The following is a 66717-nucleotide window of genomic DNA, read 5'->3' on the forward strand; positions in this document are numbered from 1 at the left end:
AAAAAAAAAACCCTCTGCACTATTCCTGGTGAGCAGCTTGGCAGACTGCCCTGTGAGATACTCCCTAATCCTCATAATTGAGCTTTATACTCTAATTCATGGGCTATGAAGTCTACTCATCTGTTGAGTGTAGCTTTGAACTGGGAAACATGGAACTGTGTTTTCATGAACCAAAGGATCTAACCTTTTCCATTTTCACCAGAGCAACTGTAATTTCCTGGCTATTGTTCTGTCTACGGTGGCCTCCTGATCACTAAAACTTCGTTGAGGCACAAACATAGTATTCACCTTTATGAACTCGATGTGCCCCGCACTTGAGTTATCAGAGGGCAAAGTGTAGCTAAATGGAGCTTTGCTGAAGGAGAAACGCCGGTAGCTGTCGAAGATAAACTCCCCTAGATATTCTTCAAGGTAGGTCACGAGCACCCGCCTGTCGTATTCATCCGTCACGCGGCCCCCATATACTATCTCTCCAATCAAAAACCGAAGAGTTTTCCATGGAATATCTGCTGGAAGGTGTGACAGCGTTGCGCTTTGAGTATCCTCTGAATGCTCTCCAGACGTGTGGCAGATACTTGCTGATGTGCCCACAGTCTTGCCCAAATACATTTTGACAAGGCTGAGAGAAATGGATAAATCTGACTCATTAAAATCGTATGGAACGTTCCACCCTATCTTTCCGTACTTGCGACGCTCCTGAAATGCAAGACAGCCAATGTTTTCTTTCGCATAATCCCTGAGTCTTTGAGCATTTTGGAGTGTACTAGAGATTGGTCGGAGAAACACAATAGTGCCGACTCTCTGTCTACTAAAGCCGCACGCATTACGGGGCCAGCGCTCGTTTCACGATTCCTTGCTTGTGGATTTCACCTGCACGACCGCGTGGAGAAAGCTGAGTGCGTAGACAAGCGTTGGGTAGGAGGGATGTTGGCACTGTTCAATCTTGTCATCTCGAAGCAGAGCATACGAGCCCTGCATGTTGGCTCGTATTCCTTCTGGTGGCTCCGTTACAACTTTTAGAGAATCCTGTAGTGATAGCAAGGAGCCATAGCGTGACTAGCGGGTCCGAACAGCACGCGCGTACTAGGGAAAAGGCCTTATGGAACGAATGGCGAAGTTGAACACGTGTGCAGTTAGGGAAAGGCACCTGTAAGATGCTGAGGGGGAAAGCATTTGTCGGCTGCGTTGTTAGCCATAGTCTGAACCTTGGGTGGGGTTTTTTCATCTCTGAGTAGCACAATATGTTAGGGGGAAAGACGTTCCTTAGTTACAGCTCATTTCCTCAGGTGTTGTCGAATAACATTGTGGGTGCTCCGGTCGGTATCCTGACCTTTTAGACTCAGTTGCTTTAGTAAGGCCGCATTACGAAGGCGCCAACTGAACAATCTACGTTTAATTGCAACAGGCGTATAAAAGCAGACATTTTCCACTGTATGATCTGCTTCTGTGTTCCCACCTTGTAGCAACTTGGCGAGCGTCGCAAGCCACGCCGGGAGTAAATGACAGTTTTGAAGCATAATCCAGAGTCCGCGCTGGTACCCTGTTTCCACTAACTGCTTTGCCTGTTCTCCCATGCCCTGACCAATGGACAGGGATCGGAACTTGTTCCCTGCGGAGGCCAACACAGTCAGCGTATTCATGCTTTGCACCATGTTGTTCAAAAGTACTAGCAGATCAGCATAAAACTGTACGCCCGTTCCTCTCTGTATAATGCGCAGCAACTAATGTAATTTGTAAGCGTTGGTACCTTCCAGCCGGATGTCACAGTGTCAAGCATCCCCTAATCACCAACCAACGGAGTGTGTGCAGTTGTGTTCACGAAGCCGACTTGCCAGCAAGGCCACAAGAGTCCGCCAGAGCACATATAGCGGTGTGAGGGTTTGCCCCCGGTGAAAGAATAAGCAGGATCGGCGCATTTTCCGACGATTGGGCGTAGATCTTCGAGTATCTGCAGAGGTGCCCAGTACTTTGGAGTACAGGAAGTAGAATATGGTGTATATGGACACTCCAAATAACAAAGTGCGTACAGGTGGAAGACCCTATATGTTGGCTCTGGTGAGTTGATTGCTCACTGGAATGTAGGCGACTGAACGTAATGGTCATTCAACTTCCATTGGATGAACTGCTTGATTGCACTATGGACACGATCGACTCGGAAAATACGGACAACTATCAACTTTTGAAAGGGCGACAACACGCGATTCCAGTGTCCAGGCAATTCCATTTTCTCCGCGAAATCATCTTGCGCCCATTGCCTCCATGCCTGAAAAGCTCAGTGTAGTATGCAGTAGTAAGTGGTTTCTCTTGCGAACGGTAGAGGAGGGAGTATTAGGTAACAGTTCACCGAAATCCCTCGTGGCATCATCATATTTTTCAAATCTACAAGAGTAGACCAGCTCGTACAGCTTGGCAAACTGAGGACCGCATTTGTGAGGCAATCTTTGAGATTATCGTTAAGGCTACATCCAACCCTAACCGTTTTAACGGACTTCCACAGGGGAGGGCAAGGTATACCTGGCTTTCCGATAAGACATGTCCTAGCAGACCCCTAAAATTGCTGCTGAGCTTGTCTATCTTCTGCAAGTCGTTCCAGCCACTGTCGGGTACCCAGATGAGTTCTTCTGGCTTCGAAGAATCTTCGGATATAGTGTTGCTGCCCTTCAAAAAAAAATCGAGCTCTTCTTCAGACAACTTACCGTCATACCGCATAATCATGACTGCCAGATGAAATGAAAAAATGAGACGCTGGCTTTCGACAAGGCCTGGTCGAACAGAGGTACAAAATGTGCTACGTACATTGTGAAATGCAGCGCAGTGAGGCTACTGTTCGTACAACAAAGTCCTTATCGCAGCTTGATAATCCCAAGCAACAGAAACCCTCCCGATATATACATAGTGCCGAAGTGTTACATCATGTAACATGCGTCTGCTGCACATAAGACCTTTCGTGAATAAGTTATTCTTGCAGTATATTATTCGATTCGACAATTGTGCTCCCACTGGTCATGAGCGAAAGAAGTTCTGGTCATGCAAGGTTTCAACACGCTTCATATATTGACACAGCAAAAATTCTGAAATCAGTGCAACTCAGTGATTAGTAACAGCTTTTACGTGTTAAAATGGAAGCAATAGTTGACGATGAGCAATTGAGAACTTGATCCATAATGGCTACTCAAGATTGGAAGACCTCGTGACTGCCAGTACGGATTGTCGAGAGCGTACACAAAGCCGTTATCCTCCAACTCACCCAGGCTGATGTAGTCGTAGGATAGCTGAGTAACCTTGTCAGAGAGGCTTTTGAGGCGATTTTCGAGTATTCTATCTTGACGCGCTTCCCTCAGGGCAACCCTAAACGTGTGCAGGAAAGCATCTAGAGAGTACTCAAGCATCGGGGATACATTTTTCATGCCGTCCATACTAAAATACACAACACTTCCACGCTTGGCCACGCAGTAAAATTCCTGGCGTTTCTGCAGAAAACGTTGACAGAGCTGTTGACACCGTGTAATATCTGCAATCTGCTGCACGGTGCTTTTCATCCGCACTGGATGTGGGGATCCTCTTTGCCCACAACAGCTTTAATTGAAATATGTTTAAGGACCAAGCCACAACTTGGAAGCCAGACCTCCTCTATTTTGGCAGCAGTCGACTTTGCCTCTTCGAGAAAATTCTCGATTTCGAGTGCCTTGGTCTTCGTGCTTTGAAGCGTGTCGATCAAGTCTTCGTTGTCGAGTGGATTTCCCTTTGAGTGGGCAAGTTCGTGTAACAACGTGTTCTCAAGTTGCTGCGAGGATACGTCCACATTTGTTCTCACTTGAAATGTGGCACAAACTCGGGGAAACAGTGAAGAAGGCACCACATCTACCGGCATCATTTGTGTACCTTTAGCATCAGCCGGCTCTCGCTCATGCGGCGTATAAGGTCTTGTCTTTGATGCTCTAAGTCAGGCACTTCGTTCCCCACAACAATTGCCAGCATTTGGTCAGCCAGGCCAGTAATTGTTACCTGATATGCCAGAGCGCAACTATGGTGCCCTTGCTGGAATTCGACTTGAGAGAAAACAGTTAGCTACAGAGAGCATGAAATTGATGAGCAGTGTTTTTAGTATATTTAACTGAACCTGGTAGTTGATAACGTTGGCTTTGTTCATTATCTCTGGGCTGAACTTGGGATTCGAGAGCTTGGTGGTCAGATACAAGCAGAAGCCGTCATTCCAATCAACTTGCTTTCCCACTGAGAATCGGGCATAGAACATTCCGAATGCAGGGGCAAATAATCTTGCCGAGTACCTTCATCGTATGAGCCAAAAGTCAAGCAATGATGCCATTTATTAAGACATGAGCCCGAAAACGGTGCTTACGCAGCGTGACAACCTTTTGGCCGTTTTGGATCACTAGGCTTCGCTCCAAAACAGGATCTATTGAAGGGTCGATGTCAGTCTCAATGGACTCGAAGAGAAAGGGTTTGCCATATTGAATTGCGAGCTCAAGGTATTTCATGTAATCATCTGTAAAAGCCTTTGCAACTAGGCCACGATCCTCCTCGCGTTGCTTTATCCATTTTACCGCCTGACCGCAGTTTTCATTAAGTTTATTTGCACCAACCGACGGTGCAATGTATTATGCTTATTATGCCCTGGGCATGAGAGCCACTGTATTGGCTAGCGCCCCTTAGCAATGTATTATAGGCAATAGATACTAGGGGTACTTGGCAGAGTGTAATTGCTTTGTAGTCCGTCATGATGAAAGCATCCCCAAAGCCTGGCGTCACTCTACCTGTAATTGAGGATCGATGCAGAGAGGCCACCGAGAAGACATGGTCGTGAGAATGCCATTCTGAATTGACATTTCATTGGCGGGTAGCCCCTCGCTATTCCACTGGACAATATCGGCCTCAGTCGTCAGCAAGCATTCGATCTTGAACGGATTGCGTACAGGAATACCAGACTGTACAACTCGGCTACACCATTCCTCATAGATCTGAGCAGCTCGGATGCGTAGCGCAGACCCGTATCAAGGTTCATAGAGCAATGCCTTCTGCAGCTTAAAACCCCCTTCGTCGCACTATTGGATAGGCGGTAGAAAGCGGATTGCATTTCAACCACCAAAATGTGTGGATTACCAACTGACCATTCGATTCCTAAACTCCAGTGTATAGGGTCCAGCATATGAAAGAAAGGCTGCCCCTATTAAGCAGTCGCCAACCAATTTATTGCGTGTATCACTACAGGCTTCGTGTTCTTCTGTCCAGCGGCGTCGTTCGGAATCAAGCCCATCTATCAGTGTGCAAGCGGCTGCTAGTCTGCGTTCCATGACTCGTGCTTCAGCCTCCACCTCTCGCAAAATATTCGTTTGCTGCGCTTGCTCATTCATCAAACTGCTAAGTTGATCCTCCAGGTGATGAAGCTCTTCCTATGTAAGAAATAAGAATATACAAATGACGTTAATGCCATTCACCACTACCAGACTCCATGCAACCAAAATAAGCATTTTGTTGTCTGGCAAGAAAAAGAAAATCAAGGACCGGCTGATCGAGCAAAGAAACTTGAGCTCACTCGGATTCTTGCCAGGTTAACTCCTGCCTCGTCTTGCTTTTGTTGTAATTCTGCAACAAGCCGACGTTTTGGCTCCACTCCTTTTGCAACTTCGTGGTACTCTACCATTGCTTTGACCCATGTAAGCAGCCCATTTCCAGCCTTTGACACCTTTGCCATTTTCTCGCTCGAGAATGAATCAGGGTCTTTGCTGAAATACTCTGCCAGCTTTCGCACTTGTCGTTCTGAAAATAAGATGTTTACGCGAAAAAACTCCAAGTTGGAAAACAACATAACTCACGTGGCACATGTGCTCACGTGTGAATCACGGGAGTAGGTATCTTGAATGCAGGCCCCAGGACTAACCTGTAATATTATCTTTCGGATACTCCACGAGGCTTTTGAGAAAGTTGACGTCGTTCAGCATTGATTTCGCTCCGTTCCACCCGTCGGCTTCGTTTTCCCTCCCAAGCGGGCGCAAGATGACAACGCACATGCAAACATTCATAACTGGCTTCGGTGGACTCGTAAACGCCTTGATTTCCGTGATATCCTTTTTATCAATGTTTTCGAGTGCTCGTGCTGCTGCCTCTAGAGCTGGTATTGCTGCAGCAAGCGCGTCGTCGGCACTGGCTTTTTCTTGATTTATGGTAATCTGGTCCTGAGGCCACTCCCATTGGTAGTATTACCCACATTTTGAGCATATTCATCAAGATCGCTTGTAAGCAGCGTGTATCTTAAGTAAACAATCGGCCACCTATTGCCCTTCACTTAAATACTAGTTGTTTAAAATCACCTGGGATATTTGCATCTCTGTAGCGCGAGCCTCTTCTCGCCTCTGGGTGGCTTTTATACTCTTCTCATTTATACTGCGAATCAACTCTTCTATACTTCGCTTTTTCTCATCCACGACAGCCTTCTTGGCCTCGACTTGAGCATTCATGATCTTAACTGATTCAGCAGCCTGATATTGTGTCAAATCAAGTGATAATCTGAGACATACGTGAGTTATTGCTCTTGGGGTGCACACATCTCTGGCGGTGTGGGGTTTAAGGCTGGAAAAAACTGACGCAAAACGTACAGTATTCATTTTCTGCAGCCCTCCTTCAAGCCTAGTGCTAAGCTGATGAATACTGTAGCGCTTTGCCTGCAGCATGCCTTTGTACGTTTTGAGGAAGTCAAGGTAGTTCTTTGGAGTGGAAAAAGCTGTGCGGCCACACTTTCTCTCGAAGTCCGGTGCGTACACTGTGGTAACACTGGCGTGAACACCAACAATGTGCTCTTCGATTGCCGAGCAATGTTTTTGTGGTAAATCTTCGTGCTGTAGAAGTGCTCTAGCGACTGCGCTAAGTGCATTTAATGGCCATGGCTGAAACCAGTCCACACTTGTGCAGGATATCAGGCCAGGGAAACTGCGGCAACGGTTCCGCAATGTGTCGCCAGAGGGCGAGATGGCAAGAATAATATGTAGATTATCTCGAGCTCTGTTCATTGCGTAGCTCCACAGTGAGTCTTCTCTGGTCTCATCTACCCGTGCAGATCCCTTAATAATGCCGATGAGGTCATCTTTCTGGTCCTCGGAAAAAAGGGCTGGGATAACACCAACATTTAAAAGGTTGTTAATGTATTCAAGGAAGCACTCGTGCTTGATGTCGGCGTCCGAAAACAACAAGCACTGCCTCTTAGTAACCGCCAACGTTATAAGCTTGCGGAGATCTTCCTTCAAATCCGGCTCTCCGTAGTTTCTCATCGGAGTAAGTGAGAAATGGTTATATCTGTGGTGAGATAATGCCACAACTAGGCAACAATGAGTTTCTACAGGTTCCCGGCTTCCCCTATATTTCTTCTATTTTAGAGGGGGAACAAAGGACTCGCGAAAAGGTATAAGGAAGGTAGTTCTTACCCAGCAATAAAGATTGCCAGGGTTGCTACACTGCGTTTACCAGATCCTCCCATTCCGACAAGTAATGCATGTCCTCTGTCCATTCGGATTATTCTGTGAACGCGGGTGAGATGAGCTATCACATCCTCGAACATGACTAAACTCATGGGCTTCCGATCAAAATTGTGCATCTCCAAGAGGCGCTCGAGTAGCGGACGGATTTCTTCAAAGGATGCATGGTCGTCATACGCTCTATTCTGAGACATTCGTCGGTGCATTCAATTCAGTACAAACTTGCTATTCTTAGTAATAATGCATTTATATTCTCGGTATTTTCGTCAAGACTGGCTACCACATATATCCTAAGCCAAGGCTAATCGGTACCAGGTTGCCCCTACTGAAGAATCAGCCTTCTCTTCGGCCTCCAAAAGCGATAGAGCGCTTCGGAACTCCGACCAAACAATGGGATTCCTCAGCGCAAAATCCGAAAATTGTGGAAAGGTTTCCTGGACAATATTTTTCATGCATGTATGCTCTAGATACATCTTTTCCGCTTCGTCAATTAGCTTGTCTTCAAATACCCTCAGGCTTTCATGTCTGTACCCAATTCACAGCGGAGCCAGGTGCAGCTACAATCTGTCATCCATACCAATCTGCTTCTCCTTGTGATTCAGAATTATACAGAACCCTTCCTCATCTCGACTGCCCTTACTCCGTACTTTCATGCGGTAAAGTCATCGGCTGAACAGTTCTCTTCCTTACCTCCACAAGCGCACAATTGCCTTTCCGTCTGCTGACGTAGGCAGTGTCGCGTGCCATATGCCCTGGTATATGCGGCAGAGGTCTCGCAAGTTGAAAATGTAGTGAAACTTTTTTGGCGTGCGGGTCATTTTTTTGACCACAGTCTCGTAGAGACTCAAAGTAGCCTCGGGTAACTTTTTGAGAATCGCCTGCACAGCTCCAGCGCCAAAGCACCTCTGTCATGGCATAAAGGCGCGGGAGGACACTTTTCTTGAAACCGAGAGGATGTTCGAAATGCACACGGGGTACTTTGCTTCACAAGGGCTCTGTGCAGAAAACTTGCCTGTAGTGATTGGGGCTCATTGCAAAACTTTTCATCGAGGATTGCAGAAAGTATGCGTTTAACTGACTTCTTCGATGGCAAATTGATATTGAAGCAAAAAAATCGCGATACAGCCCTTGGGTCGATTGGATTACCGCCATTGCCAGGGGGATTCATGGCCCCGAGAAAGTGAACGTCTTTCAGAATTATACGTTCAAGGCATTTGCCTCGTTCGTACAAGAACATTCTCTCCATCATAAACTTCATCAAGGCTATAGGTTGCTGTGTTCCATAAGTATCTACCTACGAAAATAAATGTGGGAAAGCTACCCAAAAGACGCAACACTGGCTACTGCACGAAGCCAGCCGCATTATACGCTTGAGGCTGCAAGTAGACTGAAGAGAATGCAACGAATGTAATGCTGGTGCCGCACAACTCTTGCAGAACGTACAAGCCTGAAAATATCTGCAGCTACTCAGCTAAAGCTCTTTGACGGGCGGCGGTGTCCATACATACAGTATCCGCAGACTTAGTCGTCATTGCTTACCAAGGGCATATTGAGGTCATCCAGAAATACTTTGAGCACTTTGCCCGAAGGAGGCCCATAAATACGCCCTACACGCTTGTCTATGTGATCTTCAATGGCCTTCTGGAGATCAAGAGACGTAGTCCTGCTGCTGAAGTTCATTTGCAGCTGCATAAACTCATCACTATGGAGGTGACTGAGCCAGCTTTTTGTCATCATCGACTTCGCAGTTCCTGAGGGTGTTGAATACATCTGACACTGCAGTTCTTTGTCTAATTGGCGTAGCAAAGTCCTGTGAAGCTTGTTGTGTAGTGCCTTTGGCTGCAGCCTGAGACCTACAAGACTATGAAAAACCACTCAACTTTGAAAACAGCACTGAGATGGCAGGTCCACACAATATTGAAGGTATTCATACACTGCAACTAACCTGATTCGCCTATGAAGAGGGTGGGTAGCGCCTTTGAAGCAAAGCCTTGAAGAAGCCAAATAGCACGAACGGTGTCCATTGTTGGCACGAAAATGCTTGCAAATGAAGCTCCCGGCTTTGGAGAATAATTCGGAATCTGTAAGCAGCGGGAAACAGTGCACTGTAAGCTGCTAAGGCTAGCACTGTAATTAGTACACGCGTCGCAGGCCATTTTTGGAGGGCAGAATGTGAGGAGATCAATGGTAAATGACTGCAAAGTAGCTGCTTAAAAGCTGACTTGATTTTCCCATGAAAGCCACGAGTTTGTCTCGAAGTCGTAGAAACTGTCGAAGAAGCTTTGATTTAAGGTTGCCTTCCCCGACAACGTTCGAAGTAGCTTGTCGAAGCGGCCTTGCTCTTCTCCTATGAGGGTTGCTCCCAATGACCAGACTAAAGAAAAGAGGAACGCGTTTTCTAGCTTTTCTGGACGTAGTTTTGCATATTCCGCCTCTGAGACCATCAGGTCCATTACTTTGCACAGTTGTGCGACCTGATTGTTGCACACTATATTCAAAGATGCTAACATCACTCCTTCAACCAAAGATGCTACGGTACTTTAGGAGCTCTGCTAGCTCCTTTCGAGTTCTGAGCTCGATTTTGTGGCTCAACCAATCTACCTTGCTAGGAGGCTATCATACCATGCTGATGTCCGTTCGAGCTATGCACTTCACTGGCAGAGGCGCTTCATCCTCCCTTCCTGTATCCTGCATTAGGAAAGCAAGAGTTGGTGGGACATACTTGTCCCACAAATAGTCCAGCGATTCAAGCATTGCTGCGCTTGGCTTGCTCCTAGCCCAAGCGTCGTAGTAAGGTCCACTGCCGAGGTCTCTTTGGTCCACGTATACCATTCCACAACGCGAGACGGTTGCTGGAGAAGCGTATTGCAGGTCTGAAACCTGAAGAAATGTATTAATCAGGTATGCGTATGACACATGCCAGCAGAGAAAATAAAATACCGAGGTGTGATGCATCAAGCACGCAAAACAAGGCTTTGAATCTGACCTCAAAAAGAAGAGCACAATGCTTTTCTAAGCGGATGCGCTCCCCGTTTGGCAACGTAAGAAGTCTGTTGTCATCCATAACAGAATTCATGCTTTCTACCCAAACGGCGTCCACGTCGCCGTCAAACAATATAATTCGTTTCTCTTTTCGCTTAGGCGGTAAAGGCTGATTGGCATCCCGAAAAATCTTCGAGAACAGTCCGTCGGTCCAGTCTCGTGACACTGGGTCTACGGAAAGCATACAACAAGAATCGAAATGCTAGAGATATGGGGAACAGTTAAACTGAATTTGGCAGGAGCGTAGTTGACAATAACGCGCACAAGGTAAAGCCGGTTACCAGTATGTCTACGTATTACTCGTACCTTGATAAAGTGCGCCTGTAAGCAAGACTAATCTAATACTAGTAGTAAAGAGCAAACCAGCTGCCCCACAACTTGCATGACCTGCTTAATTGTTTTTATTTATTCGATGGTGATTTGGTTTACCTTGCATGTACCTCGACTCTAGCAAGAAAGCTAAAAATGGATGAAACCAAGGTACAGCTTTTTGAAGCCTCTCTTATTTAGTTCTCATCTTGCTGCGTTTTACAGTAGCACACTGTACTTTGCAGCCTACCTAAAACGCCATATAACTCGTCTACTCCTTGAGCTTTGGGGTTGATCGGAAAGACTCTGACGGGCTCGTCAAATGCCTCCTTGTGGGCGGCTGCGAGGACTTCGATAATAACAGTCTTTCCCCCACCCGTCGTTCCAACAACCATTGTTGCATGTCTGGATTCCATTGTCGCATGCAGCTGCATGATCTTATCAACTTGGTTCTCGAGTACCGCCTTTGATCGTGGCTTTAGGCACTTTCTCTCAAGCTCCTGTCCGGGAAATAGCCAAGAGTAAGCACCTACAGAGTGATTTCAAAACCTTCAAACTAGCTAGAGGAAGTGAAGAGTTAAGGTGTAGGCCACATCCGCTACAAAACGCATCGTTCGGCAATGCCGTAGATCTCGTGTTCACTGCGTGGGGCCTCCACAATGCCCAAGCGGTTCCTCTCACTGACCTACCTGTAGAATGGCTGCGTGAAAGCCTTCTTGAGTAATGCTTTCGCATGGGACATTAGGAAATAGATCACCCAAAAGGCCCATAAACAGTGAAACATCCGGTTTTACAAGTTTTGGGATGTTCATATCGCGGAGGGCCCGTATGAGTAGCAGATCATCTGGTGATTCTGGCGCCATGCGCTTCATAGATCCAGCAGTTACCAATACAGCCTTCAACGCTCTCAGTTGGAAGTCATAGAAGTGCTGCAAACTCATTATTCGAACAAGCATTACCATGCGGACTTCTCTGGGTCTGTGAAGAACGAGCAAAGCCACTCTGAGCAACACAGTGCTATATCTCACCTGCTTGGACAACTGTGCTCGAGCCAGCTCATACAGAACGGTCATCTTTTTTGCGAATATCCGTGCCTCTTGGAAGCCCTCTGACATGAGCATGATCTCGCAGATCATTGCCATATCCGGCACTGTCATTGTTGCAGGGCGAAATAGAGCCTTCAGGTTGTCGGGTAGTTCTGACCTGAGCATGCCATTCAGTATCAATTATTAGTTAGAGTCCCTGGCGGCTTCGCGTGCAAAAGCATCAGATCTTTGCGTTAAAGTCATGAAGCTGTAGCAGCCAGGTCAAAGCGTACCGTCCAGCGTATCCAGGATTCATTGTGACGAAAATTCCCACTGTCGGTACAAACGTTAAGCTTTTACCCAGCAATTCTACAGATCCCTTCCCATTCTGCATGCTGGTTTGTATAGCTTTGATTTGGGCTGAAACCACTGACAATACCTCTGGATTGATACGATTAAACTCATCAAAGCATCCCCAAAATCCTAAGTTGCAGCAGAACAAGCAAGAACACAAACCAGTACTGGCAGAATGCAAATGTACAATAGGTCTTTTAAACAAATGTTTTCTTGAAAAATGTCATATCTAAAGCCATCATTCAGGTGCTCACCCGTTTGCACAAGCCCTGAGAATATCGTTCCCATTGCCTGGTAATCCAAGCCATCCCCACAATTCTGTATAACACAACGGTTTGCCAAGGATTTTGCCAAGTCCTTCACTGTCTCTGTTTTCCCTGTCCCAGCTGGCCCAGCTGGCGCACCTCCCAAACAAAATGTGAGTGCTGTTGTGAGTGTCATAATACATCTGTCCGTCAGAGGCGTTATTACCAAATGGCCGTTGAGACCCTGGTATTCATATCCATATCTGAATAGCACATCGCAAACTGAGCGGCTGATGGCAGCACATAATTGGCGTCGAGCAGGAACCAGTATAGGTGGGAAATTAGGGAGCCAAACTCGCGTCTTATTACCTACCGAAACTTCCCCGTGCACTGTCGTATTTCAATATCGTCTGCTTCCATATCCCAGTAAAACCTTAGCTGGCTTTCCCATTCAAAACTGTTTGCGCTAAAGACGCTTTTTTCGACGAAATGTTCTATGAGATCCCTTGCGTGCACGTCCAGGATAATCAGGGTATTCACTTTCTTCCTGTCCCTGTATTCTAGCGGCTTGCGTACGACCTCGATCAAAGCGGAAACCTACGGAAAAAATTCAAAACCAAGGAATAATGGAATGAGACAAGTCGCTTGAACGTGATGGAAGTTTGCATAATTTTGAAGAGAGCATGCTCTGACTAGGGATGGTAACCCATAGAAGATCGTCATCTTATGATTAAAGCACAGCTTTTGGCCTCTTAATTGACAAAGGCTTAACTAAGGACGGCATGATATTCAAAGAGTTCTAGCTTTTACCGTACACAGGAACCCATTACCTGCTGGCGCTGAATTGCTGCCTCATGTCGGAGTGCATTTTTGTCACCCTGATCTAGACGCTGAAAAGCATCTTCAACCCTCCAGGTCCACCAGATGCGCGACCCCACACATGCCACCATTCCAAGCTGTTCGGTAACCCATCGAACCCTGAGAAGACGCACAGCTTTTAGACCTTTGCCTGAAGCACGAAAGGGAAACCATAAGGCCGGCTGTAGGTAAAGAGCAAGGTGCTGTGGTTTAGCGACTCACCTAGGCTTGCAGCCATACATGTATATGCCCTCTTTTGCAATTCTATGAAGCGATTGTTTCATAGCGTTGTCCACTGTTGCCATCCATTCCTCAGCTGGGCCTTCAGGCATTAAGGCCTCGATAAAACGATAGTTTTCACCTTCTTCGGATTCCATTCCTGAAACCTGAAATGCATTGACTAAAGGCATGCCTCATCTGCGCAGCAGCAAGGAGCAATGGGATGTTACGGTGCACATTGACAATGTCCTGCTCGTGCTTTCCCATGAGTCACCTGTCCTGAAGCATTAATCTGGAGCTCTTTGCAATTGTCAAAAAGCTTCAGCATCAAGGGTTGCACTGATTCATAGCCGCTGGATCCAAGCACTGATAGTAGCTCATCATCTGAAATAAAGTAAAACCTGCGAATCGTACGTTTTACGCAGTTGGGCATGATGGCCTTGTACACTGACCGTTAATACTTGGAATGATTGGGGACCCTACAAATAAAATTTACCTTGGGTACAGGATCCTTTTTGCATCTAGGTAATCAGATAAAGACCGCTGGCAGCCATCGAGTTCTTCCGTCAGGCTATTCATTTCCAAAAGTCGCTTCTCGACACAAAATGCGGAGAGGACGTTCGGATTTTCGTTTGTCTGTTTCATTATGGAAAGAAAGCAGCGGTTTATAGCGTCAAATCTTTTGGCTTCTTTAGGCAGTTGTAACCGAATATCAATGGATGTAGTAAAAATCCCATCAAGGTACATCCATTTCCTTTGCACCTGTCAACGAGAACACCAGCTGGACACGGCTATCAGACCTCTTCAAGGCAATATTCGTATGGTTTTAGCCTGAGTCTTAGTACATTGTAACCGCAGAAACAATACCTAAGCCCTGCATGTCACCTTAGTGTTGAACATTCAGTTTACCAATTGTATTACCTGAAGCCATGAATCAAGCACTTCGCGAATGATATTAAGGGACTTCTCCCACTTGCGAATCTTTTCTATCACACCAGAAGCAAATCGAGAGCTCAACATGGATTGAAGCTGCAACAGGCTATCATCTAGCAGCATTCGCAGCTCTTCATTGGATTTTAACACCCATCTGGATTCATCATTCTTGTACTTCGTAGTTTCAACAACTTGTTGTCGCCAGCACGACTCAATTCTAGAAATATCCTTTTCAAGCTTCAGCTCTTCCTAAACAAGTGTCACACGCTTTGCTGCATTGCCTTTGAACATACTTGCAAGACCCATTGAGATGGACACTGCCGATTCAATGAAATGAGACACAGCCTTAATACAAAGTAGTGGAAATTCCCAGCTCCGCGGGCTTTAGTAAGCTTAGAGTCTAGAAGCTTGTTGCAACACTGGTGACTTTGCAATGCTCGCAGTGAATGGTCTTGTCGAGTACGTACAGTGGCAGCTTGAATAATTTCGTTCACGGCATCGGGAAAACGCTCTAGTTTCAGGTCCAAGACATCTTGTAAGCGTAAATTCTGGTTTTCGCCATCAAATGATTGCCCTGCCAAACCCATCAGCTCTTTCCAGTGTTGTGGCCGTATCGCTTCGTTTTTCAAGCGTTCTACCAATGGCAGCTGACTTCGAAATCCATTAATGACCTGTACTACTCTCAGGTATGCCTGCACGACACCGTTTGAATACACATATACTTTCCTTGCACTGCCAGGAACCCCTATTGACCCGTGTTACCATTCCAGACTGGTTCGCATGCCATTAATGCTTTCACTTAACGTTACTCTTGTCTTCTTGTAGAATTCAGCATACTGGGGAGCTTGTAGCGCGAGAGGCTTCGCCCGCGGCAAGGTTCTGCAGCCGCTTTTTAAACCCTTCAAGTGCTTTCTGCAGCTCCTGAATCACACAATGTGCGATAGAATGGGAAACACGAAAGTGCACTGTTACATCTACCCATCCCAGCGGACCAACTACATCTGATGTGCGCTCACTGGACGGCTGCTGGAGAGGAGGCGCATGTTGTAACATACATGACGTTTAAGGTGCTGACTAGGTACTCACTTGGAAGTCAACTTTCGCCCAGTGCCGTGAAGCCCACTCTTTTATTATTGCATCGTGATCAGTATAAAGGGTGTACAGTTGCTCGTGCTCGCCTATATCTCTCTCCAGCGTGTCCAACACAGGAAAGTTAGTCAGTGGGAGAGAAAACATATTCTCAGCGCTATTAAGATCCGCTGCCCGTCGTTTGAACTCGGCCAACTCTTTGCGAATCGCTGTTATTACCCCCAATCCCTCCTGCAATGTCGTGTCTGCTGATTCTGTGCCTTCCTGAAATCTCCGCTGAAGCGCTTTACATTCATCGATAAAAGCAGCAACCTGAAAATAGGGCAAGGAGATAACGTATTTTTCAAATAGATATTTCTTATCGAGCCTACGTGAAGAACAGAACTCAAGAGGGAGTCATCCCCATTTCCTACCTCCTGCTGTTTTTCACCAGCAAACTTCATTTTAATAGATGACAGTTGCTTTTTCCTGCGGTGAGCTACGTTTCTGAGCTCGTTCCATGCTTGCGGAAGGGAAGCTAATTCCAGGCCTTCGGCTTCAGTCAGAGGGTATTTGTAGCTTTGTAGAGTCCTATACATTTCTTGCACTTCTGTTAGGCGTATTTCTGCATCCATGGCACTTTCATTAATGGCGAGTAGCGACTGCATCAACAGCTTAAATCTTTCGAGTGTGTCTGTCTCCACTTCAAGGCTTCCCCTACAACAAGAACAGCTTGTAATCTGACAATTGTTCCTTAAAAGTAGTCCGCTAGCAGCAGAACTTATCAGGGCGTGTGAAGAGTTGCCCTACCGTCCTTCGCGTATCAACGTTTTCAGATCTGTCGTCTCGTGCCTCATTATTTGATAGAGTGTAGCAGCATAGGCTTTGCTCAGCGAAAGTGCCTGTTTCCGAATTCCGTTAATGACCTCCGAAGAGTCGAGTTGGATGAAACCAATGGTTTTAACTTTTGGCACAGAGCTTAATTCTGACGCAAGCTGCACGCAACGGCAACGTAGGCATCTTTCTAGATGGTGAATTTGCTACTGCAGGCATGTCATAAGTTTGGTAGCAAGCCGACACCGATGCCCTCAACTCACATTCTCGTAGGCCCGAACATACACGTCAAAATATAACACGTTAGGCTTTTTCGCGATGAGCTGGTCCAATTCAGCTTTACGATCTGGGTTCCAGAGTAACCAATCAGCTTCATACTTGCTCCAGTTTTTGACACATTTAGTTATGTGCTGCAACATTCACATTGTTGTACCCATGGTCATATGATACTTGTATTCGAGTTAACAAGTGGCAGCTAAACAACGGAACAACTTTTCGCGGTGTCAAAGGTCACCTGGAATACTCTTTGAATAGCCTGATGAGTGGCAACAGTTGTATTGATTAGTGCGGGTATTCGAGAGACTTCGGCGTAGAACGTAAATTGGAGTGCTGCTGCCTCATCCCCTGGAAGCTGCTGTATGGGAACGCACCTGATAAAACATCAATCAATTAGAGGACGCTTTACTCTGCTTTGCATGTAAAAAGTGTTTTGTCGTGAGAAAATGAATGAAATCAAGCGCATGTAATAGGAGCCGCACTTGCACGTTCCATGCATCCATCTCGAAAATTTCGTAGATGAAGCAATGATGTTCTGCATAAGCTTGGATATGGTCTTGAATATTGTTTGAGTACTTCTGTGTATAACAACTTCTTTGTCATGAAGCTCGGTAGTCACCCGCAGCACTGGTGGCCAGCGGCTCATTGCCGGCGACAAATTGAAAAATGCTCGGAACCGACTTGTTGCTGCAGTGAGGAAGCGAAAGGCACATACAGTATGCAAGATCGAGGAGAAGTACGTCCTTATGAAACAGCTAACATCAAATTGACAGATAATAAGATAAATTTGGGCTTTCCCATTATGCGCGTGGAGCAGTAGTGTCGCTTGCCTCTAACGAGCATTGTTACTATTGCATTGAAAATTCGACGTTCCCAATAGTAGTAGTAGCCCCCCATGGCTTCGCTAGAGCCAGAGGTGCGGCCTTCGACAAGCTCTTCAATCTTTACCAGATATGAGGTAACTGCTTCATATCTTGCTTGCAGCGTCTCAACTACTCGCGCTCTGTGTGCTTCGATGAATTCGTAGAAATCCTGGCACCAAACAAAATACGAACACCCGTCACCACTAAAGTCCTCGTCTTCTGGCTTGGCATCATCGTAATCAGGTATCAACAACGCACCTGTATTGTGAGTGGCTCGAAGGAGTACCAGTTGAGATCTCTAATTAATTGTGCGTCCTCTATCTCCTTTACAATGCACTCAATGATCTCAACGTTCTTAAAAACTTGCTCGCATGTAGCTTTGAAGACTATCAGCGATTTCCGGCACGTTCCCGCAAAATCCTCTAGCCCTAAGCTTGTCCAATTTAAGGTGGTTAGGCCAGGAAGGACAGCCCTGCAGAGAGATTTCCACGTAGCCCAGAGTACACCCATTGTGGCTTGGGGTTACTACGCGGTGTGGTAGCACGGTGAAGCCAGTACCAGAGTGATTTACACGCTGGGCACAGCAGACGTCATGCTGTTTTGCAGGTTGGATTTTCCATAGATTTTTCGTGCTTCCACGTGTAAGGAAACCTCAAGCGCAAACGTCGAAGGGGATGCGTAGCTATGTCTTGCCTATGGAGTTCAGCTATTTGGCGGGAAAGCAGCTTTTGGTTGCCGGGGTTTATCTTCGAAAGCGTGGTGTTGATCTTGCTCACAAGCCCTTCCAGAAGTACATAATGCTGGCAAAACCTTTCCTGGTGGTTCACAGTAGTGAAGATAGCATCAGAAGTATACTTCACGGGATGTCGCCACTTCGACTGTGGACCAGTCCCTGCTACCTATGCCATGTGCTCCTCACCTTGTGCAGCGCTGCGTTTACCACAGCTGCTGGGGCGTCGCTTATTCCAAGTTGATCGAGGTGGCGAGCCTCTTGCATTACAACCCACACGTTGGGGCTGAAATTAACTGCGTAAGTTCCATTGGCTTCACGCCGCAGAACGTACGATTTGAGACACTCCGTCGCAGCAACCGCTGCATTAGCCTGCCCAGTTTTGACCACAACTCTTATTTAACAAGCCCCGTTAATACCATCTTTCACTGACAATGCCTTCTGTGATACTGCGAATCAAGGATGTAGTGATTCCACCGTAACCATCGTCTAACACGACCAAAACCACTAACATCTTTGTTGCCAGCACACCTGCCACTCCTTCACCCTATGCTTCTGATAGGCTGTAACCGCCTTTGCAAAGGTCAGGTAGTTGCCGAAGACGAGCTCGACCTGATCGAAGTCAAATACTTCGGGCATTTGCTTAAAAGCCAAAACACTGGTTTTCAGGGCTTGCAGAATTCCACTTGACCACAAAATTGCACCAGCAGTAGGGGGCATATGGTTTGGGATGGGAGGGTTCTCATGATGGCGTTCGAACAAGTTACGCATGCGGTCCACTTCAGTATCTGGGATGCGAATCGCAGCAAAAGCACGTTTTGCAGCTGTCAGCACCAAGCAGCTAGATAAGAGGTCTAGCTACATGCATGTAGCAGTCGGTGTCAGCCTAGTGCATACTGAATTGCTTTAAAATATCCACAAACTTTTCTTCAAGTTTAATGTTGATCTTCGGCCTGCTTTCCGTAGTGGTGAAATCCTTCAACATTTGAAATGCACCGACTGCTGACCGAAGCTTGGTAAATTTTGTATCCAGAAACAATATGCATTCAGCCTCTAGATCCTCGGTTTGCTGCCAAAAACTCTTCATAGTTGCACTAACTTCTTCAGAAGATCCCTCGCTAAAAATACGATCCGAAATGGGGTCAAAACAGCTAATCAGAGCCTGAACATTTTATTCATTCAGGTTTCACACGGTGGTATTTGCGTTGCTGTACGCACTGGTGCAGGTGTTCTTTTAGCTGTTTCGTGACTGTCGGTTTCCGCAAAGTATTGGACATGGACAAACAGAGACGGCCAGTGCAGTAAATAAAGCGCCTCTTATGCCATATACGGCATGCTTCTTTTTGTATTTTAAATAGTATCGAGCAGCCTACAGACCTGTATTTTCCCAGTGAGCCTGTTAATCGCTCTGCGAGAACGAGTGACAGAGTGAAGCCTCGGGCCTATGAACCTCTTGAACTGTCCAATTACGTTTGCAATCTTCTCAAACTGGGAGCACATTGAAGCCATATAATCCGTAGTCTGAAAGAGCTTGCGCCGGTCAAACTCCCACCTGAGCACAAGCACAGTTATTCCGCTCCTTTGAGTGCCTACCAAACTAGCGTAATAAAAGACGCTACCTGGTAAGAAGGGGTGAGAAAATCAGCTTTAGGAGGATAAGGTCAAAGACAAATAACTGCTATTCAGTCATTATGCAAACCTTCGGTTGCATTCTGACTCTTCGAGACGAGATCGCATATTGAAGTACTCTGCTTTCCACGTTTCAAGCATGATCCGAGACCGCTGCAGTATTACGGTGGCATCTGCGGTCTCTCCTCTCAGAAGCTGGTCTATACGGACTTCTTGGTGAACACGCATTCCCAGCTGATGCCGCAGGGTACACAGCTGGCACAGCTAGAGTACCCTCTCCAACGTGTCAGCGTGCTTATAAACCACCTCACTCCAAAACTAATGCTGTTATTCAGTTATGTGCACCAACCTGATATGCAATTCTTTCGAACAGATCTTGCATGCGTTCATCTGTTGTGAAATGCCGAGATGTTACCCACACCATGCGTAGCGCATTCATGAGCGAGGCAATCGTGCGTGCCATGCCTTCCATTTCGCATGTTTCTAATGTTTCAAAGTACCTGCGAGAGAAAAGGTAATAATGCTTTCCACAAAATGAGCAAAGACATACTTCTGTGCAACATTTTTCACTTCAGCCTTACATCCCAAGTCTCTCTCTGCTGATCATTCGGCTTTTCAGCCACGATATGAGCCTATCTGTACACTTTGGCATATTAAGTGGGATACGACCTCTCAAGGGTCGACAGGAAGCGAACGTTGCTGAGAGATTCCATGTTCAGATGCTCAAGCTCGTCGAGGGCTTTCCTAAGCTCTGGTAGCACCGTTGATCCTGGATAAGCTTGCTCGTACCGCTTGAGTACCTGCTGACACCCTGGCGTGATAAGCAGCTCGTAGAGTATGGATACCGCTGCATACCTGAGGCAATACAACAAAGAGCATATGCGAATGCGTACCGAGACCAAATAAGATGCAGCTACATTTTTTGGTAGTGCGTAGCGCTCTTAAGAAGCGTGATTCAAATGCAAGGTCGTAAAAGTTTTCAAAAGCCTTGCTGTGGTAGGAGAAAGCCACTCTACGCATGCGGCAAAAGCATAATTGAGGTGGTCTTAGGTCTATACCGGGCTTTCCAAAAGTTGATCTCAGACACTGGAAGAAAGTTGTCTGACGTGCGCTTTCTTTCAGTATCTAAGAGGTTCGTTACTAGCTGAGAGACATTCCCAAAGGCATACAGCATGTCATTTGTTGACAAGGTCAAGGTAGTACGGCAGTAGGAACAATTAGCAGTAAAGGGAACAGACAGCAGTAAAGCAACAGTGCTCCCAAGTAAGTGAGAACACTAAAGAGTAAACCAACTTGAATTTTAGCTTACGCTATGCCATCGAGATACCGTCTCTTCTAACGTAGTAGAGTCTGTTGGAATTTGATCTACAATTGAATGAGGGGTCTCAGCCACTGATACTGGCAGTGCCGCCGCCATTCTACTTGACGCTGTCAAAATATGCTGCAGTAGTTCCTTTGTGGCCCCTACTGATTTGTGCTTGAATTCCAGATCCATGCCATATGCAATTTCTTGTGAACTAGTTCTGTGTGGAGGGTCGTCCACCGCACTACATGCATCCGAAAATGCCTTGGTATATTCGTCTTGCCCAACATTCGTCATTTCCTCTGTTGTTGATTTGGGCGCAACTCTTTCGGAGCACGTTTCAGACAGCTCTGGAACTTCACTGTCGTCACTGCCAGTATCCTAGATAATACACAAATAGTTGGATGCGAACTAACAAGTGGTACAGTGCCGTCAGATTAAATGTGCTAATTTCTCCAACATTGGGCGATTCTACGGAAGGAACTGCACTGAATTGACCATCATCATACCAATGCGTTTTCTCGAAGACCTGGGTTGTTCGGAAACGTGGATTCTTGAAGCCCTAATCTCAGACGTTGGGTGGGAATCGACGTGCTATTCGGTGAACTGGCGCATTCTACTGACGAATCCTGACTGCATTCCTCTATTTCTTCCCTCTTAGAACTCTCAGTTTGGCCATGCAGGACTGGCAGAAGGAGACCATTTAACAGGAGGGCGAGATCATCGAGAACATCAGATCTAGTTAGGCCTAGCCGAATGCAGCGGCTCATCTCCTCCACGCCCTAATCGCAGGCACATCGGCTACCTCTGTCAGCCAGGGTATCCTAACTGCATTACAACTGAGGGGCTGACAAGGAACAAAGTCATTCATCATGGAAAAGCGGGTATGTTAGAGCCTCGCAGTCGAGAATCAAGATGTGAATCCACACGCATTGGTGTCATACCTTCCCAGTTAAGTCAATTTGCCCGGAGCAGAGCTTGAGAGTGTAGGCTTGGACGTTGGAATCGCTATATGTTCTCAGTGGCCTAGTGTCCATGTCAAGAATCACTGTCTGGAAAGCACAGTGCGTTCGTCACTGATGCCTTGTGCTTGTTGAAGCCTGGCTCGATTTCGTTGAAAAGCAACGTGATCTGTGCATTTTACTTTGCCAAAGGAGCCCCCTAGTTTAGGGTGTGCTCACCCTACTATGGGACTTAGATCAAACCTTTAGCCATATGTGCACTGACGAACGGGCAATCTGGTAGGCTGATGGATGAAACAGTTGCATGCACCTTTGAGGCACTTCAAATACTTAAAAAATTTTTCACAGTCTGTTGTGACGAAGTATTGGTGTCAACTCACTTGGGAACCCTCAACTTTAGTAATGGCAAAGAATAATGCTGTCCCTATTCTTCCTTCTTCCAAAAATTGCTGTAGTATCTTGTCGCCCGTGTGCGCTTCCTGTGTTCCACATTCATCGTAACTCACAATGGTTGCCAACCTCATTAATGCCTCCGTGGCTGCATGCTGAAGAATAGATGGCGGAATCGCTGTTTGGCTGGATTTCACATGTGGGTAAGCAAACACTGCGTTGGTTTGCTCGATCTATTTTCCGCGTCCCCAAAGAATTCGCCTTTCCCCGAAAGCTCACCCACGCTTACCCGGGACATCAGGGCTTCCCATAAGCTGAGATCCTGTAGCTGCATGGTGCCCATTACTTTCTTTTTGATCCACGCTTTTCGCGCGTCGAAAGCCATTGTGCTGCTCGGGACTGGACACTATTCTCTAAGTCTCGTAGGTTCCCAACGATGGAGAGTTCAGAGTACTAAAGCTCTACGAATGGGCTGCCCCGTAGTGAGAAGACCTGAGCAAGCCTAATTAGGTGTCCCCCAGAACATCGTGGAGCTTTCCAATACATCTCGTGTAGACTGTGGTCGCCGGCTGTGCCGTAAGTGGGAGGTCACTTTGTTCTCGTTTGAAAGTCACGTTACAATTTTGCCAGGATACACTGCAGAATTTCGAGGTTTGCCACCAGCTAGTGGTTTTATAATTTGTAATCTGATCGCACATGGAGATGGGCAACGTAGAGCACTATCCGTCGTTACCCAGGGCAGCGGGGAGGTTCAGCATGCATATAAGGTACCCAGCTCTAGATCAACTCCATATTCTACCTCTAAATCTCCTCATTATGTTGATCACTCCTTTCTTGTGGCCGGTCGCACCAGCACGGAGTTGCATCTAGGCGATTCGCCACGCGGGTTACCACTAATCAGGAAGCCGTGGAAGGATGCAGTTCAATCATGCACGCACTGACCTCCCCATTGTAAATCCAAAGATCCACCCGGTTTTATGGCATTCAGTAGGAAGGGGTGTTTTCGGCAGGCGAAGAATCTCACTTTTCAGGGAGACACGTGCTGTAGTGGCGACACAGTCAGCGCCAAAAACCTCGAAAACGGGAGCTCTTCATGCACATAACCACTAAAAGTATATGCAAATAAATCAACAAGCGGCAATATGGCGGGCAACAGTCCATTATTTGCTGGCCATTCACTCAACGTGCATGCGTCACTGTGCTTGACGGTACCGGGAGGCGGAGGTAACACACTCCGGAAGCTCGCCTTGTCCTACCAACGACACAGGCGACTCAACTGCTCATGTTTAGTGTATGTTAAGTAAAATCATCCTCTGATGCTGTGGGAGCTAGGATGGCTTATTTTCCTTGTATGCACATATAAACCCTTAGCCTGAAAGACCAGACCGTGGGTGGCGAAGCAGCTAGTCTTAGCAGGCGCATTATCGCAAGTTTTTGCATTCTTTCACAGGTACCCGCCTCCTTCTTCAGCGCTATTCCCGCTAAGCGCCTTTCCAGTTAAGAGGTAATTCTTACAAGTTGAGGTCACGTGGGTGTACCACTGGATCACGATGTCTTTACAGCGGCTATCCCCCACAGAATCTCTATAATATCCCTTTATCTGTGGCAAAAGAGCACGTATGAAGCTATAATGGATCCCTTTGATACAGCGTCTGACAGTTGGGGTGCCTCTCGCCCACAACCATTGCCATTAACGGGGATGCATGTTTCCGGCACCAAGGAAGGCGAAACTAGTAACAAATGGAGGGGATTTGACAAAAAGGAAGTCTTGAGACTGATTCTCCAGACTTTAGACGAGATGGGTTACAGGTAGGTGTGTGACCAGACAGGACCACGAGAAAGACTGCTGGTATTCTATCAATACACAGGCGTGTACAGGCTCGCCAGCTCTTTAAGTTCCAGGATGCACTCAATTTGGCGATGCTGATGTGTCAGGGATATCGTGGCTTCTCTGGAGAAGACCAGTGGAGTGGAGCTGCTCCCTCTTGACATGCGTAATCTACAACGACACGTACTGGATGGCAACTGGGTCGATGCCGGAAGGTCTCTCCTTAGTCTTCCAATTGAGCAGTTGACGAGGCAGGGGTGCTGGTTTCTGCTTATGCAGCACAAATACCTTGAGCTGGTCATAGATCCTTACAGTTCCTTGGAAGCAAAGATGCAGTGTTTGAGGCGTAAGGCTGCGACAGTAGCACCGTACCAGTCACTTCTTTTGAACCACTTCGCTTCGGAATGCCATATTGGTGCTCACGAGTAAAGCGACAACCCCTCTGTGAACATGTATGATTCTCAGGGGATCTCAGACCCTCAGCATTCGACGCAGCGACAATCGAGAGAGTCCATGAGTGCGCATCATTACTTATGTATCAGGGCAGTGACCTCCTGGGTCACGTGCTGCAAATATCCAGCTTAAGCAGAAATCAGCTCTTTAGTCGCCTTACCTGCCTTCTGCCGTCAGTTGTGGCTATGCAACCATCAAGGCTAGCGACGATTCTGGCTCATGCGCGGCGCTTTCAGATTCTATGTTGCCCGTTGCACGATGAGTCTCAGTGTTCCGCAAAGGACACTATTCTTGAACCCCACCGTTGTGAAATCCCGCTTTTCCCAGAGTGCTGCGTGGGGCGTCTTCACGCGCACCGTAAGGCAGTATGGACAATTTCAGTAGCACCAAGGCAAGCATCCACAAATGAAGTACTGGTGGCATCCGGATCGTCAGACAGGTCGGTTTGTGTATGGCAAGTGAGCACTGACACTTCCATATGGGAAAGCACCTTTTCCGGACAGTCGAGAGCCACGGACCACTTCGACCGGGGGCAGCTGGGTGCCAAATGGCTCTCTACTTGGTTGAACGGAGACAACGACGTGCTCATGCGCCTTGAGCAGACGCATCCCCGTCCGTTGCTCGAAAAAGGCCAGATAATTGGCACTTGCCGATTACTTTGGAGGCTTCAGCGTCTTGCGAGCCCTGCTGCTTTCTTGGATTGGGACACTACTGGAACCCTCCTTGCGGCCGGAGGGGAAAGTGCATTTATCGAGGCATGGGAAGAAGGTCGGCGCATTGGCGATTACTGTACCCATGGTGGCTCTCTTGTCGCACTGCAGTGGGTACCAGGATCCAAACGATTGATTTCTATGGCATCTGACAGGACCATGACATTGGTGCTACTTCAGGCTTCCACACTGGCAGTAACCCACTTGGTAGAATACGAGTGGATCCTACCTGCCAGACCTCAGGAAGGATTCCTCCTTCCACATAGAGAAAGCGTCATGGTTTTCTTTGCTGACCGCCAGGCCAAAGTGTATGATTTGGTCACTAAAGAAGAGACTTTCTGGTACAAGTAGAGCCGACAGCATGTTTTCGCCCTTAGGCACCACTGAGTGTAGCCCGGGACTTGAGGTTTGTTTGTCTCCAATTTATTTGCTGTAACTTCTCTTGCTGTCAATGCAGTTGCCCCAGAAATTGCGGTGCCAAAAGAGGGCAGCGGCCGAAGAGTCGCAGCAGGCAGGGTAATTTTCAGTTCTCAGTTTGGGTGCTGCCGTATTTCAGGGTTCATGGAAAAGATCTGGTCGTTGCAGCATGTCCTTCAAAATTCTGTAACCAAATTTTGATAAGCACAGCAAATACCCCTCCAGTAAGCTTCTTACCAATATGCTAATGTCGGAGCAGGGCTCTGAGCCTTTTCCCATATTGTCGAAACAAGCATAACTGTGTTGTGTATTCCTTCCCCTCCGTGAGCATCAATGCACAAGTCGGAGTGACTCTAGCTGCGTGCTCCGTCTTTTTCCTCTTGGTCTGTGTTTCCACGTTAACGTAGGTGCTGCAGCTCTGGGACATGGACGAGCGCAAAACAGTGCAGAATTATAGAGGCCACAAACTTGGCAGGCTAACGATTCGTCCTGCCTTCGGTGGTCATTCAGAGGAATTTGTAATATCTGGTTCAGAGGGTAATCTATCGAGAAGACCAACATGGTCATCGACCTAAAATTTTCGAACGCTCTAGGAGGTCTTTATGCAAGCTAACTCAGGCACCATTAACAGGGCGTAGTATTGTAGGACTAAATGATCCAGCGAATAGACGGCGCCTCAAACAGTAGCACCCCGTTTCCAGTTGCAGGGTTGCGTCATGTCTGCATTCCTTTCGGCTGCCCCTCAGATGCTCAGATCTACATATGGCACCGTGTATGGGGCTGCATGATGCAGCAACTAAGAGGTCACGCAGCAGCAGTTAACCAAGTGGCCTGGGTACATTCTTGCAACCCTGTGTGTCTACTATCCGCTGGAGATGACGGCGCAATTCTTTTATGGAGCTCAATCACAGACTACAGTAAGCCTTACAAAAGTACCCCCTGCATCATCATAGTGTTTTAAAATCTTGGCAAAAAGAGCCTTATATTGGTTTCCCCCGCATGATGCTCTGAGCGCTTTGCTGACACTGGTATTTGGATTCTTCACAGGTCACGGAGGTTCGGGAGGCTCGTATGAAGAAACCAGTCCGGATGGGGTGACTGTGTCGTCCTCAGGACGAGAAACACCGGACACACACGGACCACCCTACTCCTAACAGGATTCCATAATGACATGCAATATTTATTGGAAGGTATCTGCGTAGCCGGCTTGCAGATATTGTGGCAGCATGTGCTTTCAGAAGGAGCCACCTGCGTGTCTTCGTCCCCCATGTCGGGTACGAGAAGAATGCATGGGTTCTCATGACTGATAATTCCCACATTCTGCCTCCTTATGAGCAGGTCGAAGTGCACATTGAACTGCGATACAGGTTAGGTGAAAGGGCGCGACTTTTGTTGTTTGTCGATGTTTCATAACTCATATTACGTTGAGGTAAATGTGCATCATGCAGCGGATCTCAAGGAGAAATGGGTTCTTGCATGGACTCGTTGCCTGCCCCACCTGAGGTGCTAGAGGAACAGACATACAAGAGAACCGGCCATGCTTGCTGGCTTGTTTCGCAACCGACCCACAGGATCCCACGCATCATTTTGCACCTAATGACTCCTACAGACGAAAAGAGTCATAAGGTTCGTAAAGTCGTACTCGTCATTGTCTCTACGAAGAAAGCCGAAATAGCCTGCTTCGCCACTATCAGAATTGGCGAACTTGCCTTGTCATGGGCTTGATCTGTAGAAATGGCATACAAGATGTATTATCTGCCACCTTGCATCCCTTCTGGAACAAATGCAGCGGCGAAAGCCACGAACCGTTTTAATTTGAGTGATTCAGGCCATTAAGTCGGCATATACCTTTGGCCTTTACAGTATGCGGAAAAAGGAACGTGACATTCTTGAATTGTATCTACTAGGGCAACTCTGCGTTCCCACACAGGGGCTGTGTTTTGTAAAATCCAATGTACCAAGTAACATTTGAGCGAATCGACTGCCTGCTACCACTGCCGAGTGGTGGTGTGTTGAACTCGCTGTCTACGGCTCCCGTCAATGCACACAGATATTCTGACCCTCAGGAAGCATTTTTAGGTGGACCGGAGAGTGCATGCTTCACATCTCTAATGAGCCCGCTCTCACTTTCCTTGTAAAACGAGCAGACTCAAAATGCCGTAGTTCAGGAGTAATCAAGCTTCGTAAGTGCGTGCAGGCCTAGCTGTGTAATTCCTTTACATAAGGTGGGTTTCAGAAACAAGTAACAAATGCAAATTTCCTGCGATATGCTAAAAGGTCAGGCCTGCGACATTTTCACGCCACCTAAAGGGGTTGACTCGAATCACCACCTTTATGGCTGCTTTGTTATTGGTCTTAAGCAATGCCAGTGTAAGACGCTTACGAGTTCTGCACGACTTAAAGTGTGATCACGTAGACTGTGGAGGACAGAACTGCAGGGCATAAAACGTAAGGGGACCTGCTTAAAATCTAGAGTATGCCCCAACAATACAAGATGCCCGACTCAAGTATACGCTCCAAGTGAACGCCGAAAATGTTTTGGGGCAACACCACAAGTAGACAGCATGTCACCCGACTTCTGCAGATCTGCATAGGATTAAGTCAAAAACCTAATGACTTCAATGACGAAACGCACAACTAAAACGGCATTTTCGCCCTCCTTTTTGCCCCTGCAAGTGCCCTTGCGACAGGCAGGGCGACATGCTGACCATTAGACCTATAGATCGCACCACAAAGAGTGATAAGCACTAAACAGCAGCAGGACTGCAATATGCTAAGAGGAAAAGATCTAACGCCAGGGTCACGTGATAGATCAATCAGTGGTACCAAAGCCTCGAGTATATAATCAAATCTTTACTGAGTAGCTACAGAATACCACTCATGACTTACCTCCTAACGGTGACGGTGCTCTTTTCTTGGTCTGTCGCCCCCAATAGCCACACCTCTGGAGTACGATATTTTAGCTGTAACCTGAGTCACTCCCGCATGATTTTAAGAAAAACACCTGATGGAAAGGGCATCCAAAGGAAGGCACGACAGTTATCGCAGGGAGGGAGCTGAGGTGTAAATGCTGCCGAAAACTGTAAATACTAGTAATTTCTTGTTGAGCATCTGCGTTGTTCGTACTTTAGCTTTCTCGAAATGTGCACCGGGCGTGTGTCTATTGACACGCGAATACCAGCCTTCCGCAGCCGCCTACCCAACGCCTCTACCTCCTCTGTTTGCACCCGTCCAACACTGAGCACTGCCACCTGCGAGGAGACTTGCAAAAACACTGGGGTGCTTTAGGGCCGGAGGCAGCTGCGCATAGTAAAAATGTCCGACAATCTACTTTTGCGTACCTGTGTGGCTGCCAGCCACGGGCTCAAATGCCCATTAGTATATTCTAAAACAAGACCAAGAAAACGCTCAAGAGAGCCGCACATCGCGCGATGAAGAAGGCACAAAGGGTCATCACTGCGTGGGGCTGGTTCGAGGCCAAAGGCGCGAGGGGAGAACATGTCGACCTGAGGAAGTCAATAGGCCGTCGCAGGTTTATACGGAAGTGTACTGAGGTGGTGTGCTAGGCGAGACCGTACGACAGCCTTTGACGAGTCAGCCGATGTAGAAAGGCCACTAACTTGCTGACGCTCCGCCGCTGTGCTGTAGCTATAATGAAGCACTCCACCCCGCCTCCATTGTCTGTTTGCCTTCTTTTTAAACCAGCGATCATCCCACCGGGAGCCTCTGAAGAGAGCCGGATGTTATTTCAAGTAGTACCTGAAGTGTTCCAGTTTGCCACAAGCGGCCATCAACGTCTGGAAGGAGAATATCTATCTTCGGGCCGTAAAAGGCGCCCTCCCCGCTTGCCATCGTAAATGAGAGCTTCAACCTTTCTAAGCCAGAGCGCAGCAATCCCTGCACGACAGAGCAGCTTACGACGCGAACTACAATGCATGTACATTCCCCATTACTTTTTGCCTGCTCAGTTGGCTGCTCTCAGCAATGTGGCTATCTTCTCAAGCTAGGACGCTAGAACGTTCCAAGGCTGGAATACGGAGCCACACAGAATGCAATCAGTGCAAAAGGTGCAGTTCACACCTCTGCGTGGGCCCACTCCTGATCTGAGCCTTGACTGCTTTCTGGCCTGCGGAGATCCAACACACAGTCTATTGCTTACCAATGTGGTAACCACAAACCTACACCTAAACACAGCGACAAGGCATGAAAGTAGGAACGTCCGAAAGTACCTTGAATGATCCCTTTGGCCCCCCCAAAAATAGCTACCTTCGCGCCCGGCGTGCTACCACCTATTGACATAGGCAACTTGGTTACCTCGTGGAGAGACGAAAGGCCACATCACGCCACCGGAACCCAGTTCCTTTGTACAATCGTTGACATGCAGTGAGAAAAGTATCTACTTCAGCAGCCGCTTGAGACATGCGGCACAAAATATGACCGTCATCCTGCACATAGCAGTAAAATGTTTTGGGGTGTTTGCCATGAGGAAAACCTTCCCCTAAGCAACACGACGTATACGCCCCTAGTTCACAACACGCAGCCGATCCCAAAACGTCCCACTGGAGCTAATAGGTTTCTTCAGGGATCGGGTTGTTCGTGTAAACGCTGAGTACCTGCGTGAATTCGCGCATGCGCAGTAGGCCGTATAGGGCACTAGGCACCTCTCTCCTGTACACGTGGCCGAACTCGCTTATGCGCATGGGCAGTGCAGACCCTACTCTTACCTAAAATATGCCCACACCCGCTTGACATGCCACAGTACATCTCCAACGTAGTCGACAAACAGCCCCTGCTGCGAAGCAGTGTGGTGTACGGGATAGACGGAAAGGAACCCTTCCGCCACGAATTCCCCTCAACACCAAAAGTATCGTAGGGGGATCATCTTCCGGAAGGTTCAGTAGGATTACACTCACAGAATTGTCGAAAAAAAGGGATAAATGCAACGGGCAGCTCATTGGCTTCAACAGATAGGATGTCGCGAAATCTTCGCAAGACAGATTATCTTCCCGGTTTCGTTCAAGTTGATTCTCGGTTTGCGCCGGTGAATCCACCAAGTCAACCTCGCCTGAGACCCTTTCAGCCCCTTGAGCAGGCTTCGGATTCGTTATGGCATACATGTTGCTGGAGAAGTGCTTCAAGTGGCCGCTACGATGCCACAGGTAAGCCTGAGCTAATGAGCCCGTACGGACCTAAGAAGTTCCATGCACGCAAACATCTTGGTAGCAGGCTACATAAGTTGCGCCACGTATACACAGCATAAAGCTTTATGCGTTGAGAGCTGGTCACCTCTGCGGCTGGGATGACATTGCCCAGGAACGAATACGTGCCACGCATGGTATTGCACCCGTTCCGCGTGTAAAGTCGTTTACCTCCTCAAATCCCTGTTCCCTTTGAAGTTTTCGCAGGCCTTCCTGTAGCTGGAGCATCACTGATTGTCCTCTGGGTAGCAGCGCAGGACTCAGACCACACATGGAGCTAAGCTTCGGCTTAGGGAAGCAAAACAGTTCCATCACTGCACCCAATGCCTTGTGACTTCGGCAGTTCTGCTTCCTCATGACCTCATTTATTCCTAAGACCGACAGTTCTCCTGGATCATCCCCACTCGTCGCAGGAGACGAAGAATGCACGCCGATCGAGCTGTGCATGACGGCTTCAGGAACTCTTGATGCCGGCCATTTGAACGCGGTGCACCTTCGAAGAGACCCCTGCAGCCGCAGGCCGGGGTGCTGATTCCTCGGAGGTAAGAACAGACGTGGGCTTTGGCATGTTGCCAATAATTCAAACGAATACACAATGCTGCTTAAGCAAAACACGAACAAGAGAACAAAGAGTAGCCACCCCGGGGCAACACATGGCCCAAGTTGCATTTTGTCTTTAAATGCATCTACGTGCACCTTCACCTAGGTTGCATGTGACGGGGAAGGCAGAGATCATTGGCATGCCGGTACTGGGAGAGCAAGAGCAGCTCAAAACCCGCCCTCGGTAGAAATGCACGCTTTGCATGCGCCACGCTCCAGAAATTGCGCCTCCGTTGTCTTAATGCCTAGCAGCTTTCTAAATGGAACAGAGACATGAAACTTCTTACAGATATGATTGAAGCAGGAAACGTGGCATTAGGGTGAAGAGCAGCTCAGCATGTAACAAAACATCGTGTCTTATTGAACTGATGCGGCCTGTGTCCTGCTTAGCTTGCAGGCGATGATGTTGGTAGCAGCGAAATGACACATGGGTGAAACGGAAACATTTGTATCTGACAGTATATTTGTTATTAAAGGGCAGCCACTGTGTACAACAATCTGGAGGCATCCGGCAAAGCATCAAAAAGATTTTATACCGATCAAGAATACAGCAAAGCTAATTAAATGCAAAGAAGAATCCAACAGATCATCTAGCCGTCGTGTAACACATCCTGAAAGGCACCGAAACCACGAAACCCGCTGCCGTTTTTGCGTATCCTGTGCCCTCTACTCAGCCCCTGAATTGTCCACTGTCGACAATGAATTTTCTCAGAATTTGAGCTCTTTTACATTCCACATGTGATTTTGTGTTACAATACTATGGCACCACAATTAACTATGACTAGCAACGAAAAATTCCCAACTCTCGCATCATGCCAGCAGTGAGCGCATCGATCGCCCACTGTACTCCCTGCTCCAATGCATCCAGACTAGACCATGAATAGGAACTATGATGGGAAGGCTGCACATTTTACTGCATATATAATAGTACACGAGAGGTAAGCCGAAGTATTGAGCCATCCTGAGCCCCCAGAGTTGAGATTGCGGAGCCTAACGAGGGATTTTGTGATCAGAAAGCTATCAATTGTCCATTGAATCCAGCTTCTCAGGCAAATGCCATTTTTTCGCCAGCTTTTAAACTGCATACGATCTTACAACACCCATTTTCACATAATCATGAAAGCAGAACAGGCGGTTTCATTTTTAAAGTATCGGTTTATGGCGACAAACGAAAAGGCTTCATGCTAGTCTTGGGCGGAAACGTGGCATGTGGACGCCACCATACACAAGGGGCGACTTGATTGGCATTGCAGAGCGTGGGCATACCTTGTTGGCCTCAGCAATGGGTATTCTTGGCGTAGCACTATCATCGGCTGCACAGCGCCATCGAGACTCTACTGCAAGCTGGCTGCTGGTCCACTCTTTGCTGCTCTGGATAATTTTGCTGCTACCCAGCTTTCACACTGACCTCATCCTGACGGTTTCGGCACACATCGATTCCCCAGGGGAGGATGAGCAAGCGACGGACCTGGGTGAGCGCGTGAGGAATTATGATGCTGCTGGATGGGAGCCAACAGATTTGGAGAACGGGAAATCTCCGCCTTTACCTCAAGACGAAAATAGCGCTGGACCTCTTGATTTTACCCAATCCTACTCAAGTCAGGAAGAGCTCCCTTCCAAACCCACGGATCAGTTGTATCCGGATGCTCAGAACAGAACCGAGCATGCAGACATAGCATTCAGCCCCTTCGAGGATACTTGGATTCCATTATCAGATGGCCCAACAACTGTTACAGATAAAAATATATCCATCAAGCGCCCGTGAGTCTTGCTTACCCTACACACTTGTAGTTTGTGCGTTTGAATGTAGCCGAGTAAGATTTTGGGATCCTTGGTACTGTTTTGTCTTATCATCATAGACGGCTTGGCGGGGTAGCGGTGTGTATCTTGGTCATCGTCTGCCGTGTGGAGTGGTCGCGTTCTCAATCTGAAACTCATCAATTCAAAAAGGTCGATCAGTATCTCGTCTCGCGCACGGGTGGATGAGGATGACGGAGCTACATTCTTTTAATCTGCGCGTTTCTGCGGCATGAATTGACACTGACTTGTTGACTTCATTCCCACGCTGCGTACGGGCACTAGTGCCTCTGAGTTCCGTATGGCTGGGCTAACTGCTGCGGGCTAGCTTCTTCGAGCCGAAACCCATAGAGGTTTGTGTACAGCTGGAAGTACTCTTGTAGATCTTTTGATACTTTTGATTAGAAAGCATGTGTTGATGCATTTATCTCAGCTTCGATTTTCTGCGAAGGGCTGCGGCTCTCTTCGGGAATTCCCCGTGGCTCTTGTTCGCACAACCTGACAACAGGAATGAATTCGGCGTGATAACATACCAGCAGGCACGGTTTTAACGCACACTGCTCATGGCAGCTCTCCCCAGCGTGTTAAACTAGTTGGTTGAGTGCTAATCTGGATTGTGTTGGGGCCACTCAAGAGTCTGAAGAGTAATTTGGACTATAGGGTCCTCGATTATTTGGTTCTCGTTTCCAGAGTTGTCCTGCAGGGCCACGAGCTCGCCGTTTCAATTGGCGCATCACTCGACAGTATGGTCCCTAATTCACAGCTCCCTCAGCGTGACGGGGTACACGAGTCGCTAAGACTTGTGGGAACGTGGGCCACTAATTCCGTGGAGTTGCTCCTCTCTGACTTTGGCGGTAAGGCGTAATAGAGATGCTAGTCAAGCTGGTGGCAAGTCCTTGGGAGTTTACAGACTATCTATTTGATGCACGCCTTTGGGGCCGTCGGCGTGTGAAGAAGGGTGGATGGAACGCTATATACATGCTTTGGGCACATCTGATCATCGCAACGGTTTTCATGTTGAATAATATGTGCTTCTGTGTGTGCGCGAGTAGCCGCGGCATATGGCCTAACGGTCGTGCCGATGCATCCCGATATGAATGCGCGTCGATTTTTGGAAGTCATGGTGCATACGCGTGAGTCAGTACTGTACTGCGGCGGCAGCGGTTGCTATCTGTAGCAGCTGCCACAACTAAAAACGCCGTTCTCTCTCGGACGTCAATCGCAGGCGGACAGCGGTTAAGCCAATGCTTCGGCACTTGGGAAGCATCCAGTGATCTGGTGTCTCCCTCACTAAAGTAGCTGGCTCCCAGGCTGCTTGTGAGGCTTGGTGTGTGCCTGCAGAAATGACTCATCTTTTTGCCGACTGGCAGCATCTTGATATGGTGCTGGATCTGCTTGAGAAGGGACAGCTCTCCAGCCTTTCGACGGTCATTTCTCTTGACGCGGTAATTGTTATAGGCGAATGGTCCCCTAGATTGCATATGAATAAATAGTTTGCTCGTCGAATTTTAATACTGAGGGTTGCCTATACTATGATAGTCAGTTCCTCGTAGTTGTAGACGCCTCCTGGGGCCTTCAACAAAGCAAAAGTGGTTTTAAGAGTTGGAAGCCTCGACAATCCAGCAGGAATGTTTGTGCCCTAGCACCAACTGCTGCATACCTTAGGTGGGGAAGCATGCTCTACAACGAGCTAAAGCACTTCAACTGACCGTTATGGACTTCTGGGATCTTGCTGACTCATCCAATGCAAGGGTAATTCCCCGGGAAGCACTTGTTTGCTTGCGACATTCGATTTCGAACAGTTGACGGGTCGTGGGAAGTATCCGATATTAGTAGAATGAGCCACCCTCACAGCTATCGCTCGCTACATCTGTGTGCAGCACATGTGGAGCAGCAGAGCTTGCCATTGTACAATGTATCCTACGCTTGCCTCAGAGTGTAGAGGAGCAGAGGCAGGGAGCAGTTAACCAATCAAGCTCCTACGCTGCCGAGATTCATGCTGTCCTCTACCCCAGGGGTAAGTAGTCCAGAGTCTTCTTTCGCTGCAGTTGCGGGTTGTTCTCTTGTCAATCCTTGGGGAGATCTCTTGCCTGGCGCAAGCTCAAAGCTCTCCATGGCACTGCTGCGTGGCGGAAGTATTCTCGAGGGCCATGCAAAGGGAGAATTAGCCAGCTTTTGCCAGCTAGGAGCCATGATTCCAGCTGCCACAGGTCATGCACGGCCGATATGCGCTGTTCTTCTCAGCCCTATCCATGCCATTCAACGGCGCGATGTTGACAAATGAAAATGTTTTGGCTTCTCTGGGCACACTAACGGACTGGAGTGTGGGAGCCGTGTCTATCGTCGAAGGTGAACAGTTCACCACTGCCTCTGAGATATCTACTCAGTTGCTGGTTTTGTATTTAGGAGCACGCCCTCCTTATGTAGTGCTCTTATATGTTGCTTGCTGTTGTTTAGTGGGCGGCGCACATAGTTTCGATATGTTGTGGATTGTTCTTTGGCGTGCGTGTAGCTGACCGGGTTCTTTGTGTGGACTCCCTAGCCTCGATTCATCAACGTGTCCTTCATCTGGCGATCATTCGAGCAGGGGCTACTATGGCTTTTGCCCATCGTGTGAGTCATAGATATGACCCTAGCTGGTATTCCGCTCACATATTTTGCTCACATCCAGCAACGCCACCCCTGTCCTGCAAGGGCCCGTAGTTGCACCAAGTTCATCTGTATATAAATTCTGCTCTATCCTCTTGCCGAAGTAAGTTATATATCTGCGGGATTCAACGGCTAACTGTATACGATATGAAGTACGAAATAGTAGCAGCGATTGTAAGGGGGCAGGTATAACAATACGAACGTTTTGCTAAGTAGATACACGAAGTCGAGCTCTTGCTGCCGCAGGGATTGCTCACCTTGAAGGAAGATGTAGGCTACATAAATCCAACAATTGTTGCCGCTTCAGGAGGAATCTTACATTTGCTACATGCAGCCGTAAGCAAATCCCCTCTGCAGCTTAGGCACAATGCACTGTAACGTCTTGTTTGATGCCGCGATTCGCTAGGCCGGTTGCAGTTGCCTACATTACCATGCAGGCTCGACGTGCACTTAAACAGATGGGGAGGCTGCGTCGTTTCATCACTATACTGAAACTGCGGTGGAGAGCGCGTTCGTATTGGCGGACGGGGGATCTCGACCTACTTCGGCAGACGGTTAGTTGCATTTCAAGTAGCTGAGTACAACGCAATTCCGACCAAAGAACAACTCATTAGAAGTTTCCCGATGCGTCATCTTTAGTGCTTCCTGGCAGCTACACACATTTCCGACTACCAGTGTGCATGTGCCTTGTGGTTCCAGAATAGCTCTACATAGCATCTTAGATATTTAGATCTATGGCGGTATGTGGACTTTCTTGCTGCGCGTGCACAGCCGTTCAAAGAACTGAAGATGTTGCTCGCGAAAGTTCACACTGTCATCGCAGCCCCTTCGTTAGCGTCGAGCGAACTTATAAAGGAGTTGCAGCTTTTATACTCGATAATCGTTGTCCATGTACGTCTTCAAACAGGGAGGAGGGATGTATGCTGTGTTAGCTGTGTTAGGACCTGGCAACTCATCCTTTGCGACATATCCTCAGTTCCCTTGTACGGCTAGAGTGTCGTATTCGAGCTATGCGACCAATGGTGCAGACGGACCTCACAAAGGTGCTTATTCAGCACGTACTCATTAGTTCTTCTGCTTCTTCGTAGGCCTGCTGTTCTCCTCAAACCGGCATTGCGTTTTCAAGTAGGCAGCAGAATGGCGAATCACTGATCTCTAGCAGTGTCCAGAGAATACGTGCGGCGCCTTTGGGTTGGGTGTCCCCAGTGGTGGCCGTATCCTTCGAGAAACTCAGTCCCGCAGAAGAGGCCAGCCTCATGGAGTTCCACGCAGATGGAGCGTCGGGTCGGCCGGGACATACTTCACATCTTATTCTAGATGCGTCCGGTGAAGCGTCCACTGAATTCAAAAACCTGGCGAGCGATGCCACGGATTTTGATGGGTTTCGACTCAGCGCTGTCGGGAACCGCAGAGGCCACGTTGTTACAGAGTGCGTGTCAACTCCGATTTCACTGCATGACCTGGCTCCGCTTTAGCCATGCGCAGCTTGTGGGTTTAGAGCCTATTAGCTATTTACAGTGGCAGGAAGCACATGCGTCTATTTCAGTCGCATATCTTGTATCACGCACACTTTGCATATGTGCACACCGTCTTAGCACGTGCTCCAACTAATAAGGCACGCCTAGTCCATGTTCTGCAATTATAGGTATTGCCTACCTTCGCACATCGTTCAGCTGCCTTATATCGGATAGAACCACTGACAGCGATTTGCGAATTTTTTGTGATGTGCAGGGGTGAAATTGTGATCCAGGGGGCCTGCGTGTCTGTGGGTAAGCAGTGCAATAACGGACTGTCTATTAGTGCCACTTTCGTGGCAAACAGATTCTTTTGTATGGTGCACATGCTTGACAAATTTAGGATAGACTAGCTTCAAGTCAATTTTTTGGGGCACCCTGCATACGGATGTCCTCTGCCATCACAATGTTGCGATGAAATGCGAAGCCCATGCTGTATCTCCTACCTTTGAGGAGGCATACGCTACGGTAGTAATTTTTTTCTTCAGTAAAATCAATGCAGATAGTTAGACTGCATATTATCTTAGCTTCACAGAATTATTCTGTTGTTGCCCTTCAGCTTCATAAAGCAGCTGTGTCTCCTGTGGCGTACCAACAAACGGTAGTGCAATTGCCTTGCGGAGTGTTCAGGATATTACCGCCACCAAACAGCTTTCCAGAGGCAGATAACCAATCAAGGCATGTATAGAACAGGTTTAGTGGCAGCTTCCGCTGGAAGTGATTTTCCACTGCTGATGATCGGCACCCTGTCCCGAAGCGTGTTAACTGCTGAAGGGGAGTTCATCGACCTGGAAGAAGCAGAAAGGCAACTTAGGAAGGTCCCCATTGTTCGCCGCGTTTTGTTATATGCAGACGACTTTCATGTAAGTCTTTCAAGTCCGATGAGCATTACATTATGGGAAACCCTTCATGGGATTAGGGGCTGGTGCTTGGAGATAGTATTTTCTTTTTTGCCGGCAACTGTCATATTTGGTCTCTGGGTCGGGGTCAGCGTAGTCTCTCGCCTTCCTCTGTATAAGGGCTTGTGTCTCTGCCTGCCCTTCGCTGCTCGCAATTATATTGCTTTCTTTCCACTCTACATGTTCGACTGCAGTCACCGTTGGTAGCAATCATCCAGCCTCGGAAAGGTGCAGCTCTTCGCTGGGCCAAAACTCGTTTTGCAGTAAGCAGATTTGACCTTGCTCTGGGTTAGTTCTCTGGATGACTGAAATTCCGGGGGAACTGGGCTATTCTAGTCGAAGTTCCTCTGCAGTTCCGTAGCTTGCACTTCTCATGTAAATGGGCGTACCTTCTCTGTAGGCATGTTCTGCGTTTTGGGGTGCTCAGTATTCAGATGATTACGGAGCGTCGTACGAAAATCTGGTGTCTCTACCTGCACTAAGGGACTTTGTGTTGAAGCAGATTGAGGAACACACGCGACTGTCCCTTGAGTCTTTTGAGAGGCCTAAGGCTATTTACCTTGTGCCACATGATGTGGAGCTTCCTGTTGGCATCTTTGACAAGCTTATTAATAAACAGCAGGATGAGCGGACCGTTTCCCGGAGCCAGCTGGCAGATGCATACATGAAGCCGATCAAGGAGATGTATGCATCGCTTGCTGATTAATTATTTGAACATTCAATACATTTATATCTGAGAAGAGCATCGACTGGGCGCTTCTAAACAGACTTTTGCAGCTATATCTTGGGGCAGCCAGATAAGCTGCAATTAGCAAACTGTGGGAGTAGGCAATGTGTCATTCAGATGGGCTCTCCTGGCCGGATGAGCCACCATTCTGTGCGTTCATTGCCTCTTGTATACATACACTTTTCCTGCAGTGCAGTTCCATTTACTCGTAGTATCAAATCTTTCAGTGTAAATGTGTGTTATCTGTATGTAGAGTAAGTAGAAGTGAACATGTCAGCTAGCGGGTAGAGGCAAACCGGGGCTTTGCGCCGCAGAACTACAGGACGAATGCATGTACCCTCAGCTGCTGAATGGAAGGAATGGTTACTTTTGGCTGTTGGGACACATATATGTAGCCCCGTTTAGAACAGGCTTTCATTTCCTTGCCAATTGAATGATGTGGGCGAATATCGTATATATTTTTGTCGCAGGCTTAGCTACCATCAGCACTTTTCACTATGTCAAGTATATTTAAGAATTAATAGAGAACTAAATAATTTTTTTGTCGGCGCATACATTTTTCCTTGCAGAGTAGTGTTAGTTGACTACAGTAAGACGCAGTGTTCTTTGCAGTGCACTAGATCTGCGAATAGTTGGGAATGCTTCGAGAGTGCAAAAGCGCGCATCCCAGCTTTCCCTTCCCCCCTTACAGAGAAACTCCGAGCGCATCGGTAAGGCGAACTAGCAAACTCTTTCGTTAAGCACTAAATGCCTTTCTTTTTAGCTTGTATCCGAGTTTGGAGTTCGGTTTTTACCGACAGAGACCTTGGATTGAGCGTTCCATCTTCGCTCTCTTCACTCAAAGATCAAACGCGAATTACAGATTTGAGAATGATGGAAAAGTTTAATTTGCGCTCATGTCTTAGACAGGTCCACTTGGTTGCGCCCGCAGTAAGCCCGTTGTCGTTGGTCTACCCAGCGCGAAACGCACATGCAAGTGAACAGCTCGGTGTGTGGCTGAAGAGCTAGCAGCATCAATACAGATACTCGCATAACATGCATATACTGGGTGAAGTTGTTACTGCGTCACTACCGTATTGCAACTCTTTAGCTGTTTCAAAAATGGAATAACCTAGACCCGGCGGGCATGAATACAGCATATAAGCATCAAAAAAGCATACCAGAAATGAAATATTATTGATTGCATCATTATATCGTGTGTGCCTATCGGTTGGCTGATTGATTGTGGTAGCGCTAGCCACACGACACTTGTCTTATATCGCTCCAAGTCAATAGCGCATGGCATGGGGGAAAGAAAAAGTACCCTTTTTGGAGAACATAGACAAGCTGTTTAATTTGTGTATACGACTTGTTGCATTGCTTGCTCAATTAAAAATCAAGCATTCTTGCAGCCCATCTATCCTGTGGCGCTGTCTACCGCTTTTGTTTTATTCCATTAAAGTATATTGATGAGTTCACTGCTTGACTCGAGTATTCATATTATTTATTGCAAATTGATTTAAGCCAAAAGCGATAAGGATTAAAGTTACTAGCCTGTGCGCCAGTTGGTATGTGCAACTGGCTGTTGGATGTTCTGTGTTCCTAAATTGCAGCAACAGAACGCTACCCTGCATTTCTTATTTATACCAAGATCCTAACGAGCGAGGGTAGCAAGAGAAAGAAGCTTTTTCTGGAGACCACTGAAGAACTGTATAAATTTCAAAGTATGTTTCAGGCTAAGTATCTCCCTATTGACACTCCAAGCGAAGTGCTGCAAGAAGTGTCCTTGGGGAGGTGGCATCCGAGGCTTGAGAAGCTGAGAGCTCAACCAGTCATGCTTAGAGATGCTTGTATACTGACAGCGGTGCTTTACAGGCCTGAAATCAAGATTTCAACGAACACGGAGACTGTTCAGAAATGACCAATGTGTAGCTTGAGGGACATATAAATAATGCAGCACACATTACAGCATTCCGACCTTACCTTGTTGCTTTGGGTCTTCAGGCTGTGATAATATGTCAGAATCTCGTAGTTACTCTTAATACTTTCTTTTTTTCTTCTGGTGGGGTTTGATTGCGTTGCTTGTTTTCTAGTGCCGAGTGATGCTGTCATCACTCGTAGATAACTGCTTTCATGCTGTTTTATCAGATTGTTTGTAGTATTATGGGTATTTTACCCCAGAGTAGGCAAAGGGCGCATCAAATGATGTCATATATTTGGATGGGGCTTCGCATGTTACATGTGGCACAGCTTCTGTGCCACCTGATGGCCCGATCAGGGCAAATCCACATGAGCGAGGCTTCGTTATACGATTATCCCCGGTCATATGCGGAAAAAATACACTTGCCTCGCCAATTATAAGGTGGCATCTGTCGTTTTAGTGTCCCGTTTCTCCACGATATGCACTGCAGCAGCCTCACCCACCGCATGCTGCCCAGGCCGCGTCTAGCCAAAATAGAGCAAAGCAGCCCCGTTTCAGCGCGAATCTGTCCACATATCAGACTTGTTACAATATCTTTGTAGCCGTATGGACAAAGCGAAGGCCTTTTTGGCCTCCATACTTCATGGGTGACTCGCTGAGCCGTCTGCGAAGTTTCGCACCGACGGGCGGGAAAGCCATGGGTAAACGTAATTGAAGAGCCGTGCTGCTCTGTTAAATCACGGATTCTCACGAATCCTTACCATGCAGGCCACAAACAGCCGAGCTGCTGCCGGGGGGGGCAACAGGGAGATGGCAGCAGTGGGACCCCCCGGTGCCGGTGCGCCACATCTAATATTCCCTCGCACTCCCCTCATGATGCCACCGGGTATCCCTTTGCCTATAGGTGGCCCCTTCCCTGGAGGAGTTCCCCCCGCCCTATTGCCAGGCGCATTTGCACTGCACCATGCTGCAGTTGCTGGTGCTGCTGCTGGTGCTGCTGCAGCAGAGGAAGCTCGTAAGGCTCATGAGCGGTCAATTATTATGCCTCCTAACGATGGGTTGCACCCAGTTGGTGTCCATGTCGGCCCTCAGCGTGGTGGTCGGGGGCCGGGGGGTAGGGGTTCAGGAAGCAAGCGCCACGGGGTCGAACGCAGTAGTCAATCCTGGCGTCGGCAGGGTCCAGATGAGGGTACAGGGAGCACAATCCGATCTCAAAGAGGACGGGCTGAATGGCGAGGTGGGGGGCCCCGAGGAGGTGGTCCAGGGGGTAACAGGTGGCGGGGTGGGCAGGCTGAGGGAGGTAGTGGTACTCTCAAGAAGCGTCAACGGGTAGTGGATGGAGGTCCTCATGGGGGATCAGATTCGGAGCTGTCGTTGATGTCTGTAGCATCAGATGAGCAGAACCATGGCAGACGGAGTCCTTCGGTCGAGTTTATGCATCGCCAGGGGCCTTCTAAGGGCAACTCCCATGCAGGAGCAGACAACGTAGGCGAGCTCTCTGCCGTATTGACTCCCATGTCTTCTGTCTCGCGTTCCAGCAGGGATTCCTCTTTGTCGCGCACCTCATCTCCAACTGAGGGCCCCGAGGTGCTACGGGGGGTGCCTCCTCTTGATCTTGCAGGAGCTTCGGCGGCTTGCAACAATTCCAGCGTTAGAGATGGCGGTGTAACACCAGAGTGGCCTCCAGGGTTGGGGGTGTCTGGGGGCCCTCTACAGAATTTGAGACCCCAAGCAGGGTCAACTTATAGGATGAGGTCGCCTGCTGCTGATCCTCCACCTGGATGTGTTGCGGAGTCTGTAGCTGGCAGTGTCCCCCCAACGCAGCAAAACCAGAAACGCATCCAGCAGAAGCGCGCAGGGAAATTCTTGTTTGATTTGTGGGTACCCACGACGTTTCACCCGATGGGTAAAGACGCAGTGAAGGCAGTACTGGGAGTCAGAGGCAGCACCCACAAGGAAATGGAGAGGGTTGCGGGGGCCCACGTGCAAATTTACGGCAAACAACTCAACAGGAATACAAAAAAGCACGAATATGATGAATTTAGGTACGATTGAGCAATTTCAGAGGTAATGGTATGGAGTTATATTGGCTGCTTTTTATGTAGGAATAGATGGGTCAAGATATTGGTAGGTAATAGCTGTGTAGCTTACGTTCGGCTTTTTTGAAGTGTAGTTGCATGCACGGTCAGGTGTTCTTGCGAGGCTATACCCATCACATTGTACAAGTCTGATTTAACGGTACAAGCTTGCAGATGCCTTTTGTTTCACACAGGTTTTGCTCTCAGGTGTATCCCTGCGTATCACAAAGTTTTGCATAGATATAACTACGTTGGTGGATACGCAACGCTTGCGCTGTAGCCGTCTTCACGTCGACGGACTAAGCCCATGTTTGGGGGACCCCAAGTGCTTTCATGTTCCATGCGGTTGCTTTCGCTGCTATTTGTCGCTGAGGGAAAGCGAGCTATATCTTTTATAAAGCTGTACTTTTTTCGCTAAACTGCGACTGTGTGCCTGTCCCTCCCCCAAGGACCCTAGGTGTATGGGCAGCTGAGGCTGAAGTGCTCCCAACGACCACATGGGACACGTATATTCGCTTTGTTGGATGCATATATCCCCAGCAAAACAGAAGCTTATCCATTCACAACGCATTATACCACACTTGAATCTACTTGACAAACCTGAAGTATAATAGAGCAATATGTTTGAACGCATGTATTAGATGCCACTGCCTTTTGACTTCGCATGAAGCCGAAGGCAGCTGGTGGTTTGGCGTTGTGGTTGAGACACAAAAGGCGAAGAGCCTAATAGCTGCAGATGGACTATGTGAAGGCCCACCTCAGGAAGAGTAGACATTTTGGTCCACCCCCTAAGGAAGGTGTTCGGGTGTTAGAATGAATGCGACTTTACGGACGACTTCTATTGGGTCTGATGGCGCGCCGTTCTGTCTGGCTGCATGTTTCCCCTGCGTCTGTATCAAGTGCCTCCCGGCTCCTCCACATAGCTGTGGTACACGGCCAGTGCTTACAGTTTCCGTGGGGTTGTGTATGGCTTTGGGTCCTGTGGCGTGCTTCAGGGACAATCAGCCTTTGCATTTGGTGGTAACTAGCGACAGACTGCGGAACCCCAACCCAACCCCCGATGAGCAACTGCAGATTGTGCACCGGCTACAGAATATGCTCGAGGGCCTCGTGCGGGAGAACTGGCCGGCCTCAGCGGGTCACACACCTCACAGTTTCTTCGAGAAACAACAGTGTCTTGGGCCCTCCACGGGGCCCCTCGTTGAAGTGAACCCACTCGACGGCACATGCCACGTTCTCAGGCAGGGCCTCCCCTCCCTTCGAGTTGCGGCTGGGGCAGGTGATAGCGGCAACGGCAGCCGATTGCACGGGGAACCCCCTCAGCAGCGGCGGCCTGACTCCCCTTGTGTTTCTGAAGTGGATGAGCTGGTGGCGGGGGAGGTGAGACATCCCATGAACTTTGTCTCACAACGTGGAGCCCTCCCGCCTCCCCAGCAACAATTGATTCAGCAGTCTGCAGACAAAAATCAGCAGCAGCAGGTATCCCAAACGGTGCCTTGGGGTCCCTCCAGCGCAGGACCACACCACCTGCCTGCTGGCAGTGTGGGTAGAGGTAGGGCCCTCGGTGCTTCATAGGGTAGTTCAGGTTTATGAATGGGGTTGTCATCGAGACTGGCAGCTCATGCACAGCATTAATTTAGGGATTGAGGCGAGAACAGACACAAAACCTGCAAGGGAGATTGAGCAAGAGATAGCTACCGCGACATAGAGAAACAGTGAGGAATAGGGGTGCACAGGGGAAGACAGGGATAAGTATGGAAGCTGCGCCACTGTGAGCTTATTTTAGTTTGTCTAAGTGGGATGGGGACTGTACTTTTTTATTTGCAGGAGTGAGATTTCAAGGAGACCCTACACTGCTTCTGGACTTGCCCCCCTCCATGTGTTTGCTAATGCTAACGCTGCAGGGGCTCCATGCATTGTTGGCGGAGGAGGGGCCCTGCAGTCCAGCCTCTTTACCAAGTCGGTTTGTGCAAAAGTGGGATGTGCCTTTGAAGGTTTCTAAGGCAGAGTACGGCTTGGACGCATCGTGCCCGCTGTCATGGAGTGATTCTGTTATGGGCTTGGTAATGCACTTCCCAGAGGTCTTTATGGTGGTTGGCGACACCTGGGGAGCCTCGGGGGAAACGGGTGAAGGTAAAGAACCTACTGTATCCTCAGTTGAAGTCCCACAATTCAGAGCCGTGGCCGCGCGCATGCGGCAGCTCATGGCCTCTTGAACGCTGCGTCTACCTGCTGCACTGCACTGCACCTGTAGACCGTGTCTTCCGGCTCGCAGACAGATACTGTTCCACACCATGCCACCCTGAAACGTAATCTCCATAGCGCAGATGCACGAGCCGCTGGATCTTCTGCAACAATATAGACAAACGCCAGTCTTAGCCAGAGGAAAGAGGGCAGCAAGCTGATATCTGTTTAGGCTGCAGTCTTTTGGGTCCCTCGGTGGAAAGGCGGGAGACAGATGTGCAACTCATGTTACATACACTTATCGCCGTGTACACTGTGGGATGCCTCCCGGTGGCGTCCACCTTAAATGGTTGAGCGCTCGCTCATAGTCGGTTCATTGGTTACAGGGCGAAGAGACACTGCGCAACAATAAGAAAAACTTGGTCGAACGTTGGGGCGCATAAAACTGTGGGGGCCCCTGCATCAATAGCCTCGCTGCATAACGTGTGTGGGCCTTCTCGCTCTCTGAGGGCTGTACGCAGTTAGGAATGCGGTGCACGACGGGACACTCGTGTAGAACAACGCAAGTATATTTTTTCAAAGCTACACCTTGCCGCCCAGTCACTTCGAATGCCGTCTGACGGGCCTGTCAGGGCGTGTATTCAAGCTATCGATCTACTAGTGCGTTGCTACGTAGCATTACTCCCGACGCATTTTTGCGCAAGCCGCGTGGGTGGGCTCGGCGCTAGGCCCCGAAAGGTTTGGTGAGCTTCAAAGCTTCCCACAGTGAGAGTAAACCTTGCATTCGTTTCCAATGGGTACATGCAGATCAATTTTTTCAAATTAAGGTGTATCTATAAAGACTGAACAAGGGCTTCTGCGGAGTGCTCCCTCTTAAGTTTCATTTGACAGGGCTGCAGATCCTGTTGGGCTCGTTAAACGATCTGCCGCTGCAATATGGCTTGCTATTTGAAGAGCACGAGCGGTTAAGAGTGATAATGTCGGCATTGGCTTTTGCTATTAGTGTACATAATTACGCTCATAAGCCAAAAATGCTCCTATGGCTTGAATAGTGCCTTTTGTCGTTCGTGCCAGAGAGCCCTGCGTCTAGCCGCCCCCGACGCTCCAAGCTGACACATTCCAGGACTCAAAATAGCATATTTCTATACGAGGCAACAATACATTCTCTCTTTCAGTGCTAGCAAACCTCCGTGTGTTGTCGCCAGAGGGACCGGCGTAGCGATGTGCCACCGACACTAGATATCTTGGGCCGTCGCTTCCTTGCAACAGGAGGCTAGAATCTACGTGAAGGAACATGAACACTTCTTAGACTGCTGGATATAACTGTGTTTGCTACCATTGTTTCCTATTCTACTCTTCAACATTTTCTTCGGCAAGTGGCGTATTGATAAGAAACACACAAGATATGACTCCCTTCTCTTGGCTGTTCCTCCCGCTATTCCCTGCAAACTACACCTATTGGAACATTCGTAAGATCACTGTTGTGTGCCTTTACACTAGATGCTACATGCAATCAGCTTTGGATACTCGGAATGCTTATAGGGCGGAGCCAAGCGCATCCTAGCTGGCCGTCTACCCTTTTGCCGAATCGTACACTCAATGAAACCCCGTCAAATTTGTATTGATTTTGAAATCGATTGTCTCCTTACAGTGTTCTTGAATGCAGCACTGTGTTGGTAGCATCTCCTGAATAGAATGCTTGTGGTTGCAGTGACATGTCATATTCCTCTCAAACAGTTGTCTGCTTTTTAGCAATTTATTTGATAATTCATTTATTTGACAGACATACTCTGAAACGATTGGTGAACTTCCTTAGCCGTGACAGAGCTGGGAAACCATAAGCAAATTGGACTTCTACACGGTCTAGCGAGAACAACGTAGATGCCACTCTGACCCTTGATATACGGCACTTCGACAACAGATTCACTAGCCAGATATATCCAAATCCTTTCAGGAACAGGACGGCTTTGCAAATGACCAAGTTCGAGAGAAGAAGGCGGCTTATGTGATGACAATCTGGGCACGACAATGCAAACTTTCCTTCTGCGGTACGCATTCCAGGCCACCAGCAAGACCCAGAGAGCCATTGCACTGTAGTGCGAACCCCAGCAGGGTCCCAAAAACGTAGTCATGTGCTTCCCGCAAAAACAACACTGCAGGGGGAGGCCAGAGTGTAGAAGCGACGGAGTCTTCGCATTGTTTTGAACCATGGCGTGCCACTCTGAACGCGGTAGTCCTCGACCTTTCTGCCATTCTGGTTTTGGGCAAAATTAGTGCCTGCACGGGTGTCCAAAACAAAAGACTCCTGCGTATTCAAAAGAAGCTCGAATTGCATTGCTGGGGATTGGCGATAGGGCGTTGGTGACCACGATGGTGATGCCCTTCATACACTCCACTGTTTAGGCGTACTGCAGTAGGCGCCTAAGGCAGATAATATTACTAAGGCTAGCAAAGTCATGAACACTCTTCGTGAGATGCGTCGAGGACTAATGGTTGGGCTGGACAGAATATTGATGCCTATATATAATTGATGCCTGCACTTTTCACACCCCACCACACCCCACAAGGCTTTTCTCACACTGGGCGCCGCTGCTGGACTTCAGCGAAGCCATGAGAATAACAAGCAATAACTTGGTGCTTCGCACGGGCTGCAGCCTGTTGGAAGATAATGGCTTACCAGACATGTAATTAGCGTCGGTTGTGAGGAGCAGTGGAGCTCAAGTATGGACAGTGCAGGCACCGAAGGAGTGGTAATGTGGCTGACAGGCTTTTTCGGCGCTACCACTCTTTCCTGTTATGGGCATAGAATGCTCTTTCTTACGTGTCTCAGTTGGAGATACAGCAATCAGAGCGATTGGAGAAAAGGGTTTTTGGCAATAAGATGCAAGCTCATAGAGCTTCTCGACGTACCTTCCATTTTAAGGAGGCAAAGAACACTCTTTGACTGTTTTGATGTTTGCCGGATGTTCCTTGACTTCGGCAGCCGAATTGTAGTGTACCAGAACACACGTTGTTCTGTCGTAAATCCAACAGATTCCTGCCTTTACACAGCCTTGTATGTCCCGCAACGACATAAGCGTGCGCCGTAGGGGTTGTAGGTGTTCCGAATAGGTTGGCTTAGCATTGAGGCATCAAAGTATATAACCGTCTACCCGTGCTTGACAGGCTCAGCGAAATCCTGATTGCCTTTATGTTGCTGATCATCTGCGGCATTCAAAAATCTAAACGGCAAATAGGTGCACTGGAAATGTCTGAGCACAAGCATGAAAATTCTTTTTGTGCCTATCAAGGTTAATAGGCATTTGAGTGAACGCATCTGTGTGGTCAAATGTCAAGTGAACTGTTGATCCGTGTAGTCCGTCAGGTAACTTGTCAATACGAGGTATTAAAAGATTTTGTTTAACCAGGATCCTGTTAAAATAAATACAGTTCATATGAGTCACCTTCCACTCTTTCTTTGCTCCAATACCGGGGTATGCCCAATAGCGCTGGTCCACTCGTGAACTTTTTCCTTTTGCGAGATACCATCCGCCTGCGCTAAACCATCTTTCCACTCTGTATACGGGCTCCACCCAGTGGCATGTAGCTTGAAGAAGACCTGGAAGCTAGTTAGTACGATGTGGTGGACGACCAGCAGGTGGCCAGCCAACGGCAGCGCGTCAGCCTTAAACACATGCATGAATTTTTGTTGAGCGTTGCGTACTGATGTTTTTCTGCTGAGCCTCCAATCAAGCTCCACAATAAAGAGCCGTTTTAATGTCACTCAGAAGGGGTGCATGGTCAGGGCCGTCTCGTACTGCGCTGCTGAGCCTCCTACACGAACACTCTGCCTCACCTTGCTAAGGTGTGGACTCTTCTTCACTGGTCATGGACTTATGGAGCCTTGTTCAGCAGACTGAAAGCTGCTTCTTCCTGGCGGCTCGCGGTACACTAACTTTCGCAGTTTATTATTGTGGTCACTTCCTTGCCTTTGATTGGACTACCCGTGGTATGCCCACGGCTACGTCATGTTATACATGCCCAACAAGGAAGTCACGGGCCATGCTGCTAGGATCCAATTTCGAGTTAAATTGCCATTGAGCTGCCGTAACCTTGCCAAACCCTTGCCCTCTGCCACTAGCTAGAAAACTTGAGTCTCAGTGACTGCGCCTACGAGTGAATACGCAGATCGAACTCTTGTATGTTGTGCTCGGATAGCTGCTCCACTTTATATCTTTTTCCTCTGCTCGAAGTAACGCTAGCAAACCTTGACCCTAAGCGTGAACTTGTATCAGCGCGTAATTGACATTTGGTGGGTCTTCAACTGCAGTACTATCCCCTGTAGCCCTTGTCACTGCACTGTGGTCTTAGGAGGCTTGCTGTTTACCGTATGTGCCTTGTTTGCCTTCCACACAACCCGCTTCCGCTTGGAGCAGTGCCTTTGTTCCAGGTCCTTGTATCACTTAATGCGGTTGCAGTTCTGGAGCATATGACTTACTTTGTCACAATAGAGGCAGATGCGCTGTTGTGGAGCTCTGTATGGCTCCATAGTAGCGCGGACTTTCTCTGGTGTCCATTTGTTGCTAGCCCTAGAAAAGAAATTGCTAGAGACGGTCGACAGAGCCTCGGCATCCATAGGTTCAATATCTGGTATTTGCACCTTCTTTTGAGCTAAAGAAAAACATTGTATGGCTCATTTCCTCCTAGATTTCACAGAAGCCCACTATTTGCAAAATCGCCACCGCTCGTCTGTTGATTCGCAAAGTCGCTCCCCAACCTGCGACCCTCCTACATTGCCCTTCTGGTAGACCTTGAGGTAAGCCACTGATGAAGTAGTTGTTCGTTCACGCTGTGACGTTTGCTAAGCCAAGCTGAATTTTGTTCGATATACTAATCTTTTGGTGGCTTCGCTTGCTTCAGCGTTTACAGCTACCCCATAGCTTGCTTGTAAGCTGATTTCGGCGAATGCCGGTAAGGCAGGCTTGTATGAAGGCCTGAACTGCAGGATTCCGGAATGAAGACTGCTTTCCCTGAATACGTATAGCCTATATAAGCGTGCTTCCCCTGCATGAATATAGATACAGTAAAAGTACTCCCCCTTCCAACAGGCATGCTGCAAGAAGTACTTCTTTCCCTTCACTACGACGTACACAGCTAGGTACATCTTGAGCCGCTTGAACTGTTCGAGTTTCTGCCCATATTTATTACCGCCCAGCGTTTTGGCTCAGCATATCCATGCATGCCATTTTACTAGTTTTGAAGCTACTGCGTTCATATTAGCTTGCAAGGCGCCCTCTGCCGCCCCAGGAGGCGTTGTGCCACCGTCTCCTTTCATCTTACGAGTAGTTCTCCCCATACTGCTGCAAATAGAACCAAATTGCTGAGCTGCCGAACAAACTTATCAAAAAGAAGACAACTGTTGTACCGAAAAGGAGGCATCTCACTTCACCCACAATCAGTAGAAGCGGGAAACAACCCCACCGAACCATCAAAAGCTACCAACTGTGACCCTCCATATACGGTCTCTGTGGGGAGACACCTTGTCCTTAGACTGTGCAAACTCAATAGAAAAGCACTGTATGTTTCAAATACCCTTCTTCAATCTTCTGCCTGCGCCCCTCAGAGTTTCCGACATAGTTGCACATGTCATACGTAGCCCGCACAAAGCATTCCGCCTTCTCGTAACACGCTGACAGAACTCTAAAAATAGCAAGTACAAACATGCAAACCATTTACTTAGATCGTAATCAGCTCCTAATTAGGCATTATGAGCTTAGTAGGAGTGATTAGGTGTATCTTATACCTGAATGGCCATTACTTATGTGCTTGACAGACTCCTTGGGATGGACAGTCTTCTTGCATTCAAATGTGTGGAAATAATGTACGGGCAAAACTGCCAGGGCAAATGGTAAGGACTTCGCTTCAGGTTGCTCCCGGGGATCACTTTCTTGAGACTGTTTTGACACCGTAGACCTTGGAAGAAATATACTAGTTTTTCAACGAGCTTCTTTGGCAAGGCCTATTGCAACCAAGTTAGCTCCTGCCGACGGCCTACGGCTTCTGCGAAAAACATCTGATTCGGAAAACTATAGACCCAGTTCACCTTATACTCTGGCATCCATAGCATCCGCCTGCGTATCCAGCCCCATCGGTCACCTTGGGGCAGACGCTGGCAAGGTGAGGCAAAAACGAAATTGATGCAAAAAGCTCCCAGGAGTCCGTTTCCATGTCGTGGGTTTAGAGAACTGTAGGCATAAACTTTTTATTCGGATTACAGTTTCGAAAAAACCTACTGTAAGAACCTCGCTCTACCGTTTAGAAGCTGCAAGGAACGCACCGCTTAAACGCGTAGGTGGATCTCTGACTCTACTGAGCATGGTGCCCTATTTGCTAATGGGCTTCAGAGGCCTGTGACGCTTGAGTTACTGGTGCTGTCTTGTTGAGGAGAGCCCAGTTGCCCATGCTCTATGCCTCCTTTGGGGCGACTGCGCGTAGCTCATCTGTATAATTGTGCCACTGTTTCCATCGGCGTGCCACTGTGATGACCTCCACATGGACGCTCTACGTCCTTCCCACAAATACAGTTACCTACTAGCCTAACACGGATACACTTTGGGAATCATGGCCTAACTCGGGCAGGTGCTGCTGCAAGAGTAAGGGACCCCCAAGGTGAAAGCTCTCTCGGAGCTTCCATGCCTAGGAAAGCCCCTTAGCTTGGCGCTTTGCAGTGCGAGTGGAATAGCTGAGGCTAACAATAACGGCGTTGGGTTTGTTAGGAGGGGGAGCAATACAAAAGTCTTCAAGAGATTCCCAGACCTTGACGTGCTCACACACCCGAAATTCAGCCGTGCACGGACACTCAGCTGCTTATCTTAAAACCATATGGCGACTTTAACTTCTGATCCTTATCCTTTAGGGGAGAAACAAAGGGATGAAATACGAATAGCAAGAAAAGCAACGAACCCTCAACTCTGCGCACTGGCAGGCAACAAGGGGGTGTAATATTCGCGGCTCCGCCCGTCTGCTTTCCTGGGCCCAGTACAACAGGCACTAGACACCGTCTAACATTTGTTTCTCGCCCTTGCCGCGGCACTCTTCGCGGCAGACAATCAGGTATGCAAGAACCAGCTAGCCAGCGAGCTGGGCACTAAACGACCTAGCCAGGGTTCAGAACCCCAGGAGACTGGACACTAAAGACATCGATCTGTAAGAAAACGCATTGACTTTCTTGGAGCGTACATCTGCTTTTTAACTTAAACACCTGTGGTGCTAACTTCTCTCCCTCGAACGCTTCTGCTGGCGCGACTGCTTCTGAAGCATAGTAGGCAGACAAGCCGCTGTAAGGAAGATGTGGGAGAATCGATGCAGCGGACTGAGGAGGCTGCCCCCAACCTGCTGCTGCAGCAGGACCACCCTCTCGCTTGTCTTCTCCTTCTCCACTTTTCACCTGTGGTGATGGCCTTCCGCTGCTGCTTCTGCGGGGCGCTTCGCTTAAGGCGCACTGTCCAGCAACAATCCAGTGCTTGTACATGTGTGTGTGTATGTGTGTATGTGTATGGATGCGTGCGTGCGTGTGTGTGTGTGTGTGTCGCTGCTGTTGATCTTGTGCTCGTCAGCACAAGCCGTTTCTACTGCTGAGCAGTCTGCTGCTGCTGCTCTTACCACTGCTGCTGCTCTTATCAATGCAGCTGCTACTTCGACACAGCAACAGCATGACGCGCTGGCTCTTCTGCCCCCCAAATCGCAGCAATTAGTGCTGCAGTGGGAGAGAGCTGCGCTAGCTCCCCCATATCTCTCGGGCTCACTGCTGCTGCTGTCGCTGCAGCATGATGCCTCTCATCTTGGAAGGCAGCAAATAAATTCTGCTTTCCCTTTCGCTTTTCCGCGCTTGCAGCAGTACTGCTGCTGTTGTTGCTGCCGCTGCTAGCAGCAACACTGGCTGCTTCAGCAACAGCAGCCGCACCAGTACCGACAACGTCTCCGGTGCAGTCTCCTGCTTGCCACGTTGCCGCTTCTCCGTCTATGGCTTCCAAAGACGGCAGCCAAAAGGGCTGTTGCTGCTGCTGCTGTTGCAGGGTATCTTGAGTGACCTGCGACCAACAACTGCGCTGATGCGCTGCAGCTGTCTGTACACCCAGCACGGGGCTTCCCCACAATGCCTTGTGTTGTTGCTGCTGCTCTCGCTTTCTCGCGGCTGCAGCAGCGCCTTGGCTCCCAGCGCTTTCGAGGGAAACAAGCTGATCCTGGTCTAGCTGAATCTCGCTCGAGGCTGCACCGCTGTTGCTGCTGCTGCTGCGCTCCAGCGTCATCATGGAAGCACTGATTTCCTCGTCTTCCTCCGCAGTTGCAGTCGTCGGCTCGGCATTAGGGTGCAGCTCCTCGCCACAGCAAGGACCCCCAAAGAGGGGAGGCGCAGGCATCGGCAGACCCCTCCCTTTCGAGGAAGGCATGCACAGCCCATGCAGCTGCTCCTGCAGCAGAAGCAGCGGCTGCGACTGCTGCTGAAGGTGTAGGGGAAAATCCGAGTTTCTCCTCTGGGCAACTAATTGATGGTGAGTGGCGTAGAGGTGTCCAGGCGTAGGGGGAGGGGGAAGCCTCGTTCCACAAGACCTTTGGTTAAGCTGCTGCTGATCGAGCAAGCGGCTAGACGCGTGCTGCTGCTGCGTCTGCTGATACTCCGGAGTGTTGCCGTTGTCATACGGGGAGAAGGCTGCGGCTCCCGCACCTGCTTCCTGCATTCGCGAGCCGCTGCAGAAGTCTAGAGGGCCCCTCTTCCCCTTCGGGTGGATGACTTGGTGGTGCCGAGGCGAAACGACCCCCGCTGCAGCTGCAGCTGCAGCAGCAGCAGCCGCCGACTCCCTTGCGCCCGTAAAGTGTATGAGGTAGCCACTAGAAGGGAAATAGACACAGACAAAAGGGGTGTGGTATTTGTCTGCCAAACTCTCGGCTGCTTGAACCCCCCGTAAATCCCTGAGCGCTCCCTGGGAGGAGGCACCCATGCCTCCTTCTGCTCGGAAGCCCACTGCAGCAGCTGCTGCAGCAACTGCCGCTGCAGCTGCTGCTGCTGACTGAGCAGGCGTCTTAAGACCAACACCTGTGCTCCCTCGCTCCTCGGGGGAGACGCGCTGAGAACGCAGCGCAACCGCTGCTGCTGCGTTGCAGCTACCGCTGCCTCCAGGGGAGACCTCTGGCTTTCCAAAGCTCCAAGAGGCGTTCAGCAGGCAGAAAGGCTGTCCACTGCTGCCTGGTGCTGCATTGGAGCTTCCCACTGCAGCACGACCTGTGTTTGCTGCTGCTGCTGCTGCTGCTCCTGTTGTTGTTGCTGCCTGTGCTGCTCCTGTTGCTGGTGCTGCCTGTGCTGCTCCTGTTGCTGGTGCTGTTGCTGTTGCGGCGGAGTATACTGACCCTTCAGAAAATCCGCAAAGAGTACCCGCATGCGAACTCCTATTGCCAGAAGAGCCAAGAACCGATGTACAGTGCAAGGAACCCTTTCCATTATAGGCTGGAAGTAACATAGCTCCCCTGAACAAAAAAATGCAGCAGCAGTCACCCAAGGCAAGGAAGGCACTGTGGATGTGAAGCCGCGCGAAGCAGAAGTGGACGCAGTTGGAAACTCTGCAGGCAGAACAACAGCCATCTTTTTTTTCTTTGCTCTCCTGCTAAAGTGTGCTTCTTACCTCCCTTTGTAAAACGAACTCTGCTGTGGCAGCTGCTGCGTCTGCCGCTGGTGCTGCGTCTGCCGCTGCTGTCTGTGCTGTTGTTGTCGGTGCTGACGCTGCTGCTGCTGCTTCGTGCTGCAGTTACCACCAGAACTCATCTCCTCAGAGCTTCTAATAGCGCTGTTTGAGCCTGGGTACACATAAAAACACGCCTTCAGAGAGGGGGTGGCACCTGCATTGGCTGCGTAAAAAGTGCTTGTCTCGTGTGAGTGCGAGTGTGTGTGTGTATGTGCATTGCGGCGGGTGTATGTACAGCTCGTATGGCCCTCTTACCTTGCATCGAGGTCCCATTGCTGCGTTCCCTAGTCTGCTGGTGCTGCTGTCTTTGCAGCGACGCACCAAATGGGTGCTGTGGAGGCGTGTTGATGGGTTGTGCTGCAGCAGCAGCAGCAGCACCCGTGGCAGCAGCAGCGAGTGCTGCCACGGGTGCTGCTTCGATTCCAGCGCCTTCAGCATGCAAGAATCGACAGCGCTTGCGCGCGCAGCGTCCGAAGAGAAAGTGTTTGCAGAGGAGACTATTCCACTGCATGCCTTCGGGTGGGCTGTTGCTGCCAGCCCTTGCGGCTGCTCCCCCTGCTGCTGCGTTTGTTCCTGCTGTTGCTGAGGAGGAAATCGCTTCCTTGGCTGTCCCTTGCGAAGCCTCCTCAGTTTTTCTGCTCGCAGCAGCTGTTTCCGCACCGGCAGCAAGAGAGGCGGGATCGTGCTCCTGCTTAGGAAAGGCCAAAGGGCTGCTGGCGATGTCAGCAGCGCCAGCACCTGGGTGGGAATTCGTCTCTGCCAGGGTTCTAGACGTCCCCTCGATGAGTTCTGCAGCGAGTGCAGTCATCTTCAGCCGCAGTTGGCCGTTTCCGAATGGTACTAGCTTCGCGCTGTTGTTTCGATTGCGACCTCTGTTGCTGCGTTTCCTGCTGTAAATACGGAAAGCACGAGGGCGCTACTTATGCGGAGGTTGGGCATTGCACTTGGGGGTGTCTGCTGAGTCACCCCCTTTGCAGTTCATCTCTAAACCTTTAACCCTACGGCTCTCGACTTCTACGCATTAGCACCGTCTCACGGCAGCGGCCTGCTGCCGTGTCGGCTGTGCCTTGGGGAACTGGTGAGACCCCTAGTGCTACTGCTTTCTGGGGATGCTCCTCCCCCCGTAGTCAGACAAAAGGGAAAGGAATACTGCTGCTGTTTTTGCTGCTGTTGCTAATCCTGCAGACACAACCGCAGACACAACGGGCCGCTGCAGTCGCCTAGCCGGGAGCGAGCGACGTAGTGAAAGGGCTCCAGGAAAAGAAATAGGGTCCCTTGACACAGGCTGTATGCTCCTTATTATTAGGAAAGAGACAATGTAACAGAAAGCCGTAACGTGGGAGCAGCATGGGAAGAGACAGCTGCTGCTGCTAAGTCAAAACAAGGCAGCGCTGCTGCTGCTGCTGCTGCTGCTGTTTCCACTACACATTCGTTGAGTGGCTGCCTAACCAGCAGACCACGACACAACTGTGCACAACAATATGACGTGAAGGCAGCTCTGCTGTTCTGCTGTTCGTCCTGCTGTTGCCGCTGCAGCCGCTGCTGCAGGGAGCTTTGGCTCAGGCACCGGACGACCCCCAGCCGCGGCGGAGGAGCTACTGCACCAGCATCAACAACGACACCAGTACAAGTTCCTGTACATTTAAACGCATTAGCTTTATAAATTATGTATTTTAGCCTTAAAAAGCCGAAATATGCAGGATAGAGAGCACCAGATGCGCTGTTTTCATGCAGCTACTTCTGGTGACGCTGGTGGTGCTGCCGACACACCGACCTGAGACAGCAGCGCTTCCATACAATTGTAACCACTCTTTTCTGCTCCAAGTTTCTTTCACTTTCTAGGTAAATATTTGCTCTTGCACTAGGTTTTTCTGCTAGGGATTGTTGAAACATTACGCAGAGGAGTATACGGACAGGCGGCCTGGAGCTGCCGGATCACCCGGAAGTGGCTACGATAATTTTGGTTCCTTCTATCCTCTTCTTTTCCTCATTTCAGCTCAGTAGACTGTTTGTGCCATGAAAGTGACAATATAGCCAGGATATTGACTCTTTTCATATGCCTTCCCCCTAATCTGGTGGGAGGGGCCGCCAAAGTCGACTTTTAGTGTAGTCTGGGAGAAGGGGGATCCCGATAACCACTTTTAGTGTAACTCTCATCCAAGGTGTCCGTAAGGGGGCGCTAAGCTCAAGGATCAATACAATCTAATCAAATATATTGAAAGCTTAAAGAAGAGCTACCTTTTCTACGTGCATTCGCCCCTTAGGGTCCCGACACAAGGGAAGAGGGGCAAGGAATGTGCGCCTAGCTTAACCCTCTGAGTACTCCGGGCACTTACAGCTGGATACACGCACCTGCTGGTTTATAGCCGAGCAACATAACGTCCTCTTGTGTAGAGTGGTTGCTGACCTGCCATTAACAAGACATACCAACAAGCAAACCACTTTTTCATTTTCTCGCTCATTCAAGTGTAAATATTGCTATTGCAGTAGGAAGTGCCAACATTTAGCCTAGCCCGCTAGACAGTTAGTCTCTACGGACAAGCTCGGAAGACGCTGGCGTAATGCTGCGATTCACTTGATAAAATCCACGGATAAACATTCTACTCTACCGTTTCCTTTCAATACACCTTTTCAGAAATGCCCATTAAGCCTACCGGACACGAAATGGCTTTCCGCGCTTGTACACAACACACATGAGTATACCTGTAAGCTCTCTGGACTTGTGACTGCCACAGATGATAAGCAACATGAAGGCAATCGGGATTCCCCAGAGCCTACACAGTAAGGGGATTCGGCTATGTACTTCGACTCCTCAATGCTCGACCAAACCATTCTAAACACCTATCACACCCGTATCCCATGGTTATGCTGTTGCGGGACAAGCAATGCTGTGTAGAGGCAGGAAACTGTTGGGTGTACAACAGAACAACGTGTGTTCTGGTACACTGCAATTCGGCTGCCGAAGTCAAGGAACATCCGGCAAAAAGTGCAGCAATCAAGGAGTGTTCTTTGCTTTCTCACTATGGCAAGTTCCTCGAGAAGATTTCAGCTCGCATCTTATTGCCAAAAACCCTTTTTTCCAATCGCTCTGATTGCTGTATCTCCAACTGAGACACGTAAGAAAGAGCATTCTATGCCCATAACAGGAAAGAGTGGTAGCGCCGAAAAAGCCAGTCAGCCACATTACCACTCCTTCGGTGCCTGCACTGTCCATACTTGAGCTCCACTGCTCCTTACAACCGACGCTAATTACATGTCTGGAAAGCCATTATCTTCCAACAGGCTGCAGCCCGTGCGAAGCACCAAGTTATTGCTTGTTATTCTCATGACTTCGCTAAAGTCCAGCAGCGGCGCCCAGTGTGAGAAAAGCCTTGTTGGGTGTGGTGGGGTGTGAAAAGTGCAGGCATCAATTATATATAGGCATCAATGTACTGTCCAGCCCAACCATTAGTCCTCGACGCATCTCACGAAGAGTGTTCATGACTTTGCTAGCCTTAGTAATATTATCTGGCTTAGGCGCCTACTGCAGTACGCCTAAACAGTGAAGTGTATGAAGGGCATCACCATCGTGGTCACCAACGCCCTATCGCCAATCCCCAGCAATGCAATTCGAGCTTCTTTTGAATACACAGGAGTCTTTTGTTTTGGACACCCGTGCAGGCACTAATTCTGCCCAAAACCAGAATGGCAGAAAGGTCGAGGACTACCGCGTTCAGAGTGGCACGCCATGGTTCAAAACAATGCGAAGACTCCGTCGCTTCTACACTCTGGCCTCCCCCTGCAGTGTTGTTTTTGCGGGAAGCACATGGCTGCGTTTTGGGGACCCTGCTGTGGTTCGCACTACAGTGCAATGGCTCTCTGGGTCTTGCTGGTGGCCTGAAATGCGTACCGCAGAAGGAAAGTTTGCATTGTCGTGCCCACATTGTCATCACATAAGCCGCCTTCTTCTCTCGAACCCGGTCATTTGCAAAGCCGTCCGGTTCCTGAAAGGATTTGGATATATCTGGCTAGTGAATCTGTTGTCGAAGTGCCGTAAATCAAGGGTCAGAGTGGCATCTACGGTGTTCTCGCTAGACCGTGTAGAAGTCCAATTTGCTTCTGGTTTCCCAGCTCTGTCACGGCTAAGGAAGTTCACCAATCGCTCTTTGATAGTGTATGGAAACTCAAGGCTTAACTAGGAGTGTTTTTACGGTTAGGCATCGCGATTCCGCTTATCCATTCAGGGATGGCTTGCGGATTAGCCCACACATTGACAATAACATGACCACCGCGAGCCACCTTGGCAGATGAGTAGAAAGAGTGCGCCATCCACACTCTATGCATGATTTGCCACTACTTGCTTGCCAAATCCAATTGCTTCGCTTGTTTTTCTCCTGGGTGGTGAGCGGGTCTGTAATACGACAGCACATACGTCTATCCGTTGCTCTCCCTCGACATTGGGTCACAGGGATTGGCCCCTCTTGAATCCGGGCTCAAATCTCATAGTCCAGCGCCTAAGCTGCCACCTCTAGAGGCAAAGGAATTCGAAGAGCGGCTGGCCAGTGCAAACAAATGTATGGGCAAAGCTGAAGACAAACAGGCAAAGAGTGATTAGAAGCAAAGGTCGCTTGTGTGTTTCGCGCCTGTAGCCTTGGTCCTGGTGGATCGGCAGGCCACGCGAAATACGTTAGAAGGCGGCTACATGAAGAAGTTTGGGCCAACTGGCTAACATTATTTGCCTCATCTTGCGAAATATTGCTGTTTGTTACTCTACCAACTTCCCTTGAAGTTTAACGTGCCATCAAACACAGTATTGGCTCCTCAAGAAAGTTTTTAAACTTTGAATAATTGGAGGTTTTTGCTGTGCTAAGAAATGACCTACGTGGAGGAGGAAGATCTGCAGGGCCTCATTGAAGCGCTGAGATTGTGGACATTTGAGCGCCGGGGAAATACCAGATGAGAGTGCCTAGTGGAATGGGTGGGCGAATGCCATCCTAAGACTTTTACGGAGGCCCAGCTGCGTGCTTCGTTGCCCGCTGGATAACTCACAACACTGTTTGGCTAATTACGCTTGTCATCATGGACGATATTCCTCGCTCCCCTCGGTAATTGTCCTTCTCCAGCGCATGTTCTGCCTCAAACAGCTACTTTCAACCATGGTTCTTGCTTTAAGTATTCCCGGCTATCACTAAGACGTTTAAAATGGATGAAATTACACTACAGCAGCAGTGCCTTCGCGCCTTATAAAGCATCTCCTCATTCCAGTACACTTTGTGCACGCGCCACAGTCTACATCAAAGTCCCAGACAGACGCGTAGGAATGATTTGAAGAGGAGGCTACCGAAAGTTTCTGCGCTTATATTTGAGTGTAAATAACACCCTAGCTGTCTGTTGTCACGTAGCAGGAGACTCGCATATTTCGGTGCACTGACGACGGCGAGCCATCGAGCCGGCGCGGTGGCGTTGTTTTGGCTTTCGTTGTTGGCTAGTGTTTGTGTCTTTCTTCCCATCAGATTCACTTTAGCAGTTGCTGGACACATTTGTTTTCACGTGTGTAGAGTTTTGATGTGTATATCTACTCAGCGGTGGGTACCGGGCAAAAAAACTTCCGGTTTCCCCCGTGCACTTGATCTTCGATTAACAGGTGGGAAGCGCGAAGGCCGTGGGTTTGAAATGCGAGCGGAAGATACAACGGGTTAGCATAGCCTTCGACACATTCTACTACAGATAAAATCAGGAATTCATGAAGAATTGACTGATGGCTTTGTTCCGTCCGCATATAGCTTTTTGCATAGTACTGTTTACTGAATAAAAAAAGACGGAACAGTGTTTCGGACTCTGCTAGATGCTAGGTGCAATAGCTCTAAATACTCGGAGTGCTAAGAGGGTGAAAGTCGCTCGCATCTGAGCTGGCTCCCTTCCCTCAGCTCTGGGACTCAGAGGGGCGCGCACAAGAAAAGATGGAGGCCTTTAGAAAACATTTGCATCGCTTTCTATTGACTTGGCATTAGGTCAGTAACCAAGTGTCTTAACCACGAGATCACGGAGGGAGCGTTCCAAGGTTGCATTCCTACCTGGACAGGTGGGTGGCCAGGAACCCCCTCTTCAGAGAGGGGCCTGTAGTATTCGATTAAGCTGCACAATAAGACACACTTTAAGACGGAGAAAGCGGATAGCCAGGCCACACTTTCGAAGCAGAACATAGACGAAAGGTCCTAGCACCCACGCACAAAGTGCAAATCTCAAGCACCGTCTGTCTCGTTCTCTCTGTTTCTCGGTATTCGTTCACTGATTCCTCACCCTCTCTAGTCAGTGGTCTGTTTTTATTCTCTTTCTCGGTCTGTCCGGCCGTTTTACGGTGCACTGTCTTTAAATGCAGCAAAGGCTGGAACTTGTGAAGTGTGTGTGGAAACTTTCTGAAGTCGCAAGAGTACCAAATTCAAGATTTAAGAGTAGTTTTCAGCATAGAGCGGCGAATATTGTAATATGGTGGGGAAGACGGTACTCCTGCACAGGGCACATTGGCTTTTTGGTGGGGTTGGGGGCCTCCCCGGTAGGGAGGGGGCCCTTCGTAGGGGCCCCCTGTTCAGGTGATAAACGGGGCCCCGCAAGGATAAGAAGGTTTGTCTGCAGTTTCAGGCTCTGGAACTGCATTTCATACAATAGCGAGTTCGCAGCGGGTTCACTTTCTCTGTGTGAGTGCCAGTATCATCGATTTGATGATCGTAGTGTTTTGCTGGTGTCGAGCGTCCTGCTGCTGGACGCGTGGAGAGTAGAGGACCCCTTTAACATCGACCCGGCAGCATTACACCACGGCACTCCGTTTTTGAATGCGCTGCAGCAGTCACACTGCTCGCGGCTGCCTCGCCGCAAAAGAGCAGCGTAATCCGAAAGCTGCAGGGGGGGGGCAGCTGCTTGTGTGGTTCTTTCCTTCGTGGAACTGCTGATGTTGACAATAATCGCGCGTTTACAACACCCGTGGGACCTCTTCACTAATACAGGCGACCTATTGGAGGCACCCTCTAGAGGTGGCAGCTGTTTTTTGCTCGTGTGTTTTGCTGCCGGAAGCATGCCAAGAGCGCGATGAGGCTGAGAATTACTGCATGCTACCAGTGATGCAGTCGCAGACGATGCTGCAGAAAGAGCAATCCCAGCAACAGCAGATGCCGCCGCAGCAGCAGCAGCAGCAAGAACCTGCGGCAATTCCAGCGTCTCTGTTCTACTCACGTCAGGGAGATCCGCCTCATAGTTTGGGTGGAGGGCACCTCGCTGGTCCCTCTCAAGCAGGAGAAACAGTTTTTCGTTTTGGCAAGTTTGCGGGTAAGACATTTGCGTATGTAGCCGCAATAGACAGCAGCTACTGCCGATGGGCAGCAAGCCTACCAGGACCGACTGGTCAGCTTGCTGCTTTTGTCGCATATTTGCAGCAGCGGCGGCAGCAGCAGCAGCACTCCCTCGACGCGCATCAACAGAGCCATGAGCATCAGGCTGGCGCGCATCGGCAGCAACAGCAGCAGCAGCAACAGCAGCAACAGCTCAATTTGCGGATATCACCCAGTAGTGGCTCCCTCGAACTTGCTGCTGTTGGCTTTGCTGCACCACGCGCAGAGGTGGCGTCTGCAGGATCGACAGCAGCAGCAGCAACAACTATTACAACGGCAACAGCAGCAGCTCCAGCGGCAGCAACAACAACAGCTGTTACAACAGCAACAGCTGCAGCAGCAGCAACAACACCTATTACAGCAGCAGCAGCAGCAACTGCAGCGCATGCGGCAGTACTCGCCGCGGCAGGAGGAGCATATCCGCTGCAGCATCAATCGCTCTCCTGCTCGTTTAGTCAGTTTTCTGAGGTGGATGCTCCTGCAGAAAAAGGTGTTGCCGGTGCAAATATCGCGGAAGCAGGTGCTATTGTTGCTGCTGCTGCTGTTGCTGCTCCTGCTCCTGTCCCTTCGACGGCGGAGGATCTGGCAAGCGACTTCGACTTCGACTTGGATGATGCAATTCAGGGAGACTTGCAACCCGCTGCTAGTGCTCTGAGTGCGCGACGTCCAGCCTCTGGCCGCGAAGAGGAGCAAAAACGGCAGCAGAGCCAACAGCAGCTCGCTGTCTCGGCTGTCTCTCTGCATGCTACTTCAGACACACCCACTGCTCAGGGGGCAGCTCTGCATTATCTGGACGGCTTACGCTACACGCCTCCTTCTAGCGGCAGCAAGGGGGGTGGCCTCTGCAGCGGCGGGAGTGTAAGCCCTAGTGATGGTGGTGTTAGCAGCAGCAGCAGCAGCAGCAGCAGCAGCAGCAGCAGCACTCCGGTGATCGCCGAGGCCCCAGGGCCTCCCCCGGTGCCGTGGGCAGCAGCAGCAGCAGCAGCAGCAGCAGCAGCAGCAGCAGCAGCAGCAGCAGAGGCTTCCCCCCCTACCCTTGATGCCGGTGCGACTCCTTTGCACGTCGAAGTGTCTGTGGCGCTCGAGATTTGCGCCGAAGACAGTTTCCGAGTTGTTGCACTGCAGCAGCAGCAGCAGCAGCAGCAGCAGCAGCACAGGCGGCAGGGAGGCCCCCGAGGCAGCAGCAAAGGCGCTGTGTGGAGTCCGCTGCTGCCTTGGGCTGTTGGAAGCTATCTGCAAGTTCGTTTCTGCATTTCAGACTGTCGCTCTGCAACAGACTTTTGCCGCACCGCTGCAGCTGCCGTCGTTTTTCTGCGGTGGGACTGGTGCCTTCTTGGGGAGGTGTGGCTGCTGTTGTCTTTCAGGCGCTGAAAACGCAATGGATTTCCGAGGAAAATGACACACCAAAAGACGCGCTAGCAAAACGTCCAAGCAACAGCACGAGCAGCAGTACAGTGAACCCTGGCCCCTTCCCTGCCAATCGCTATCCTGAAGTTCTCGAGAAAATCAAGAAGGTGAGCGTTGCAAAAGGCTGCTGTGCAGCGCCTTTGCGGAAATGGCGTCTGTTGCTGTAGTTGCTGTTGTTGTTGTTGTTGCTTTTGTTGTTCTTGTTGCTGTAGTTGTTGTTGCTTTTGTTGCTGTATTTGCTGTTGCTTTTGTTGCTGCTGTTGTTGCTTTTGTTGCTGCTGTTGTTGCTTTTGTTGTTCTTGTTGCTTTTGTTGCTTTTGTTGCTGCTTTTGTTGCTTTTGTTGCTATTGCTCGCTCTTGCTGTTGCTTTTGTCGTTGCTTTTGTTGCTGCTCGCTCTTGCTCTTGTTGTTGCTCTTGTTGTTGCTCTTGTTGTTGCTTTTGTTGTTGCTTTTGTTGTTGCCTTTGTTGTTTTCGCGAGGCGTAGAGGCGGATAGCGGGAGGAGCAGCACGCGGAGCTTTCATGGGTACCCCACATACGTGGCAGTGGTATTGCCGCTGCATAGAACACCTCTGCCGATCGTTTGGTTGGACTGTGGAGTGTGGCTGCTGCAGCGCTTCACGCTTGTCGCCTTTGAGCCTATTCCATCATTCGTACTGCGAGCATTCGCTGCCTTCCAGCCCTTTGCAGCCGCTGCCGCAGTTCCTAAGAAAACGGCACTGGTGCTCTTGCGACATAAATTTCCCCCTGCTCCGCAGCTACTGAGTCTGCAGCAACTTCAGCAGGCAAAACAGGCAGCTTCTTCTTCTCTCTCCGCCGCAGTCACCGGCAGCGACTCCTTAGCAGAGGGAGGGGCAGTCAAAAAACAAGCAGCTCAAGAAGCGGCAAGCGCAGACGCCGCTGGCGTTGATGCTGCCTTGTATGCCTCGCTGCGAGAATTCCAGAGGCAGGGCGTGGCTTTCGGCTTGCAGCGTCACGGCAGGGTTCTCATAGGAGATGAAATGGGCTTAGGCAAAACTATTCAGGTATGCCACACATGCGCAAACATAATTTCTTCTACGGTTAGCGCACATATACATATATATATATATATACAGGCGTGTTCTTGTCTCACGCGACCACGTAGCCACTGGTTCCTCTGAGCTCCTTTATTAGCTGCCCCTGCACGGCAAAATCACCCCGCACACTTTTTCTTGCGCGACTTGAAATCTCTCTTTCTCTCTCTCGTTATGTATATATGTATACACAGATAAGTATATATATTATATGTCTCCCTCTTTTGCCTTTCTCCCTCTTAGTCGATTCCACGTATCGTGCTTTCGTCTTCTCTCTCTCTTTCTCTCCCTCTTTTTGCCTTTCTCTCTCTTAGTCGATTCCACGTTTTATTGCTTTCCGTCTTTTCTTTCTCTAGAGCTTTCGCGCTGTTTGAGTCTGGCGGGCAGGCAGGCAGCCTATTCGGTCCTCCATAGCCTGCTCGCATGCTTGCGCGCTCTGTTCGACGCTGCTCGCCAGCTAGCCATGGGGAGTGGTGCACATGCACAGGGTCTAGAGACTGAGGCAGTCACCGGCTTCTCTGGCTGATTACGTTCCCGCAGGCGCTGACAATTGCTGCGCATTACATGGAGGACTGGCCACTGCTTGTTGTCTGCCCTTCTTCCATGTAAGTCTTCCGCAGCAGCAGCAGCGCATGCAAAAGCCTCACGCAGAGCGCAGCTCGAGCTCACAGGAGGGGCAGTAGCTCTCTGCCTCACCAAACTGTTGCACGCAGGATGTCTTTGCTGTCATTTTCTGAACGTCTTTCCTGCCTGCCTACATGCCTAACTTAGCTTTGAAGAGAAGGGACGGGGTGGGAAAGCGCCTCTCGGATTTTTAAAGCTCCCTGTGTCTAAAGTAGATGTATGTGTGTGTGTGTAAACATTGCCTGAGATTCGAGGTCTTGCCTCCTGCCGTTTGCTGTCGTAAGCGGCCTTTTTCAACTTTCACACCTAGAGAACTGCACCATGCACGCTGCTGAAGCTGGTGCTGCTCGGTTTACGCGTCGTGTGTGGCATCTTTTTTTTCTGTAAATTCCTTGGCGCAAAAAGCCTGTGGTGTACTACTACCCTCGTCCTATGGATGCCTTGCCAACTCTCGCGCTTGCTGTTACTTCGTTCGCTAGAGCATCCTCCCGAAGACTTGCCCCTACCTCAGCCTCTTTCTGTGTCTGATTTTCGAGACTTTCTTGAGGCCCCTAGCATCGGCACGCCGCATTCTTCGGGATTATTTTGCATGCAGCCGACCGCCTCTCCCACCTGCTGTTGTGCTGCGCTGCAGTCGCTTCCAGTGGCGAGATCAGGCGTTGCGATGGCTTGGCCACATCCTCACCCCAGAGCAGGTAGCTGATGTGCTTACCAGTCACAAGGTTGGAGCGAAGTTTGAGGACAGAAAAGGGAGAAGGGAAAGCGGGGAGAAGGGAAAGGAACGCATCCCAAACTCGCAACGCACATACGTAGAGAAAGAGAGAGAAACAGAAAGAAAGAAAGAACGAGAAAACGAGAAAGAGATGGAGAAATAAAGAAAGAAAGAGAGATAGAGATATTTGGGCAGCCTTGCTATGGTAGAGCGAAAGCACTGGAAAGGCTCGCACCTACGGTATGGGGGTTTTTCTTGCAGATCTGCATTATTCGGAACGGCAAGACGGAAATTTCGTCTCAGACGCGAGTGGTCATTATATCCTACGATCTGCTTGCCAAGCAAGAACGGTTCCAAGCGAA

At 49.1% G+C, this 66717-nt stretch overlaps 9 protein-coding genes across 9 annotated transcripts in view; 5 read left to right on the top strand and 4 right to left on the bottom strand.

Annotated features, from left to right (window-relative positions):
* Positions 1-195: 195 nt before the first annotated feature.
* LOC34617940 (dynein-1-alpha heavy chain, flagellar inner arm I1 complex) lies at positions 196-22912 on the bottom strand. The gene is given in 57 exon segments (XM_026335610.1): positions 196-742; positions 1107-1227; positions 1833-1948; positions 2073-2263; positions 2515-2762; positions 3248-3470; positions 3641-3809; positions 3866-4005; positions 4121-4233; positions 4361-4568; positions 4776-4979; positions 5130-5411; positions 5555-5778; positions 5900-6194; positions 6330-6497; positions 6615-7308; positions 7437-7672; positions 7814-8012; positions 8178-8365; positions 8500-8781; positions 9027-9238; positions 9433-9568; positions 9710-9961; positions 10110-10367; positions 10474-10700; positions 11089-11338; positions 11528-11767; positions 11867-12041; positions 12157-12346; positions 12472-12725; positions 12836-13059; positions 13293-13440; positions 13543-13706; positions 13814-13940; positions 14036-14301; positions 14461-14721; positions 14940-15193; positions 15555-15865; positions 16033-16257; positions 16351-16535; positions 16638-16784; positions 16889-17024; positions 17477-17683; positions 17818-17985; positions 18413-18615; positions 18775-19031; positions 19141-19405; positions 19621-19795; positions 19943-20106; positions 20222-20372; positions 20542-20727; positions 20931-21016; positions 21182-21556; positions 21685-21957; positions 22120-22227; positions 22518-22616; positions 22817-22912. Coding segments are annotated over 57 exon segments (12303 nt in total).
* Positions 22913-24157: 1245 nt separating this feature from the next.
* LOC34617941 (WD repeat-containing protein DDB_G0349043) lies at positions 24158-27089 on the top strand. The gene is made up of 7 exons (XM_026335611.1): positions 24158-24336; positions 24463-24701; positions 24821-25859; positions 26075-26159; positions 26343-26472; positions 26682-26852; positions 26983-27089. The coding sequence occupies exons 1-7, from the start codon at positions 24158-24160 to the stop codon at positions 27087-27089; spliced, it is 1950 nt and encodes a 649-aa protein (XP_026191396.1).
* A 1483-nt stretch (positions 27090-28572) lies between these two features.
* On the bottom strand, positions 28573-31490 carry LOC34617942 (threonine--tRNA ligase). Its single transcript, XM_026335624.1, has 10 exons — positions 31305-31490; positions 30849-31124; positions 30549-30659; positions 30250-30380; positions 30016-30061; positions 29695-29832; positions 29277-29441; positions 29062-29186; positions 28825-28905; positions 28573-28651 (listed from the first exon to the last, which is right to left on the bottom strand). Exons 1-10 carry the CDS (start codon positions 31488-31490, stop codon positions 28573-28575), a joined length of 1338 nt encoding a protein of 445 aa, XP_026191409.1.
* A 670-nt stretch (positions 31491-32160) lies between these two features.
* LOC113146899 lies at positions 32161-35336 on the top strand. The gene is made up of 8 exons (XM_026335612.1): positions 32161-32424; positions 32723-32942; positions 33179-33494; positions 33964-34069; positions 34234-34384; positions 34583-34663; positions 34872-34975; positions 35196-35336. Exons 1-8 carry the CDS (start codon positions 32161-32163, stop codon positions 35334-35336), a joined length of 1383 nt encoding a protein of 460 aa, XP_026191397.1.
* A 446-nt stretch (positions 35337-35782) lies between these two features.
* LOC34617943 lies at positions 35783-39298 on the top strand. The gene is made up of 10 exons (XM_026335625.1): positions 35783-35879; positions 36043-36143; positions 36426-36515; positions 36617-36733; positions 36951-37070; positions 37268-37608; positions 37911-37948; positions 38324-38556; positions 38787-38855; positions 39020-39298. The coding sequence occupies exons 1-10, from the start codon at positions 35783-35785 to the stop codon at positions 39296-39298; spliced, it is 1485 nt and encodes a 494-aa protein (XP_026191410.1).
* Positions 39299-41981: 2683 nt separating this feature from the next.
* On the top strand, positions 41982-45513 carry LOC34617944. The gene is made up of 3 exons (XM_026335614.1): positions 41982-43264; positions 44293-44849; positions 45074-45513. Exons 1-3 carry the CDS (start codon positions 41982-41984, stop codon positions 45511-45513), a joined length of 2280 nt encoding a protein of 759 aa, XP_026191399.1.
* Positions 45514-53151: 7638 nt separating this feature from the next.
* LOC113146900 (AF4/FMR2 family member 4-like) lies at positions 53152-56005 on the bottom strand. Its single transcript, XM_026335615.1, has 5 exons — positions 55453-56005; positions 55138-55360; positions 54862-54982; positions 54715-54813; positions 53152-54651 (listed from the first exon to the last, which is right to left on the bottom strand). The coding sequence occupies exons 1-5, from the start codon at positions 56003-56005 to the stop codon at positions 53152-53154; spliced, it is 2496 nt and encodes an 831-aa protein (XP_026191400.1).
* A 7351-nt stretch (positions 56006-63356) lies between these two features.
* On the bottom strand, positions 63357-64246 carry LOC113146901 (ecdysone-induced protein 74EF-like; the record flags this gene model as incomplete). Its single annotated transcript, XM_026335616.1, has 4 exons — positions 63357-63487; positions 63520-63630; positions 63854-63915; positions 64104-64246. Coding segments are annotated over 4 exons (447 nt in total), but the record flags the coding sequence as incomplete, so codon positions are not given.
* A 2061-nt stretch (positions 64247-66307) lies between these two features.
* LOC34623102 (DNA annealing helicase and endonuclease ZRANB3) overlaps positions 66308-66717 on the top strand; it is a 2868-nt gene continuing 2458 nt past the window's right edge. Inside the window, exons 1-2 of the mRNA XM_026335617.1 lie at positions 66308-66338; positions 66537-66717. The exon at positions 66537-66717 is cut by the window's right edge and continues 7 nt beyond it. Of these exons, the coding sequence (XP_026191402.1) occupies positions 66308-66338; positions 66537-66717 (212 nt within the window). The remainder of the gene's footprint in view (positions 66339-66536) is intronic.

This window comes from Cyclospora cayetanensis, unplaced genomic scaffold (assembly GCF_002999335.1).
Source record: "Cyclospora cayetanensis isolate NF1_C8 unplaced genomic scaffold, CcayRef3 CcayRef3_contig_740, whole genome shotgun sequence".
NCBI classification, from domain to species: Eukaryota; Apicomplexa; class Conoidasida; order Eucoccidiorida; family Eimeriidae; genus Cyclospora; species Cyclospora cayetanensis.

Bases quoted from the DNA above. Each gene is read 5' to 3' on its own strand.
- LOC113146900 (XM_026335615.1), bottom strand. From the start codon at position 56,005: ATGACTGCACTCGCTGCAGAACTCATCGAGGGGACGTCTAGAACCCTG. The intron at 54,814-54,861 runs GTATACTCCGCC...GGAGCAGCACAG, and splicing joins GCGGATTTTCTGAAGGGTCA to GCAGCACCAGCAACAGGAGC. The intron at 54,652-54,714 runs GCAGCACCAGGC...AGCTTTGGAAAG, and splicing joins CTGCAGTGGGAAGCTCCAAT to CCAGAGGTCTCCCCTGGAGG.
- LOC34617944 (XM_026335614.1), top strand. From the start codon at position 41,982: ATGCAGGCCACAAACAGCCGAGCTGCTGCCGGGGGGGGCAACAGGGAG. The intron at 43,265-44,292 runs GTACGATTGAGC...GGCGTGCTTCAG, and splicing joins CACGAATATGATGAATTTAG to GGACAATCAGCCTTTGCATT. The intron at 44,850-45,073 runs GTAGGGCCCTCG...CGCCACTGTGAG, and splicing joins TGCTGGCAGTGTGGGTAGAG to CTTATTTTAGTTTGTCTAAG.
- LOC113146899 (XM_026335612.1), top strand. From the start codon at position 32,161: ATGGGTGAAACGGAAACATTTGTATCTGACAGTATATTTGTTATTAAA. The intron at 32,425-32,722 runs GTCGACAATGAA...GAGATTGCGGAG, and splicing joins CAGCCCCTGAATTGTCCACT to CCTAACGAGGGATTTTGTGA. The intron at 34,664-34,871 runs GTGAGTCAGTAC...GTGTGCCTGCAG, and splicing joins GGAAGTCATGGTGCATACGC to AAATGACTCATCTTTTTGCC.
- LOC34617943 (XM_026335625.1), top strand. From the start codon at position 35,783: ATGCCATTCAACGGCGCGATGTTGACAAATGAAAATGTTTTGGCTTCT. The intron at 37,609-37,910 runs GTGCGTGTCAAC...TGTGATGTGCAG, and splicing joins AGAGGCCACGTTGTTACAGA to GGGTGAAATTGTGATCCAGG. The intron at 38,856-39,019 runs GTAAGCAGATTT...TGGGGTGCTCAG, and splicing joins GGGCCAAAACTCGTTTTGCA to TATTCAGATGATTACGGAGC.
- LOC34617942 (XM_026335624.1), bottom strand. From the start codon at position 31,490: ATGAGGAAGCAGAACTGCCGAAGTCACAAGGCATTGGGTGCAGTGATG. The intron at 30,381-30,548 runs GTACTCAGCGTT...TGCTATGTGCAG, and splicing joins GCATGCGCGAATTCACGCAG to GATGACGGTCATATTTTGTG. The intron at 30,062-30,249 runs GTAACCAAGTTG...GGATCTCCGCAG, and splicing joins GCCTTTCGTCTCTCCACGAG to GCCAGAAAGCAGTCAAGGCT.
- LOC34617941 (XM_026335611.1), top strand. From the start codon at position 24,158: ATGGATCCCTTTGATACAGCGTCTGACAGTTGGGGTGCCTCTCGCCCA. The intron at 24,702-24,820 runs GTAAGGCTGCGA...TATGATTCTCAG, and splicing joins AAAGATGCAGTGTTTGAGGC to GGGATCTCAGACCCTCAGCA. The intron at 26,160-26,342 runs GTAAGCTTCTTA...ACGTTAACGTAG, and splicing joins GCACAGCAAATACCCCTCCA to GTGCTGCAGCTCTGGGACAT.